At 36.2% G+C, this 72,089-nt stretch overlaps 1 pseudogene; it reads left to right on the forward strand.

Moving 5' to 3' along the window:
• The first annotated feature begins 27,750 nt into the window (after window positions 1-27,750).
• On the forward strand, window positions 27,751-50,214 carry LOC136123215 (nucleolar protein 56 pseudogene; annotated as a pseudogene).
• Window positions 50,215-72,089: the final 21,875 nt, after the last annotated feature.

Genomic DNA, 72,089 nt, shown 5'->3' on the forward strand with positions numbered 1-72,089 from the left:
GTCTATCCACATTATTACAAATGGCAGCATTACATTTTTTTCATGGCTGAGTAATATTACATTGTGTATGTGTGTATATATATATATATATATATATATATATATATATATACAACACATCTTCTTTACCCATTAATCTATTGATGAACACTCATGTCTTGGCTATTGTAAATAATGCTGCTATGAACATTGGGGTTCATGTACTTTTTCAAATTAATGTTTTCTTTTTCCTCAGATATATACCCAGGAGTGGAATTGCTGGATAATTGGTAGTTCTATTTTTAGTTTTATGAGGAACCACCATAATGTTTTCCACAGTGGCTGTACCAATTTACATTCCCACCAACAGTGTACAAGGTTTCCCTTTTCTTCACGTCCTCACCAATATTTGTTATCTGTGGTCTTTTTGATGATAGCAGTTCTGACAGGTGTGAAGTGATATCTCATTGTAATTTTGATTTGCATTTTTCTAATGATTAGCAATGTTGAGAATCTTGTCATGTGCCTGTTGACCATCTGTATATCTTCGTTGGAAAAATGTATTCTCAGGTCTTCTGCCCAGTTTTTAATCAGGTTTTTTTTTTATACTGAATTGTATGAGCTGTTTATATATTTTGGATATTAAACTCTTATCAGTCACATCATTTGCAAATATTTTCTCCCATTCAGTAGGGTGTCTTTTCATTTTGTCAAAGATTTCCTTTGCTGTGCCAAAGCTTTTATTTTATTTATTTATTTTTTTAAACATCTTTATTGGGGTATAATTGCTTTACAATGGTGTGTTAGTTTCTGCTTTACCAAAGCTTTTAAGTTTAATTAGGTCTCATTTGTGTATTTTTGCTTCTATTTCTTTTGCCTTAGGAGAGAGATCCAAAAAAATGTATTGTTATAATTTATGTAAAAGAACATTCTGTTTTCTTCTAGGATCTTTATGGTATCCAATCTTACATTTATTTCTTTCATCCATCTTGAATTTATTTTTGTATGTGGTGTTAAAAAATGTTCTAGTTTCATTATTTCACATGTAGCTGTCCAGTTTTCCCAGAACCACTTATTAAAGACACTATTTTTTCTCCATTTTATATTCTTGCCTCCTTCATCATAGATTAATTGACCATAACTGCATGGGTTTATTTCTAGGCTCCCCATTCTGTTCCATTGATCTATGTGTGGTTTTGAGCTGGTACCATACTGGTGTAAATACTGTAGCTTTGTAGTATAGTCTGAAGTCAGGGAACACAGTATCTCCAGCTCTATTCTTCTTTCTCAAAATTGCTTTGGTTATTCAGGGTCTTTTGTGATTCCATACAAATTTTAAAATTATTTGTTCTAGTTCTGCAAAAAATGCCATTGGTATTTTGACAGGGATTTCACTGATTCTGTAGATTGCCTTGGATACTATGATAATTTTAAAAATATTAATTCTTCTAATCCACAAGCACAGTAGACATGGTATATCTTTCTGTTTGTGCAGTCTTCAATTTCTTTCATCAGTGTCTTATAGTTTTCAGAGTACAGGTCTTTTACCTCCTTAGAAAGGTTTATTCCTAGGTATTTTATTCTTTTTGATGCAGTTGCAGATGGGTTTCCTTAATTTCTCTTTCTGCTAGTTCATTGTTAGTGTATAGAAATACAACAGATTTCTGTATATGAATTTTGTATCCTGCAACTTCATGGTGGGTAAAGCCAGGTCCTAGGGCTAGTGCTGGCTCACTGGTGGGCAAAGCCAGATTTTGGGGTCTGGCTACAGAGCCCAGAGGTCCTAGAACTGCTGTCAGACCACTGGTGGGTGGAGCCCATTCCTGACACAGCTGGCTGTGAGGTTCAGGATGTCCCAAAGTTTGTTGGCCTGCTGGTGGAAGGGGCTAAGACCTAGCTGGTCCCAGCGCTGGTGCTGGCCTACTGGTGGGTGGCCTGGGTCCTGCCACAGCAGACTTCAGGGATGTGGTTGTCCTGGGGGTGGTGTCTGCCTTCTGGTGGAGAAGCTGGTCTCAAGGCTAGATCAGGCTTGTTGGTGGGCAGATCCTGGGCCCAGGTGATTCTGGGGCTGGTGCCTGACCACTGGTGGGTGGAATTGGGCCCAGGGTCTCAGGCTGCAGGACTCTGGGGGTCCTGGGCCTAGTGCCTGTGTAGGACCCCCATCCCAGTGTATGGGATGGATCTTAGGCCCTCTGGGGGGCAGGGCTGTGTCCAGAGGTGGCTGTGGGTTCAGGGAGTCATAAAGCAGCCTGCCTGTTCGTGGGTGGGGCTGTGTTTCTCCTCAGTTGGTTGCTTGGTTTGAGGTGTCCTGGTACTTTTGCCTTCAGGCTGGTAGGCAGGGGTGGGGCTGGGTCCTGAGGCTCATAAGCCAGATGGAAGATTCAAAAATGGCACTTGTCAGCACCAATGTCCAGGTGGTAGAGTAAGCTCCCCAAAATGGTTGCTGCCACTGTCTATATCCCCTGGGTAAGCTCTAGTTGCCTTCTGCCTCTCTGGGAGATTCCAAGATCAGCAGGTAGGTCTCACCCAGGCTCCTTGCAAATTACTGCTTCTGACCTGGATTTTGAAGTGTGTGAAATTTTTTGTGCATCCTTGAAGAGTGCATTTCCCACAGCCTTATGGGTCTCCCCAAAGTAAAACCCACTGACTCTCAAAGCCAAACATTCTAGAGGCCTGTCTTCCCGGTGCAGGATGCCTGGGTTGGAGAGCTTGATATGGGACCCAGACCCCTTGCTCCTTGGGGAGAATCTCTGCAATTATAATTATTCCCCCATTTGTGGATCACCCACTTGAGGGTATGGGTCTTGACTATACTGCTACTCTTCCCCTCCTACCCATCTCGTAGTGGTTCCTTCTTTATACCTTTAATTATAGAAGATCTCTTCTGGTAGGCTTCTGTCTTTTTCACTGATAGCTGTTCTGTAAATAGTTGTAATTTTGGTGTGCCCGTGAGAGGAGGTGAGCTCAGGGACTTTCTACTCCACTGTCTTGGGAATTTCCTCTAAATAGTTTTAAATAAATCAATTATATCATGCTTTTTGATTTTCTGTCACAGGCACCTTATATTTAATCACTCATTTTGTACTGACATTCTTTATTACCTCAACTTTCTTATTGGATAGTAAACCAAAATTAAGAACTTGGTTTCTGTTCTTCTTTATCTTTTTTATGTTAATTTAACATCACACATAGACACACACACACACATGCACTATTTCCCAAGGCTCATGGGTAGCTCTTTTGTCAATGTCTGAAGTTTTAGGACCTAGAGTAGCTGAGGGGCAGCTGTTATTAAGTTGGACATAAGGTCTTGGGCACCCATTCTTGTAGTAGAGATTGAATTCAGAGATGGGAAGTTGGTGAGTATGCCCCAGAACCCAAGGGCCAGCTCTCTCTAGGCCATATTTCTTATCACAAAACTCCATAAAGTCAGAGAAGTCTAAATTCACACTTAAACTGTAGGTTATTATAAAGATTTCTTTTAAGATAAGAGGAAAGAAGTAAATATGTCGAAACACTTTTTAAACATGACATAATTTTAAATATTTTATTTTATTTATATTTGCCCTACTCCTACTTCTCAAATATTAAGGGCAAGCCTGATCATGCAGTCTTTGGGAACCTGTAAACAATGAATGCAAAAGGTCTTTTTAAGCTATAGTCACTCTTATTAGCATTTTATAATCCTAGGAATTAACAGAGAGCCTGAACCATAAGAGATCTAAAAATATATGTTAAATTTCTCAAATAACATTATTATGGTATATAAATTCTTGAAAGGTAATTATTTCGTTGTATTTTCCAGTCTATGTTTCCTGACAGTAGTCAAACTGATGCTTGCACTTTAAAAGAGTAATATTTTATATGTTATGTCAAAACAAGTAATCCACTCAGGGGGAAAGGTAATAATCAAATCATCTCTTTGAACTTTCTCACTGTACTCTTGGTGATATGTACATTTTCAGATATGTACAATTTACAGTTGTAGCCCTAAAAATATAAGTAAGTTTGAAGTCTAATTCTATTCCACAGACTTAAGAGACAAAAAAAATTAATTTGAGAGTGAAACCATTTTGCTTTCTTCCTAACTAATTATATTCCAGGATGATAAAAAGTAAAGCAACAGTCATGAGTGTAATAGCTTGCTTTAATTCCACCTATTCCCCATGTAAGGTATTAGCTTACAAACCTAAGGCATACAAGAAAGAAAATGACAAATATGTTAGATGGGATCTCCAGAAACAAATGGATTTGTAGTTTGTGAGGAGTTCAGTAGAGCAGGATTGAAGGCTTTTGATTGTGCTTTTCTTTTATAACAAATTATTCTATTCTCTGACTCTGAGTATGCATATATTAGAGCCAAAATAAATTGAATCTTTTACTCTTTATCTCTTTTCCAAATTTCCTTGCTGTTGATTAACAGTCATGTACCATGTAAGATTTAGCCTATTCATGGTGCTAACCTAAGCTAGTACTTAATGCTATTATCAACATTGGTGTTAAAGTAAATTTTAGTGTCATTTGTTTTAACTGACTTCTTGTGGATCACTTAACTCAACAGTTGACAAGTATAGTTGAGCTAATGTATAGCTCCTGAAGCTTCTCCCTGCACAATTATCTAAAAGACATTGATATCAATCTTCTTTATCGTGTCATTTTGTCAAGCAAAGAGTAGTCAAGGGGTCTGAGAAATTCTGCTGTTCCAACAAATAGAAACACAGCTAAAAACATCTAAAGCTGTTATTCACACAAGTTTGGGGCATCTGTGTTCCCTAAAATCACAGAATGAGTTCACCAAAAGTTAACAAATGATTGGTAGAAAGAGTAATGGCACAGGAACAAATGGTGCAGAGCTCTGAGGGAAGTGCATTTGGCAGGAAGCTTTGTGCATTATGTCTATGCATTGTGTATCCATTAAGAGAAAGCAATTTTGCCACTCTCTGCCTTTCCCTTTTTCACTTATCAAATATCCAAACAAGGCTGAATTACATAATGAGAGACTTTGTAAAAATCATGCTGCAGGGCATCTAGAAGGGCATTACCTGGAAAGCTTCTTAAAAATTTTAATATCTAGAATCTACCCTGGATGATTTTGAGCAAGTCAATTTTGAGTGAGGTCCAGGAATCCACATCTTTGATAAATAACCCAAATGATTCTTATGCCTCCAGCTTGAGGGCTGGATTTTGAAAACTAGTGGTCTAGATGACCCAGTAAATAACCCCTGAAAAGTACAGAGACCTGCTCTGCACACAGTTTGGCTTCATTGCTCATAATAGGAATTCAATACTTTAAGTCTCTGAATTGGTCATTTGTTCAAGTTGTGAAAAATCTGTAAAACCTAGCATGTTTGAAAATTGCAGCATCAATTGAAGTTTATATTTGAAAACTTTAAATCATTTTAAGCATTCACCCTCAAACACCTTCTGATTCAAGCTTCATTAGGATTTTTCTCTTATGCCTTGGCTACTGTGATGAACTTTATATCCCCACATCTGAATTTGTTTCTTAAGAGGCTGAATATCATTATGAAATGAGAAAATACGAATCAATGCAGAGGGAAAAGTCCTTTTTCCCTTCCCCTCAATGTGTGGTAATATGCTTTCATTATGCTTGAGAGCTTGATGAATAAATTAAAAGACACTTTCTAAATTGTGTATTGATTTTTATACAACGTAAAATAAGGCTATGTATCTGATGGATACCATTATAAGGGCATAAATCTTAAAACAAAAAGTGAAAAATAATCAAATAAAATTTTAAAACATAGCACTTTAGAGTAAAATATATTAGTGTCCATTTTCTCTGGAGCCTAAGAACAGTAGCTATCCTATGTTATTTAAATGTTTCAAATAGTTATTAACCTACTAACAGTGAAGCTCAAAGTCCTTAAAAGTTTTAGTCATTTCTCTAACATAGGCTGCCAACCTATTTATAAAATGAATATTCTGGGAACATACAATTCATCATGTAGTATGTTCAATTTCAAAAACAAATTGCCATTGATGATGTTTGCGAAGTTCAGGGCAGTCTTTCTGTTTAGTTTTCTGTTTAGCACCTTGCCCCAGACGAAGGCACCCATGGGTGAAGCCATGCTCACAACCAAAAAATTGCTGTGTGAAACAATAAAGGCTCTACCTGCAGATAACTTGATTGCCACAGAGTTTCTGCCTAATACAAACTGAGAACAAACAATATATAAATGTTTAGCAGTATATAAAAGCTACACTGTAAACATAATCATCCACATCCTTCGCATTTTTTAAAAGATTAATATTAGATTTTTTTAAATTAGGGCTGGTCCTTAGTCATTAGGCACCCAAACAGCACACTGGCCTATGAGTGCTTGAATTGGTTAGGTTTCCATCCTGATTGGCCAGTGCCCACTCTTCTGGTTGTTTACCACTTTTAATATATCCTCCTCATTTATTAGCATCAACATAGGAATGTGTTATATGGGAACTTCTCCTGCCTCTCCAACCTTGCTGCCTGTGTGTCCAAGGATGACTTTCTTTTAAGCTCACAGAACACACATTTACTAAGATGAGAAATGCTTTGGGGCAGTAAAGTGCAAGAGTTAATTTTTCAGTGAAAACTGTCAACCCAGTTTTTTCTTCAGGGCAACAAATGATACATACTAGCAAGAACAGGAAAATAAAGGAGGCTTTCAAAATGTTGAAGCAGTGGATTTGGGCCATGTAGAAAGTGAAGGTCCTTCTAACCAGAGAATCTTGATCACCTGAGTGTACTCTCTTATTACACAGATGTGGAAAAAGGATCAGAGAGGTTATGAGGCTGAAGCAGTTGATTTGGGCCATGTAGAAAGTGAAGTCCTTCTAACCAGAGAATCTTGATCACCTGAGTGCACTCTTATTACACAGATGTGGAGAAAGGTTCAGAGAGGTTATGAGGCATTAAGGATCTCATAGTTAGCTTAATGCAGAATTAGAACTATAATATGAACTTCAACTGTAATACGGCATAAAGTTTATCTATTTTTTATTGAAGTATAGTTTACTTACAATGTTGTGTTAACTTTTGCTGTACTGCTATTCTGTAATAAATATTTATGATGGAAGGGTGTATTAAAAAAAAAAGACCCTTTAGAGAAGGTATCACTCTGCTACACAAGCAGTTCTCAAACTTGTTTTCCCTCATATGATATACCTCAGAGATCACACTCACCTGTGTGACCTATGCTCACTACTTTTCACTGTGGGGTGCTACACTCATAAGATAATCATCATGTTATATAAAATTCCCAGGAACCTAACAGTAATTCTAACTCATTTCCTTCTCAACCCAACTTTGAGACTTAATATCATATTTTAGAACTCTTACTACTTAATGCTACCAAAATGATGAACTAACTCAATGCTAGGTGCCTAAGAATTTGGCTTTTATGAAATTGGAATAATACGCAGTCATCAAAAAGACTTCATTAATATAACCTATTACTCTTTGTTTCCTCTTGTTATTTTTAAAACCTTAAATCCCCAATCATCTACTCTGGTAATTTCCTTAAGGAGCACAGTTCATTCAGTAATAAGGAATGTATGAGTCTGCAACATTTCCTTATGTTTAAATTTAGTGGTCACAGCTTTTTTTTTTTTTTTTTTTGCGGTACGCGGGCCTCTCACTGCTGTGGCCTCTCCCGTTGCAGAGCACAGGCTCCGGATGCACAGGCCCAGCGGCCATGGCTCATGGGCCCAGCTGCATGTGGGATCTTCCCAGACCGGGGCACGATCCCGTGTCTCCTGCATCGGCAGGCGGACTCTCAACCACTGCGCCACCAGGGAAGCCCAGTGGTCACAGCTTTTGAGGCTATTATCTTTAGCCTTAGAAAACAATGAGTTATGAACAGAGCTATTGATAATAGCCTGCTTTATTCCACAAAAGTTGTAAACCTGAGATTTAAAGTATAAGTTGTAATTAGGATAAAAGCAGATTATTTTCTAATAATTATAAGAGCAACAGCTTGAAAATATTCAGAAAAATATTTCTAGAAATGACAAGAAAATGCCCAGAAGTATTTCTAAATTTAAATTTAATAACTGGTTATCTATATAATTATACTTAGTGAGCCCAAAGTATATAAAGAAGTATATATATAACAAGTCAATATCCTGTTTCAATCCCATTTCACAGTGATCATTGCTCACTAATACCATCTTTTGAGATTAAGAAAAAGGAATCAGAACTTTCTCAATGTGCAGACTTACAGCTAGAAATGATTGAGAAGAAACACTAGCTCTAAAGCAATCAATCCATATTGCCAGTCATGGGATGACAATCAAGATCCCATGATCCACAGTAGGCTCCATAGTAGAAAGCGGAAAATGGACACACATCTATTCATGCTATCATTAAGCACATGCTCATTGTTAATTTGCTTCGATTTGAGGATCAGACAAATCTGTAAGTAAAGTAAAATTTGCATACATGTGATGATAATATTTTCCACCTATGGTACAATAATATTTCTTGGACTCCTTGAAAGCAAGGTCAATTATAATTATTATACTACTTGTACTATGAGGCTTGTTTCTTTGCTGATGTTAAAGGGTATATCAGGTCCTTGCTGTAAGACTGCAGAAGGCAAAGATTATATAAACAAAAGTGAAATCACCTTGAAAATCTAGTTTATTTCACATTTTACCACACATCATTCCTCAGTTCTAAATATCCATAATCCTCAAAATGTGGAACCTGTGACCTCATTAAGCATGAGGAAATGTGGCATTCTTATGATTATGCTCAGAAATAAACACTGCCCATTCAGATTATTTTCCACATCTGAACTTACACAAGGGCAAAGAGAGTTTTACTCAAAACTGTGGTTGAGTAACTGAAAAACTCTCAAAGCAATTCCAGGATGTAGTGTGCATGGAGAAAACATTTCTCTATAGGGAAAAAAGCTAAGAGAACACCACAGCAAATGTACAACTGCCACATTCTCTGGTTCTATTTTACTGCCAACAAGCTAGATAGATAGAAATACAAATACTCTGCAAAAACATACATTAACATCTGCCAACTAATTTTCAAAATGAAATACAGGTATGCTCTGGAGAACTTCTTCCAAGTAAACATCTTCTTAGTAGAAGGCCTTTTAGTATTTAATACCCAGTCTTCCAGAACATTCCTACATCTTAACAAAACTTTATTCAGCTATTGTTTATATAAGAACATTTTGTATTTTTATTCCCCAAATTCAGCAAAATAGTTATCACAAAATTATTGTTGTAAAACCTCAAGTTAAATTCCAAACACTATTGGTAAAAAGAAACAATTATATCTAGACATTTTAAAAGGTCACTGAGTGTCTAAAAAGAGTATACATCTCCTGGATATTAGAGAGTCTGAGGCATCACAGTTTCATACTCAGTGAAAACAATTCTCAGACATCATGTGCGCATCTTGAGTGTATTTCTGCAGGGCCTTTCTTACATAACCCTGTTTAGCTTAGTGTTTCATGGGTCCCGAAAATGTTGAGAATGTGCTAAATGAAATTGTAAGAAGGAAGCAAAAGAAGAAAAAAATTAACAGGCGATTAATTGGTGATTAGAAAGATATTTTAAGACCTTTGTACCTTCATATAACAGTTTGCTACTTATATATAAGCACTGGTTTCTTGTGTTTTAGCTACATTTTAGGATGTTGACTGGAGGCTTGAGTTGATGTTTAAATGTATTATATTTTTTTCCCACTTGAAATAAAGGGAAATGGGCTTCCTGTTAGTCTTAACCCAGAATATCTGATTTCCAAGAATAGATGACTCTTAAGATCTAGAAATGTCTGTTATGTAAACATAGAGATTATTACTGTCATGTATCATTTATGGAATATTTGTATCAAATGACTATTAAAAATGTCAAAATTTATTTGAAAGCAAATTTAAGTCAAGTTTAAAATTGTCAAATCATATATTTTATACTCTAACATGTTAATGAAATGATTGTAAATAATCTTATAAAAGTATATACTAATCTCCACTAGTGATTGAAGAAAATTAACTTAGAATTTGAGTAACAATTACAACTAACTTCTTTTTATGTCTATAATCCAGCTTTTAAATTTAAAAACTAGACTAATACTTTATGATAAAGCTTCAGTGATACATTATATCTATTTAGATTTTATTTACTATATTGTAGGTAATTTATGTAGCACTTCACACAGTATTTGGAATGATATCATATTTAGTCAATATCTGCATTATTTCAAGTGAAATAATACGAAACAGTAGATGGCATGGGTCAAAATCTCAACACTCCAGCTTCCCTACTTACTAGCAGTTAGATTTTAGGCAAGTTGCATTATTTCTCAATTTAACATGATTGAGATAATAATAGAGCCTAATCCATAGAGTCGTGTTGGTTGAATGTGTAAAACAGTTCATACAACAAAGGTTAGCTATTATTTCAAATTGCTGGGTGTCCAAGTGAATAAGGTATTTTAGTTCTAACTTTTTTAAATATAAGTTTCCTTGCTCATGCAATGCAGATGATAATATAACCTATCTTACAGAGTTATGAGGATTAAGTATACAAATTGACATCAAGTTTTTAGCATAAAATTTGGAACAGTAAATCCTTAATAAATTTTATTTTAATTAATATCATTGTGAAAATCCCGTGTATTCTATTTTTCATTGTCATACAGATTGAAAAAAGCTTTCTACAGCCATTTGTACTCAGAAATAGCCCACGGATGGCTTTTGCTATGTGAGAACAAACTATGCCCAGGGTCAGATTCTGACACAGAAATGTCACAGGGAATCTTCACTGAAAAACACCCCACTTTAACCCACAGGGACAGGGAAATGCTATACAAGATAGACAAGACCACTTAAAACCAAAAAACAACCAAAACCAAAATAAGACAAAACAGTTATGTAGCCATAATAAACTTCTAAGAACACAGTTATTATTATTTTTCACTCTCTTTAATTCTAATATATTTCACTCAGAACATGAGTGTTCTGCTCTTGCCTCAAGAAAATAATACTCCTCTTTTCCCTAAATGCTTCATTTTGATCCAAGATGTGTATATATCCCCAGGCTACAGTTTCAAAGCAGGCATAAGAGGGAGTCATTTATCCTACTGCTGATAAAGAGATTCATTGTGAAACTCATTTTTTTATCAATACCCAGTGACAATCATTTTGCTGAGACATGGTGACAGATGTGAGTTGACACCTACAGAATTATAACTGAGGTTCTGTCTATATTATACCTGTTATATGCATCAAATGAAATCTTATGATATGAAAGCCTAGCATTAGATTACATCAGCTTTTTAGTAAATAGAATTCATAAGGTACTTTGAGTTGTAAATATTTACCGTTACTAATTTTATGCTGCACTTAATCTTTAGTTTAGAAAGCAGACCATATTTTAAGGAAGCTAAGGTAATAGGCACTGGACAAAGAATAAATATATCTGTCCCAACTCTGCTCTAAATCTGCGTGACCTTGGATATAACACATTTCTCTGTGTTATTCATTCCATAGATAGCTTTCTCTTCTATAGAATTAGGGCATCTAGGTAAATGAACAGTGAAGTCCTTATTAACTTCAGCATTTCGTTATTTTGGTGAAGCTGGGTATCAGAGAACAGTCAGCATGATTCAACTTTAATAAGTGAGTACTGAATGCATACTATGTGCCAAGCACTATCCTGAAATCTGGGGATGCAAACATGTAGAATGGGTGACAGAAAAATTATAAACTACACTGCAAGCTCTGTGGGTATCTGTGCTTGGCTAGAATGGAACTAGGCATTCCCTGGGCCCTGCACAGCATCTCTAGTCTCATTTGGCTGGTGTGGAATTAATATTTTTTGGATGAATGAACGAATGAATGGATATGGTTTATTATGTTTATTTCTAATGTTTTGACATGACTGAAAAATTCCATAAGTTGTCAAATAAAGCAGCTTTAAGAGAAACTATTAGAGGTGAAGCAATGTATGGAACAGAACTTTGGACCTGACTTTTCAGGATAACTGCAAAGTAAAAAAAGCCTATTTTCCAACAGTTGAAATCTCTTTGGAAACAGAGGCTGTTGTCAGGGATGAGAGGGAAGTTTTTATGAGTACATAGCAGAGACTTTTTATGACAAAAACTTTTAGCTACGCTTCTAAATTTTCAGCCACACCCCTGCCTTTTAAGATCAGTATCAGTAGCCTAATGATTTCTTATGCTGTACAAACACATATAGTCCTTATTTTTGAGGAAACAAAAATTTAAATCACTTGTTAAATGTACCAATACCTTAATCATGGACATTATAATACTCTTTAACTTTAAATTTGCTACAAAGAATATTTCTGTTTCTCCACTATTACATATCAATGAGGAACTGTGGAACAGAGGAGATATTTTTATAAGCTTTTTGAGACTTGGATTTAAATCATGGAAAATATTCATAATGAAATCATTCATAAAAGTCCTGGCTTACAACAATTCCTCAAAAATTATTAAAAACAAAACCTTCAAGATTAGAGTTTTTAAAAAGAAATAGGGTCCCATGAAGAGCACAGGTGTTTATTCCTGACCCAGATGCAACCCCACTCTCAAAATCGGGTCCTCCCTTCAATACAGTGACTACAACGGGGAGAATCTTCCACTCCCCAGGTTCTGTCCTTGTGGTCTGACACAGGCCCTGCCCAGGAGCTGCTGTAGGGGAGGGTCCCCCCCAACACCTGGGTGTCCCTGAAGTCCCCCATGGTCTGTGGAGCTGATCACTCTCATGTGGCTGACAGGGTCTTGGTGATCCAGCTGGATGTCAGGCCTGAGCCTCTGAGGTGGGAGAGCCAAGTTCAGGACACTGGACCACCAGAGACCTCCCAGCCCCATGTAATATCAGTCGGCGAGAGCTCTCCCAGATAGCTCTGTCCCACTGCTAAGACCCAGCTCCACTCACTGACAAGCAAGTTCCAGTGCTGGACACCGCATGCCAAAAACTAGCAAGACAGGAACACAAACCCACCCATTAGCAGAGAGGCTGCCTAAAATCATATTAAGTTCACAGACACCCCAAAACATACCACCAGACACAGTCCTGCCCACCAGAAAGACAAGATCCAGCATCATATACCAGAACACAGGCACAAGTGCCCTCCACTAGGAAGCCTACACAGGCCACTGAATAAACCTTACCCACAGGGGAAAGACACCAAAAATAATGGGAACTATGAACCTGCAGCCTGAGAAAAGGAGACCCCAAACACAGTAAGTTAAACAAAATGAGAAGACAGAGAAATACGTACCTGATAAAGAAGCAAGGTAAAAACGCACCAGCCCAAACAAATGAAAAGGAAATAGGCGGTCTACCTGAAAAAGAATTCAGAGTAATGTTAGTAAAGATGATTCAAAATCTTGTAAATAGAATGGAGAAAATATAAGCAACATTTAACAAGGACCTAGAAGAACTAAAGAGCAAACAAACAATGATGAATAACACAATAAGTGAAATTAAAAATTCTCTAGAAGGAATCAATAGCAGAATAACTGAGGCAAAAGAATGGATAAGTGACCTGGAAGATAAAATAGTGGAAATAACTACTGCAGAGCAGAACAAAGAAAAAAGAATGAAGAGAATTGAGGACAGTCTCAGAGACCTCTGGGACAACATTAAATGCAACAATATTCTAATTATAGGGGTCCCAGAAGAAGAAAAGAAAAAGAAAGGAACTGAGAAAAATTTTGAAGATATTATAGTCGAAAACTTCCCTAATATGGGAAAGGAAATAGTTAATCAAGTCCAGGAAGCACAGAGTCCAATACAGGGTAATTCCAAGGAGAAACAGGCCAAGACACATATTAATCAAACTATCAAAAATTAAATACAAAGAAAAAATACTAAAGGCAGCAAGGGAAAAGCAACAAATAACATACAAGGGAATCCCCATAAGGTTAACAGCTGATCTTTCTGAAGAAACTCTGCAAGCCAGAAAGGAGTGGCAGGACATATTTAAAGTGATGAAAGGGAAAAACCTACAACCAAGATTACTCTACCCAGCAAGGACCTCATTCAGATTCGATGGAGAAATTAAAACCTTTACAGACAAGCAAAAGGTAAGAGAATTCAGCACCACCAAACCAGCTTTACAACAAATGCTACAGGAACTTCTCTAGGCAGGAAACACAAGAGAAAGAAAATACCTACAAAAACAAACCCAAAACAATTAAGAAAATGGTAATAGGAACATACATATCGATAATTACCTTAAATATAAAGGGTTAAATGCTCCAACCAAAAGACATAGACTGGCTGAGTGGATACAAAAACAAGACCCATATATATACTGTCTACAAGAGACCCACTTCAGACCTAGGGACCATACAGACTGAAAGTGAGGGCATGGAAAAAGATATTCCATGGAAATGGAAATCAAAAGAAAGCTGGAGTAGCAATTCTTATAACAGACAAAATAGGCTTTAAAATAAAGACTATTACAAGAGACAAAGAAAGATACTACATAATGATCAAGGGATCGATCCAAGAAGAAGATATAACAATTGTAAATATTTATGCATCCAACACAGGAGCACCTCAATACATAAGGCAAATGCTAACAGCCATAAAAGGGGAAATCTACAGTAACACTATCATAGTATGAGAATTTAACACCCCACTTTCACCAATGGACAGATCAAGCAAAATGAAAATAAATAAGGAACACAAGCTTTAAATGACACATTAAACAAGATGGACTTACTTGACATTTATAGGACATTCCATCCAAAAACAACAGAATACACTTTCTTCTCAAGTGCTCATAGAAAATTCTCCAGGATAGACCACACATTTGGTCACAAATCAAGCCTTGGTGAATTTAAGAAAATTGAAATTGTATCAAGTATCTTTCCTGACCACAACGCTATGAAACTAGATATCAATTACAGTAAAAAAAAAATGTAAAAAATACAAAAACATGGAGGCTAAACAATATGCTACTAAATAACCAAGAGATCACTGAAGAAAACAAAGAGGAAATAAAAAAATACCTAGAAACAAATGACAATGAAAACACGAAGGCCAAAACCTATGGGATGCAGCAAAAGCAGTTCTAAGAGGGAATTTTATAGCAATACAATCCTACCTCAAGAAAAAAGAAAAATGTCAAATAAACAACCTAACCTTATACATAAAGCAATTAGAGAAAGAAGAACAAAAAAAAAACCCCAAAGTTAGCAGAAGGAAAGAAATCATACAGACCAGAAATAAATAAAAAAGAAATGAAGCAGACAAGAGCAAAGATCAATAAAACTAAAATCTGGTTCTTTGAGAAGATAAACAAAATTGATAAGCCATTAGCCAGACTCATCAAGAAAACAAGGGAAAAGACTCAAATCAATAGAATTAGAAATGAAAACGGAGAAGTAACAACTGACACTGCAGAAATACAAAGGATCATGAGAGATTACTACAAGCAACTATATGCCAATAAAATGGACAACCTGGAAGAAATGAACAAATTCTTAGAAAAGCACAACCTTCCGAGACTGAACCAGGAAGAAACAGAAAACATAAAAAGACCAATCACAAGCACTGAAATTGAAACTGTGATTAAAAATCTTCCAACAAACGAAAGCCCAGGACCCAAAGGCTTCACAGGTGAATTCTATCAAACATTTACAGAAGAACTTACACCTATCCTTTCCAAACTCTTCCAAAATATAACAGAGGGAGGAGCACTCCCAAACTCATTCTATGAGGCCACCATCACCCTGATACCAAAACAAGACTGAGATGTCACAAAAAAAGAAAACTGCAGGCCAATATCTCTGATGAACATAGACGCAAAAATCCTCAAGAAAATACTAGCAGACAGAATCCAGCAGCACATTAAAAGGATCATATGCCATGATCAAGTTGGGTTTATTCCAGGAATGCAAGGATTCTTCAATATATGCAAATCAATCAATGTGATACACCATATTAACAAACTGAAATAAAAATAATATGATTATCTCAATAGATGCAGAAAATACTATTGCCGAAATTCAGCACCAACCTATGATAAAAACCCTCAGAAAGTAATCATAGAGGGAACTTAACTCAACATAATAAAGGCCATATATGACAAACCCACAGCCAGCATCATTCTCAGTGCTGAAAAACTGGAACCATTTCCTCTAAGATCAGGAAAAAGACAAGGTTGTCCACTCTCACCACTCTTATTCAACATAGTTTTGGAAGTTTTAGCCACAGCAATCAGAGAAGATAAATAAAAGGAATCCAACTTGGAAAAGAAGTAAAACTGTCAGTGTTTGCAGATGACATGATACTATAAAAAGAGAAACCTAAAGATGCTACCAGAAAACTACTAGAGCTAATCAATGAATTTGGTAAAGTAGCAGAATACAAAATTAATGCACAGAAATCTCTTGCATTCCTATACAGTAATGATGAAAAATCTGAAAGAGAAATTAAGGAAACACTCCCATTTACCATTGCAACAAAAAGAATAAAATACTGAGGAATAAACCTAAGGAGACAAAACACCTGTATGCAGAAAACTATAAGACACCGATGAAAGAAATTAAAGATGATACAAACAGATGGAGAGATATACCATGTTCTTGGATTGGAAGAATCAACATTGTGAAAATGATTATACTACCCAAAGCCATCTACAAATTTAGTGCAATGCCTATCAAACTACCAATGGCATTTTTCGCAGAACTAGAACAAAAATATTCACAATTTGTATGGAAACACAAAAGACCCCGAGTAGTCAAAGCAATCTTGAGAAAGAAAAACAGAGGAATTCCGTTGGAGGAATCCTCCAGGGAGCTGGAGGAATCAGGCTCCCTGACTTCACACTATACTACAAAGCTGCAGTAACCAAGACAGTATGGTACTGGCACAAAAACAGAAATATAGATCAATGGAACAGAATAGAAAGCCCAGAGATAAACCCATGCACATATGGTCACCTTATCTTTGATAAAGGAAGCAAGAATATACAATGGAGAAAAGACAGACTCTTCAATACGTGGTGCTGGGAAAACTGGACAGCTACATGTGAAAGAATGAAATTAGAACACTCCCTAACACCATACACAAAATTAAACTCAAAATGGATTAAAGACCTAAATGTAAGGCCAGACACTATAAAACTCTTAGAGGAAAACATAGGGAGAACACTCTATGACATAAATCATAGCAAGTTCCTTTTTAACCCACCTTACAGAGAAATGGAAATAAAAACAAAAATAAACAAATGGGACCTAATGAAACTTCAAAGCTTTTGCACAGCAAAGGAAACCATAAACAAGACCAAAAGACAACCCTCAGAATGGGAGAAAATATTTACAAACTAAGCAACTGACAAAGGATGAACTCCAAAATATACAAGCAGCTCATGCAGCTCAATATCAAAAAAAAACCCAATCCAAAAATGGGCAGAAGACCTAAATAAACGTTTCTCCAAAGAAGACATACAGATTGCCAACAAACACATGAAAGGATGCTCAATGTCATTAATCATTAGAGAAATACAAATCAAAACTACAATGAGGTATCACCTCACACGGGTCAGAATGGCCATCATCAAAAAATCTACAAACAATAAATGCTGGAGAGGGTGTGGAGAAAAGGGAACCTTTTTGCACTCTTGGTAGGAATGTAAATTGATACAGCCACTATGGAGAACAGTATGAAGGTTCCTTAAAAAACTAAAAATAGAACTACCATATGACCCAGGAATCCCACTACTGGGCATATACCTTAAGAAAACCATAATTCAAAAAGAGTCATGTACCACAATGTTCATTGCAGCTCTATTTACAATAGCCAGGACATGGAAGCAACCTAAGTGTCCATCATCAGATGAATGGATAAAGAAGATGTGGCACATATATACAATGGAATATTACTCAGCCATAAAAAGAAATGAAATTGAGTTATTTGTAGTGAGGTGGATGGACCTAGAGTCTGTCATACAGAGTGAAGTAAGTCTGAAAGAGAAAAACAAATACCGTATGCTAACACATATATATGGAATCTAAATAATAATAATAATAATGGCTCTGAAGAACCTAGGAGCAGGACAGGAATAAAGACGCAGACGTAGAGAATGGACTTGAGGACACAGGGAGGGGAAAGGGTAAGCTGGGATGAAGTGAGAGAGTGGCATTGACATATATTCACTACCAAATGTAAAACAGATAGCTAGTGGGAAGCAGCTGCATAGCACAGGGAGATCAGCTCAGTGCTTTGTGACCACCTAGAGAGGTGGGATAGGGAGGGTGTGAGGGAGACGCAAGACGGAGGAGATATGGGGATGTATGTATATGTATAGCTGATTCAGTTTGTTATACAGCAGAAACTAACACAACAATGTGAAGCAATTATACTCCAATAAAGAAATTAAAAAAAAAAGTAAAGAATAGTATTCAATACTATACAGAATATTTTCTTTCTATTTCATTTGCTAAACATTTTGAGTCAGGAAACAAAAGTTCTGCCCTTGATTTTTCCTTCTTTAAAATATCTATGTTATATTAGTAATTAACAAGAGTTATGTGGAAAGTACGCTCACCAACAAGTTTACACATTGGTTACATCAGTAACAATTCACAAAATACACCAAAAAAGGAATTATTAAAGTTACATGGAAATTTCAGAACGTTCTTACTGATTTTATTCTCAGGAACAAAAATAATTTCATAAGCTTTTTTCAATTTCTGTGTATCGTAGATTTTTGAAGAACATGACTCTTAATATTGATAAGGTTATTACCTATTTGGTGCTGGTATTTTTCCATGTAAGAATCTCAAATCCTAATTCATTCTTGCTGATTGCCCTGTGTGAATTTGGCCTCAAACTATGAATTTAACACAGAAGCAGTGGTCGTCACCTTGTGAGGTTAAACAGGACAAATTCCTTGTCTATACTACAAGTCAGCACTGTCTCCTGAGCTTTGAGTCTGCCACATGATTCATCTGAATGCTGTCAGAGACTCACACTATGTCCAGTCCCAAAAGCCTTAGGCAATGATTTGTGCTTGGTTCAGCAGGCCAAACACAGTCTGCATGCCTGAAGCTCTTCCCAGGGCACAAGGACATTTTAAGAGATTTTTGAATCTTGTAGAAATTTAGAGCCCAAAGGTCGTAAGTCATTATATATTCAATTCACTTATCATGGAAAAGAGAAACTTGCAGCTAAGAAAGGGTTGGTATTAGCTCAAGGTCACATGGAAGAAGCTTTGAGTAGAACCTTAATTCCTGACTCTCCATTTCATAATCCCTTGCAGTACAGCCACATTTAAAGAAGAAGGTTATTTTTATGGAGATGGGTGGGACATATGAGCATAGTTTCTAGGCAGGGAATCCATAAAATAACAAAAGAATCATAAACTCTATTTAACGTCTGACATTCTCTTCCATTTCCAAAATGCTTTCTAGGACACCTAGCAACTAACATAAACACATACTTGCTAAAAGTGGATTTCAAATACTAAGAACATGCCAGTGGACCATGGGACATCTGTACTTCTTGTAAGGTCTGCTGGAGGAATACATTTACTAGTAATAATAATAGGTGTTGAAGGAAAAACACTCAAAAACTGCACTTCAGGTGTGTCTTAGTCCATTCCGGCTGCTACTACAAATATTTATTTCTCAGAGTTCTGGAGGCAGCGAAGTCCAAGATCAAGGTACCTTCAGATTTGATGTCTGGCGGAGGGGGTGAGGGAGCTCACTGAGATCTCCTTTATAAAGGCACTAATCCCACTCACAAAGGCTTCACTCTCACGACCTGATCACCTACCATAGGCTCCCACCTCCAAACACCATCACATTGGGGTTTAGGATTTCAACATATGAATTTGAGGGGGACATAAACATTCAGTCTATAGAAAGGTGCATCTTCATGGTTATATAGAGGTCATGGACAAAGAACGGAGAACCAGGCAGGAAACCTGTTTTATGACAAGATCAGTGTCTTTATAATATGTCTCTTGTTGGCAAACAACTGAGTGATCAGGACTATGATGCTGGAAGATCTGGGGCAACTCTAAATTTCAAATAAAATAAAATAATTTTTAAAATAAAGTAAAATAGAACAACCAAAGTCTTCCACAAGAAGAGGGAATTGGAATGCCTCTTGACTTCACATTTATACTTACACTACACACCCTTCAAATGCCACACTCCACTGATACTGAACTTGTTGTTCCTCAAAAATGCTATTCATGTAGGTCTTAGAACATGTGATTCCCTCTAGCTTTTCAACCTTCATCTAACTTTTACTCATCTTTCAGAAAGCAGCTGAGATTTTGTCTCCTTTGACTGCTCATGTATCATTCAAAGTAAGAGAATTTGAAGCAGGGAAGATGTGTTGTTAATGATTATATAATAATATAATCATTATATATTTTAACCAGCACTGTCCCAGGCTAACTGGAAAGTGAGGGCACCATTGTCTGTTTTCCTTCTCAGCACTATAGATTACAGGTAAGAAGAGTAACTTACCTTAATTCTGCTGCAATATTCTTCTCAATGAATGAAACTTTACAAGTTAACATATTTTTAATTGTCCATTATTTTTTTCTAGTTCTATACAGATGTGCTCAATGTGTATTTTCGAAATTTTTTACAAAACTATAGCTTTTCATTTGTAGAGGAAAAAACGTAGCTTACATTCAGTTTGCTTGTACGTTCTTCAAAACTTAGAAAGTGTTAAACAAGAACTGTGTTAAGTCCTGCGTAAAAGGAAAAGTGCTCACATTATCAGTAAAAATCATTGAAAACTAAAAGGCAACATGGAAAATCTTTTTCTGAATTGGTTCTTCATTATCAATCCTTGATATTAGATACCTGATCATAAAGAATGATCTCATCTAAAGTTAAGTTCTATTGAAAACTTCAAAACAGCTCTTCAGTGTCCTTAGCTAAAGGAAACTGTGCTTGCCAGGTGACATAAAGGAGACTGAACCAGGCATTTGTCTAATAGACATGCATTATATGCCAGTAAATTGAATTCCTTGTGGGATAATTAAGGTCATATTTCCCTTATCTCCCAGCACATCTATTAATCTTCAATGTGTTATGACTCTCCTAAAAATTATGACATCTGAAGTTTTAGTTTTCATCATCCCATGCGAGATGACATTTTGTTTTAACAGTAGTGCCAAGTACCATATAATTGCTATAGCAAATAACAGGAAAATATTTCCATCCCATCCATGAGCAAGTATTTGTAGATTTATAAAATACACTTCATAGCCTAACATTAAAACTGTCTGCTTATGGAAGACAGCATCTCCAGTCCCTTCAATCATTGAATCCCTTTAACTGTTTGATGGATAGAATTTCATTGAGTTGAATGGAAATCAGATTATTTTATATTATGGATGGTTATTCCACACTAAATTATCAAAATAACCTGAAATAACAGCAACAAAAACAATATGAAAATAATTGTAGCCCTAATTTACTGAGTGCTTACTATGAACCCTATTTGTCTTTATAAAAAAATCCCTATGGCATAATAATGTCATCCCAATTTTCCAGATGAAGAGATTAAAGCATAGAAGAATTAAATAATCTTGCCAAAGTTTCACATAGCTGGTAAGTAAATATAAGTATGGTAAAATAACAGTAGTTATAATAAGAAGAAAATGTTGGCTATGATTTTTATAATGCTTTCTACGAGCTAGCCATAATTAATCTATACTTACAAAAATATACTTTAGTGTAAATAGCATAGTCCTAATAAGAAAACTGAGATTTAGAGAAAGTAAATAATTATAATATATTATAATACAATAATTATACTGTATTGCATATTTGAAAGTTGCTAAGACAGTAGATATTAAAAGTTCTCATCACAAGGAAAAAATGTTTGGAACTCTATGGTGACAGATGTTAACTAGACTTACTGTGGTGATCATTTTGCAATATATACATATAGCGAATCATGATGTTGTACACCTGAAAACAGTATAATGTTACATGTCCATTATACCTCAAATGTAAAAAAGAAAAAGATCTGGATGAATAGTGATCCTAAATTAGGGAACAATACTGGCCATGCCATACAACAGAGAACACTAGCCTATTTCGAAACCCATTTCCTTTTTTCCCCAGCTGCACATTTACACTATATTTCTGGGCTGCTCTTGAAGTTTGGTATGATTGAATTCTGGCTGAGTTCTAAGCCTGGGACAAATCAGTTTCCCATGTATGATTCTTCCTTTTTCTTTACTCTCTGCCAGCTTGAAAACAGACATGCAGAGTGACTTTGGAAATCCTGTACTGATGATGGTTGTGGAAGATATTGCTAGTGTTCCCCATATCTAGTTTCTACTTCTCTAGACATATTAAAGACCCTATTTCCAAAACCCCCTTTTTCCAGTTTTGGCCAATGAGTTTTAAGTAGAAGTGATGCTTGTTATTCATAGACTGAAGAATTTAATTGCTAGTGTTTCACTTTCTTCTGCTGCAACGACCAAGGAGAACCAATGAGATGGTATATCTACAGGATGGTGGAAACTTCTTCATCCTAGACCACATAGAGATAACTTACCTTGAAGAGTTGCTCAGTTACAGTGAACCTAACATGAGAGATGAATCTTTGCTATGTAACACCAAGATTTTTGAGGTTGTTCTTCACCATAGCATAATCTATCCCATCCTGAATAAAACAATAGTGGTGCTATAAGATAGAAGAACTACTGCAGTGCACTCCAAAGGGAGAGTATAAATATAAAAATATACATTTTAATTTATATTACATTAGAAATTATTTGGAACTGCATGCTTCCTAGTCCTGTGGTTTTCTTTGAAGTTATAAATAAAATGAGAAAAAAAGTATATTCTTTAAACCGATGTAAGCTACGAGAATAAGGAAAATATTTTAATGGGATCTAATTTTGGTTTGGACCCAAGTTTAAATGTGGACAAATACTTTTCTTTGTGATGGTTTCATTCTCATGCAGACGCTCCTCATGTGGGAGCCAAAAGACTGCAAGCTTCTAGACTTACATTCTACCAGTTCAGCAACCCCATCAGAAATGGAGCCTCCTCAAAGGAATATTACTCAGCCATAAAAAGAAACGAAATTGAGCTATTTGTAATGAGGTGGATAGACCTAGAGTCTGTCATATAGAGTGAAGTAAGTCAGAAAGAGAAAGACAAATACCGTATGCTAACACATATATATGGAATTTAAGAAAAAAAATGTCATGAAGAACCTAGCGGTAAGACAAGAATAAAGACACAGACCTACTAGAGAATGGACTTGAGGATATGGGGAGGGGGAAGGGTAAGCTGGGACAAAGTGAGAGAGTGGCATGGACATATATACACTACGAAACGTAAAATAGATAGCTAGTGGGAAGCAGCCACCTAGCACAGGGAGATCAGCTCGGTGCTTTGTGACCGCCTGAAGGGGTGGGATAGGGAGGGTGGGAGGGAGGGAGACGCAAGAGGGAAGAGATATGGGAACATATGTATATGTATAACTGATTCACTTTGTTATAAAGCAGAAACTAACACACCATTGTAAAGCAATTATACTCCAATAAAGATGTAAATAAATAAATAAATAAATAAAGTACTCAGAAACAAAACAAGAAAAAAAAAGAAATGGAGCCTCCTGTACTAGAAGGGAGGATGGATTCTGACCAGACCAAACAATATATGCACACTATACCAAGTTAGCTACTGCAGCAGTAAGACTCAGAAAAGTTCTAGAGTGTTGAATATATTTAGGCAATGTCATAGGCACCTAGGAGTGCTTAATTTTTCTTCTCTTTACCTGATGGTTATTAGGCACCCATGAGTGGATGAGTACACATTTTCAGATTTACTAGATATTTTCCAATTGCTGTTAAAGTGAATTATCAATTTACCCTTTTACCTAAAGTGAATGAGAAGTCAACTTTACCATGTGTTAGCCAAATTTGGTATCATATGGCATTTTATTTTTTTCCCAATAAGATGGCTAAAAATAGTATCTCTTAGTTGTGTTAATTTGTATTTCCCTGACTACTAGTGTTTTTGATCATCTTTCAGCTACCTAGCTGAACACTGCTCAAATTACCAGCACACAGAATGGTGAGATAATAAATGGTAGTTGCTTTAAACCACTGAATCACCCATATTCTCTCAAATTTAACTTGTGTTAACAAAGTGGTATGTACCATTCTGTACTCTTCTCAATGCTCTTGTAATCGTGTATACATAATATTGGGTTATTTATTTTTGTGGTGTTTTATAAAAATGCAATAGTGTCTTATATATTTTAAACTACATCTTTCTTGTGATGTTACCATTTAAGTGTATATATTGTATACATCCTTCCCAACTGTGTCTTATAGATCTAATTCTTTAAGTAATGGTTGCATAAAAGTTCATGATCTGAATATGCCACAATCTTTACAAGCATTGTCTTACTAACAGGAATTCACTGTTGTCAGTTCTTACTACGACACTGTGAATATTCTTGTCCATCTGCTCCTATTTGCTGGTACTTTTATTTCAAGAAGACAGATTCTAATAGTGGATAAGCATCAAATTCATATATGCCGCAGCTCATTTCTCACAAGTCTTTTTCCCCACTCTTTAACACTATTTGAAGTCTCCATTTTAGTCTGTTATACAATTAGTGTTAGTGTTCTATCTTTGGTAATATTTAGATTATGTGTTAGAGTGATATAACCTCTGAATTCTTACAGAAACACATTTTTCCCCTGTGACAGGTAAGTAACGTTTTGCCTGTCTATGGAATGTAGGGTTGTATTCCTTTTACCTAACTAGTCTGTAGGTATCATACTAGTGTTTCCAACCTTGCTGTGTTACAACTGAGAAGTTGACTCCTGAAATAGTCTTTTCCTCTGAAATTGATACGCTCATTATCTCTGGAAGCATGGCAAAGGTTGGTGGGGGTTTTTTCTGTTGTATTCCTCCAACCCAAGAACATGGTATGTCTCTATACTTATTTTGTCTTTATTTTTTCCCAGCAGTGTTTTTATGTTTTCACTGTAGTTGTACATATTTTCTTAGATATTTTTCTTAAATTTTTTATAATTTTTGGAACTATTTAAAATGGAATTTAAAAAATTTCATTTCCCAGATGTGTGCTGCTAGTATATACCAATACAATGGATTTCTATCTGTTAATCTTGTACTTTGTGGCCTTGTGATATTTTCTTTAGTAATTCCAGTAGTTGGTTGCTAAATTCATTGGGATTTTCAATGTTAACTAATATATCATATACCAAGAGGGAGAGTTTTTACTTCTTCCTTGCCTATATTATGGATTTTATTTATTTGCCTTATTGTATTGTTAAAGACATCCAGTACAATTTTAAATAGAAAAGGAAATAGCAAGCATTCTTGCCTTGTTCCCAGTCTTAAAGGGAAAGAGTTGTCTTTTATTATTAAATATGATGTTAGCTATAGGTTTTACAAAGATGCTCACCATAAAATTAATGAGGTTCCCTGTTTAGTTTGCTGAGAGTTTTTAATTAAAATTGATGGTATCAGGAGCTTCATATCTGCATTTATTAAAGATATCATAAGTTCTTATATTTTTATGACCATGGTATATTTAAATACGCTGATTTTCAACCTGGCATTACTGAGATAATCCTGACTTTTACATGATATCTATCCTTTTCACACGTTGTTGATTTTTATTTGCTAATGTTTTGTTAAGGGCTTTGAATCTATGTTCATGAGGGATAATGGTTTCTAATTTTCTATTTTTGTAATTTTGTAAGAACTTAGGGTTATGCTGGCCTCATGAATGATTGGGTACAGCGTTTCTCCTTTGTTTTCTGAAAAAGTTTGTATAAATTTGGCATTAATTTATCCCTTTATGTTTGAGTAAGCACATGTGTGAGACCATCTGGGCTTGGAGTTTTTATCTGCGAGAAGTTTTTGACAAGTCTAATTTGTTTAATGGATATAAGGCTACTTTAAGTTTTCTGTTTCTTCTAGTTAAAATTGTGCTAAGTTATTTTACAAGGCAGAATTAGCCATTGCATCTAAATTCCATATTCAGTTGCCTCAAGTTGTTCATAATATTCTCTTTTTACCCCTTTAATATTTGTAGGATCTGTAATAAGTACCACTCATACCTTCTCAAAATTACTAATTTGTTTCATCTCTTTTATTTTCTTGATTACTCAAGATGGGGGTATGGCAATTTTGTTGATTTTTTAACATTATTAGCTTTTTTCCCCTAACTTTAAAACGTGCTGTTCATTCCTGCTGTTATATTTATTATTTTTATTCTTCTATTTATATTAAGCTTAATTCTTTTTCTTAGTCTATTTTTTAAAGGCAGAACATTAGGCCAGTGATTTTAGACCTTTCTTCTTCTGTGACATAACCATTTAAATCTACATATTTCCCTTTATGCACAACTTTAGCTAAATGCCACAGTTTTTGATATGTTTTATTTTTTATCGTCATTCAGTTCAAAATATTTCCTTATTTTCTCTGGGCCATGATCTATTCAGAAGTATACTGTTTTATCTCAGATATCTGGGGTTTTCCTGGGTATCACATTGCTATTGCTATCTAATTTAATTCCATTGTGGTAGAGAACACACTTCATACAATTTTGATTCTTTCAAATTATTGAGACATGTCAATAGTACAGCATATGGTATATCTTGGTGAATATACCATGTGCAACCCCATATAATGTGTATTCTGCATTTAAGGTAGGTAATGTTCTAATAATGTCAATGAGATCAAGTTGGTAGGTAGTGTTGTTTAGATTCTACTATTTTTAAAAAATTTATTTTCTGTCTAATTTACTATTAAATGCTCAGAAAAAGTGTTAACCTATCCTATTATAACTGTGGCATTGTCTAATTTTGTTTTCAATTCTTTCAAATTTTGCTTTATCTATTTTGAGGCTTTATTATCAGATGTAGAAATAATTATAATTTTTATATTTTCCTGATGAATTCCTCCCTTTACCATTATGTAATAGACATCTTTGTCTCTTCTGATACTCTTTGCTTAAAGTTTATTTTATCAGATTATTATAGTCAATCCAGCCTTTTTGTACTTACTATTTGGTATTTCTTTTTCCAGTTATTTACTAATAACCTATCTGTGTCTGTATCTGTTAAGTATGTCTTTTATAGGTAGCATATACTTGGTTATCATTTTTCATTAGTGTATTCTGATAATCTCTGCCCTTTGGCGTGTTTAGATGATTAATACTAATGTGATTAGCTAGCTGAATTTAAGTTTACCATTTAATTTTTTTTTCTCCCCTTTGGATTTTTCTTCTCTTCCACATTTCCAGTTTTCTTTTAAATTATTTGAATTTACTGAGTATCCTATTTTAATGTATCTATTGGCTTACTGATTATTTGGTTATATTTTTATATAGAGAAAGAAAGAGAGAGAGAGAGAGAAAGAGACACTACTCTAGGGATTACAAAACACAAATCTAACCTTTCCAGGGACACTTATATTTTATATTATACCACCTCATATAAGATGCAGAAACCTTGCAATCTATTCTTATATTAGGTTGGCCAAAAGGTTCATTCGTTTTCTCCCGTAAGATGTCTCTAGTAGCACTTACTTGTCTCTAACTTCATCCAAAACAAGTTTGTTAGATTGTATGTGACAGCTGTCATATCAACGTGCATTTTTAAAAAAGACATCAAAATTGGTGAATTTTTGTGCAGCCATTTTAATATTGAAGAAGGAAGAAAAAAAAGCAACATTTTCAGCATATTATGCTTTGCTATTTTAAGAAAGGTAAAAACGCAACTGAAATGCACAGAAAGATTTGTGCAGTGTATGGAGAAGGTGCTGTGACTGATCGAACATGTCAAAAGAGGTTCGCGAAGTTTTATGCTGGAGATTTCTCACTGGACGATGCTCCACAGTTGGGTAGACCAGTTGAAGTTCATAGTGATCAAATTGAAACAATAATTGAGAACAATCAACATTATACCATGCAGGAGGTAGCCGACATACTCAAAATATCCAAATCAAGTATTGAAAATCATTTGCACCAGCTTGGTTATGTTCATTGCTTTGATGTTTGGGTTCCACATAAGTTAAGAGAAAAAAACCTTCTTGACCATATTTCCGCATGTGATTCTCTACTCAAATGTAACAAAAATGTTTTGGTTTTAAAACAAATTGTGACAGGCGATGAAAATTGGATACTGTACAATAATGTGGAATGGAAGAGATCGTGGGGCAAGTGAAATGAACCACCACCAACCACACCAAAGGCCAGTCTTCATCCAAAGAAGGTGATGTTGTGTATATGGTGGGATTGGAAGGGAGTCCTCTATTATGAGCTCCTTCCGGAAAACCAAGCAAACAATTAATTCCAACAAGTACTGCTCCCAATTAGACCAACTGAAAGTGGCACTCATCGAAAAGCATCCAGAATTAGTCAACAGAAAATGCATAATCTTCCATCAGGATAACGCAAGACCGCATGTTTCTTTGATGATCAGGCAAAAACTGTTACAGCCTGGCTGGGAAGTTCTGATTCATCTGCCGTATTCACCAGACTTTGCAACTTCAGATTTCCACTTATTTCAGTCTTTACAAAATTCTCTTAATGGAAAAAATTTCAATTCCCTGGAACACTGTAAAAGGTACCAGAACAGTTCTTTGTTCAAAAAGATAAAAAGTTTGGGGAAGATGGAATTATGAAGTTACATGAAAAATGGCAGAAGGTAGTGGAACAAAAGAGTGAATATGTTGTTCATTAAATTTCTTGGTGAAAATGAAAAATGTGTCTTTTATTTTTACTTAACAACCAAAGGAACTTTTTGGCCACCCCAATAGTTTTCATATGTATTGCTCATACATATACTGAAAATCCTAGTGGACAATAAGAAATATTGAGTTCTGTCAATATGACAGATTCAATTACCTGAAAATCTTCTTGTTCAAACCCATCAAAATTTAGGATGAACTATAACAAATACCTTTTTAAGTGCTAAGCCTAACTAACCTTAGAAAGGATGGGGAGATTTCCTGGGTCAGAAACAAAAAGCAAACTAAAACCAGGTATGATTTTAGCTGATGTTACAGTCACCCTGGCCTACGAGGGGAGGAGAACAGGTGTTGGTTTCTGCCATCTAAGGGGCAAAATTTTACAGCTTATAGTCAAAGAACAGTCTTGTGCCTGTGTGCAACGCAAAAATAGACTAGAACTACATGCAGAAACTGGCATGTTTGAAGGGCTGGATCCTTGATGAAAGATTGGAGGACTACAGAGAAACTTATTCTCTGGCAGCAGGGACATAATAAAGAATTTGGAATAGGTTATGTGCCATAAAGGAACGAATAAACATATCTCTTTAGGTATGGGGTCTGAGTAAAAAAAATTGTCCTCTGAGTTTATAGCTATAGCTATGTACCTTTCATGGATTTGGGGGTTGAATTTACACTGCTTAACTTCTCTAAGAACCATATGTATAATAGTTTGTATTAAATTCTTACCATATTTGAAATCCCTACTGTGTCAGCAGTTATCATAACTTTATATTACTAATGTTACTTGTGTCATATAATTTTTTGATCATTCTTGATAAAGGTTTGTCTATTTAAGCTATCCTTAAAAATAATTTTGTTTTTGATCATCTTCTTTATTACATCCTTGCTACTTTTTATATTCAATGCTAAAATATAATTGTCTCCCTTCTATATTCTCAGTTTAATGTTATTATTTTTCTACATTAGCAAGAAAAATACACCTAAGATCAAGTTTTTAATTTATATTATTTGAATTTTCTTTATTTCTTTTTTTATACCATATATACCACATGGAAAATATGAGACAAACCTCAACAAAATAAGATGACCAATTCTAAAAGTATGAGATCTGAAAAATGGGATTCCAGAATGAGAAAAGAGAAAAAGCAGAGAGGAGAAAAATTGTTAAATCAACACAAACTATTTCCCATAATTAAAGGATGTGACTTTCAGATAGAAGCTACTAGTTGTCCAGCAAAAATAATCTTTACAATTCTCAAACAGAGCCATATCATCTGGAATTTTAGAATATGGAGTTAACAGAGAAAAACTTAAAGCTTCCAGAAAGGAAAAACAAATAAAGCAGGTAACACACAAAGCATCAGGAATAAGGGCGGCACAAGGTTTCACAATGGCAATGCTAGAAGCTAGAATAGACACATGCCTTCCAAGTTCCATAAAGAAATGAATAAATATCTAGTACTTTAAATGCCTAGATAATATGTCTGTAAAGTGCATAAGTAGAAAAAGGATGTTGTTAGGTATTCATGTTGTTCAGTAAAGAGTTAATACAGCCAGGCTGATACTGTTATCTCCAGAAGCTCTGCTTGATACTGACCTTGGGAAGGCTCCTGGCAACTTGGTCCGTGGAACATTCCTGACTCTGTATTGACTGGTTGTTTTGTGTGACTGGGCCACTGAATCCTATTATATTAGTCTTCTATATTGTTTGTGCCAACAATGTGATTTATGGTGAACAACCACTTTACTTTTCTGAGTCTGGAATTTTGGTAATAGTGCCTAGTTGCTCAGGCAAAGAGTATGTGACTAGCCTTCAATAAAATCTCCGGACTCTGAGTTTTAGGCAAGTTTCCTTAGTCAGAAACACTAGCTGTGTGTTGCACATTTCCTGTGCTGAAGGAAGAAGCATGTTCAGTGCAAGACCTCCCTTCCCCTGTCACTCTGTGAGGGAGAACTTTGGAAGTCTGCTCCTGGACCTTTTCAGGCATTACCTGTTACCTCTTTTTCCTGCCCTCTGCTGAGCTTGCTGTGTACCCTTTCAGTGTAATAAACCATAACTGTGAGTACAGTTGCCTCTGAATCTTATGTGCCCTTTTAGTGAATCACCAAAAAGCACGGGTGGTATTCTCTCCTACCCCCAAAACACATGGTCTTAAAAGTTAATATTCATAACTTCTTTCCTCAGAAACTTGCCCAAAACTGTGCTCCACCTAAACAAGTAATTTTATCAAAAAAGTGGAAGAACCTGGCTCCAGGAAGTAAATGATCTATCACAGAGAATAGGCCAAGAAAATCCCCACAATCATAGTAAATGTAAGGACATGAAAATTACAAATTAAACCTAAGGTAAAACAAATCCATGTTAAACAAGATAACAGAGGACCATGGTACGTAAGATAACATTGATAGATCCCTTAATGTAGTTGAACAAACTGAGAGTAAAACTCTATTTATAAAGTTTGGTTATGATGTCAAAATAAAAAAATTATCTTATATTAAACAAATAAAAATGATTAACTGAAGAGATACAAAATTACACACCTCAGCAATGAATAATATTTAGATATCCATAGTGATGTAGATTCTGAATATTGATCTAACAAAAATTATAATGAAATAAAATTAGGAGCATGGTTGGATTTGCATATGAGATGTGTTTGTGAGCTCACTCAAACACACAGGTATGAGATGTATTATAAGTGATAAAGCTTCTTCATTAAGAGAGTGATAAATCATATATAAACATTTTGAGATAAATATAATAAATATGAAGAAATATTAGCGATACGGAGGTAAATAATAGAAATGAAAACCGGAAGTAGGATTGCCTCTGAGGAATAGGAATTAGGCTTGAGAATAAGTGAAACATGATATTAATTTTCATTAGTGACTTTCTAAAAGTATTCGACTTTTTAAAGTACATACAAATTTGAAAAAGAATTATATATATTTTAAAAGAATAAAAAGAAAAATATAATTGACAAAATGATTTGGATATATATTACATATTCAGGAAAAGTTATGACTACAAATAATTCCAGAGGTTTCACCATCACTGGCTAAACCAAAACAATTTGTTGATTAAGGATAAAAATATATTCAAAATAAAATTTTTGGTTTTTCTCTTACATATACACACATATGTGAATACTACTTAACTAATAAAATTGTGGATCAACAATAGAACACTGAAAACAAATAGTGAAACTATTCAAACGTTTGAGGCAACTTTTTTTTTTCCAATTTGAACTATTTGTAAAGACCATACTTACCAAGGGATTGCTGAAATGAAATGTCTAATTGTCTTCTATATGTATATTTTACATAGTCTTTTTTTTTTTTTTTTTTTTTGTGGTACGCGGGCCTCTCACTGTTGTGGCCTCTCCCGTTGCAGAGCACAGGCTCCGGATACGCAGGCTCAGCGGCCATGGCTCACGGGCCCAGCCGCTCCGCGGCCTGTGGGATCTTCCCGGACCGGGTCACAAACCCGCGTCCCCTGCATCGGCAGGCGGACTCTCAACCACTGCGCCACCAGGGAAGCCCGTTACATAGTCTTTCCATCAGGCAGAAACTTTCAGTCCTTCCTCCACTCCAAGTCACATGTATGCCTGTGCAAGCTCGTGCACACACAAACACGCACACACACTCAATCTTATCTAAATTTACCTGCATCTACACATATCCATTGACGTTAGAACTTCCATCCTTCATATAGATCCTCTAAGACTTCATTCCTCCAATTATTTTAATCCTCTTTTTTTTCTTTCCATTGATTCTTAACACTGAATCCATAACAGGAAATACAAACATGTGTTTTATTAGTCCTACGTCCCCAACAACCTAATGTTAAATCACTATCTTTCCCTTCCCAGTCAGGAAAGGGTGCAAAAAGAATAAAGATCTGAGAGATATCAGAGAGGAAGCAATGACAATCAAGAATTCTCTCAGATTTTTGGTTAATATCTTCTCCATAGGATTACTGGAAAGATTAAGAAAATCATCTATTTGAACCATTCTGTAGAAGACTAATAAATATTACTATTAGTATTATTTAATTAGGTATATGCATAGTTTAATAATACTAATAATATTTAAAGTATATTAATCTTTGAATAAGAAAGCTCTTCTCATCAATACAGTGATGAAAATATGGATAAAACCTATGTGAGACTCTGTCCATTTCTATTATCTAAACAACCCATAGTTTTCCTCTCAAGTCTAGGTGTGATTGCTGAATGAATAATCAATTAATTACAGAGAAAATGGGGAGTTTTCAAAGCAATGGCCATGGTGCAGAAGAACAAATGCTGGATTTGGAAACAGAAGAAAGGAGTCTAAATCTCTGCTATATCCCAGACTGCCTATGTGGTGAGAAGAAATTCAACTAACCTCTTTGGAAATTAACATCCTAAACTCTCAAAAAGGAGTAAGAATTCCTGCATCCCTTCAGAGTTTTGAAAAAATCAAGTGAGAACAGGGTGAAAGGTCTAGGTTGGATGGATGTCCTTGTTCTACTGCATGGGCTTTTTGCTGATAGAAGATGCTTGGACTCAATCATCTGTTTTTCTCTCAAATTTTTCTTAAATATAAAATTCATAAGTTTAAAAATCTGGGCTCCATTCAAAATTAAGGATCTAAATTCTACTAGCATGATGATACTTTCCCACTTTTTTATTCTTGCCTTAGACCAAAAGGACGCCCCTACAGCCTAGTAAAAAAAATCATCTAACTCCTTGATTGTTTCAGTTGCCTTCAGCAAGGCCTCCCTTTCTTGCACCGCAAAACCCAAGACTGCATGCAGAAGTCAAGAGCAAAGGAGTAAATTCATTTTCTTTCTTTTTTCCCTAACGATACTCAAGAGAGGGTTATTCTTTTATTCAGAGAAAATATCTTGGGCCAATAGTGAATAAAAAGATCTTTTCCTGGCTCATATCCACCATTTAGAGGTCTTAATTTCATCGGTTTGGTCTGAATCATTTTTGACTAAAAGTAAAACTTTATGCTTGCTGGCTCTTACGTTCATCTACCCCGGCTCTGAGCAGTCAGAGCCTCATAAGCAATTGCTGAAGCTTAGTTGGCACTTCTTAATCCAGGAGGCCATACTTTCATCTGTGAACTTGATCATCTCATTAAGTGCTCTTTCTTCCAGAGCTTTTATATTAAAAGGTAGTTAAATAAGTCTGCAGAGCCCTAGCATTGATCCCGGGAGAATACCACTCTTAATAACTAGCAAGTCAAAGACAAGATTTTTCCCTAAACCTTTTCTCATGTTTAAAAGCTGGTTGCAACTGAATGGCTAACTGCTTCTCGCAATTTCATAATAGCTGTATTTATAGCAGGAACTCATATTGAACCTTGAGACCCTAGCCAAAATAGATTGGCATCTACCTAAAAGCAAAAGACAAATCTACAGGTGTCAGAAACCATACTCCAGTGGAACAACTGCCAATATGAGAGAAATATATACTGCATTTTTGATCAAAAGAACTTCTCTATTTATGGAAGCACAGTAATGATGTAAGCTACCTGAGTCTGTTTCTTCATCTATAAAATACAATTCATAATACCAACCTCAAAGGCAATGGTAACTATAGTTAGATAGATAGATAGATAGATAGATGGGTAGATAGTACTTGGTAGGCTCTCACTAACTGAATTAAATTAATTAATAAATGAAACAATGTAGTGCAGATGACGTAGATGAAGAACCACTGTGCCTGCCTAATACATTAGGAAACAAGTATGTTTTATTGCTCATTAATCTGTGTAACAACATACACTAGGTAACTTCTCTTGAATATGTTCTTACATAAAATAATAGACAGACAGATAGAGACTTAGAAAAGAAATACAGATAAACATTTTTCTTAGCAGAATCTATTACTGCTAAGGTGTCAATCCAGAGTCTTTAGAGCACTAGCTGAGTGATCCCAGTGTTCATGTTCACTTTGAAATGCATTTGTTACTACAGAAACAATATGACCTTTGGAAAAGAAAGGGTTTAATGGTACCCACAAGTACACTGCAAGCTGCAAATATACTCAACATCTCTAAACACCTTATATGTGTACAAGATCATATAGAGGTATTTTAGGATTTTGCATCATGCAAATACATATTTACAACTATCAAAAGATTGGTAAACAACAGAAAACTGCAGAGTTTAATTCAAATGTCACCTCCTCACTGACCTCAGTATCTTCAGTCAGAACTAATGGCTCACACCAGTCAGAATGGCTATCATCAAAAAATCTACAAACAATAAATGCTGGAGAGGGTGTGGAGAGAAGGGAACCCTCTTGCACTGTCGGTGAGAATGTAATTGATACAGCCACTATGGAGAACAGTATGGAGCTTCCTTAAAAAACTAAAAATAGAATTACCATATGACCCAGCAATCCCACTACTGGGCATACACCCTGAGAAAACCATAATTCATAAAGAGTCATGTACCACAATGTTCATAGCAGCTCTATTTACAGTAACCAGGACATGGAAGCAACCTAAGTGTCCATCAACAGATGAATGGATAAAGAAGATGTGGCACATATATACAATGGAATATTACTCAGCCATAAAAAGAAATGAAATTGAGTTATTTGTAGTGAGGTGGATGGACCTAGAATCTGTCATACAGAGTGAAGTAAGTCAGAAAGAGAAAAACGAATACTGTATGTTAACACATGTATATGGAATCTAAAAAAAAAAAAAAAAAAGAAAATGGTTATGAAGAACCTGGGGGCAGGACAGGAATAAAGACGCAGATGTACAGAATGGACTTGAGGACAAACAGAGGGGGAAGGGTAAGCTGGGACAAAGTGAGAGAGTGGCATGGACTTAGATATACTACCAAATGTAAAATAGATACCTAGTGGGAAGCAGCCACATAGCACAGGGAGATCAGCTCGGTGCTTCGTGACCACCTAGAGGGATGGGATACATAGGGTGGGAGGGAGGAGATGTGGGGATATATGTATATGTATAGCTGATTCACTGTGTTATAAAGCAGAAACTAACACACCATTGTAAAGCAATTATACTCCAATAAAGATTTAAAAAAAAAAAAGAACAAATTGCTCTATCCTTGGTGATTTATAGCACTTAGAGAATAATTCAAACATGGCATCTGTTGGTATAACTATTTGTAGTTATGAATGCTTCCCTCAATAAATGATTAAAAGCCAAGGGCTCTAATTAATTTACATTTTTCTACAGTCTATGAGGTTATTAATGGAAGTCTTAGGTCAAATTATTTATGTAATACATATTACTTGAATTTTAGTAAGTATACAACCATTCTTTTAATGCCATCATTACGATAGTTCCTGTTAAACTATTGTTTTATTCAATGTGTCAGTGTTCATGGTTGGCCTTTAGCTCATTTTATTCTCTAGATTTTGTTTCTTCTTTTTGTAAATATCAGGTTTATTGAGGTATAACTTATATATAGCAAAAATTACTCGTTTTTTAGATGTACAGTCTTAATCACCACCACATGGGCAAAATTGCCCTTGTACCCCTTTGTAATCAATGTTCTCAGCCCAACCCAAGCAACTGAAAACATCTATTCTATTTCTACCTCTAGTGTGGCACTGTAAGAATGTCATACAAGCAAAATCATGCAGTATGTAGTCTTTGTCAGGCTTCTTTTACTTGAAATACACCTTTAAGATTTGTTCTTCTATATGTATCAGAAGTTAACATCTTTTGAGTGCTCACATACTCCATTGTGTGGATGCACTATGATTTTATCTGTTCACCCGTCAACAGACATCTAAATTATTTCTGATTTTGGACCATTACAAATAAAACTGCAACAAAAATTCAGGTACAAGTCTTTGTGTAGTCATACCTTTTAATTTCCATTAAATAAATATCTAAAAACGGGATTCCTGATTCAAAAGGTGTACCCTTAATGTTATAAGAAGCTGACAAACTGGTTTCCAAGTTGGTTGTACTATTTTGCTTTCCTGCTAGCAATGTATTTGGGTCCCAGTTACTCTACATCCTCATAAAAGCTTGGCTTTGTTATTTTGAAACAATGTTAACCATTCTAATAGATGCATATTTGTATTAGTTTGCTAGGGCTGCCATAACAAAATAGCAGTTGGCTGAATTAAACAACAGAAATGTATTTTCTCATGGTTTTGGAGGCTGGAAGTACAAGATGGAAGAATTACCAGGTGTTTCTTGTGAGGCCTTTCACCTTGGCTTGCAGGTAGCTGCCTTCTTGTGACCTCACAAGGTCTTTCCTCTGTGTGTTCACACCACAAATGTCTCTTTGTATGTCTAAATGTCCTCTTCTTATAAGGACACCAGTTACACTAGATTAGGGGCAACCCTAACGGCCTCATTTTAACTTAACCATCTCTTTAAAGGCCCTACCTCCAAATACAGTCACATTTTTAGTATTAGGGGTTAGAGCTTCAACACAAATTTAAGAGAACACAGTTCAGCTCATAACAGATACAAATATCATACTGTAGTTTCCTGATGGATACTGTCATTGAGCATCTTTTCAAGTAACTGCATTGCTACCCACAGCTATATTTTAGTGAAATGGGTATTCAGATCTTTAATAAAAAGTTGTATTGATATTTTGGTTTTCTTATTATTGATCTGTGAGAGTTCTTATGTATTCTTGATAAAAGTACTTGATCAGATGTGTTTGTTTTGCAAAAAATTTACCTGTATCAGTGGCTTGTTTATTCATAAGCTTTACATTATTGTCCAATAAACAGAAACTTTTAATTTTCATGAAGTTCTATTTATCATTTTTTCTTTTATAGCTAACGTTTTTGTAGCTTATGATTTTATGTGTAAACCTTTGTTTAGTCACAAAATTTTTTCTTCTACACTTTCTCTGAAAAGTTTTATAGTTTTTATAGTTTTACATTTTACAGGTAAATCTATGGTTCATTTTGAGCTTATTTTTCATGGGTTGAAGTTCATACTCAAACAACTGATGTCCAGTTGTTCACTTGTTAAAGACTATCTTTTTTCTACTGAATTATTTTGACAACTTGGTCAAAATCAATTAACTAACCATATATTTGTGAGTCTATGTCTGGACTTCCTATGTTACACTGATCTACACATCTGTCCTTTTTCCAATAACACATTGTCTTAATTACTGTAGCTTTACATTAAGCTTTGAAAATCAAGTGGTAGGTCTTCCAACTGTGTTCCTATTTTTCAAAATTGCTTGATTGTTTTAGGTGTTTTGCATTAATATAAAAATTGCAGAATCAGCTTGTCAATTTCTATAAGAAAAAAGCCTCCTGGAATTTTGATTGGCATTGCATTTAATAGGTAGATCCATTTTAGAAGGCCCAGTATCGTAACAATATTGAGTCTTTTGAAACATGAGCATGTTGTAGATATTCAATTTTTTGTGTCCTTTGTTTTCTATCACAGTATTTTCTAGTTTTTAGCATGCGATTATTGCATGTATTGTGTTTGATGTATCCCTAAGTATCTCATGGTTTTGATGCTATTGTAATCAACATTGATATTTTAATTTCAATGTCCACTTCTTCATTTCTAGTAGTATATAGAAACACAATGGATTTCTGTTGACCTCATATACTGAGACTGTGATAAAAATCACTTACAGGTTCTGTAGCTTTATTTACAAATTCTTTGGGGTTTCCTATGTAGAAATCATGCCATCAGCGAATAAAAATCATTTCACTTCTTTTATAATTTGTATGCCTTTTACTTCTTTATCTTGCACCATTTCATCATTAAAGACCTCCACTTCATACCTGGAGTTACAAGAGCAAAGATTCCTACGTTGTTTCCCATCTAAGTGGGGGAAACAGTCAGTCATTCTCTCACTATTAAGTATATTGACTACAGTTTTCTCCTATCAAGTCGAAGACATTTTCTTCTATTCCTAGTCTGCTGGCAGTTTTTACTGCATATAGATGTTGGACCTTATCCAATTCTTTTTATGTACCTATTGAGAGTCTCTGTGTCTACAGACTTCTACATAGTATCATTGTAGAAATTAGCCACAGTTTCCTGACTCTCCCTCAGCGTTAGATTTTTTGTTTTGTTTTGTTTTTTTGGCTTCATCTTTTCCCCAATGGCAATGGATTTTGGTGTCTTGGGATAGGGTTTTCTATCTCTCCTCCAGAAGCAGGTAGACAGAGGAAAATGGATTTCTATTCCTTCCCCAGTGGCTTACAGCTTTTATTTTATACAAGAAAGTAAGGAATACGGAGTAAGTAGGCCTCTTTTTCTGTTCCCCTCCTCTCTCAGGCACCAATCACTTCTTTCATGCCCACCCAGAGAGAAGCACTCTCTCTGCTCTGTCCCTAATCTTTAATGTGATTTTGAGACAGGCTGGTACCCTGCGGGACCTGGTACCCTTTGCTGCAGTGCTTACACCTGGACAAACGTCTCATCTCCTGAAGTAACAGAATACAAAGAAACTATAAGGGACTAAATTTAACTGCAGACATGCGTAGTTGGGGCAAATTATGAACAACAAGGTATAAAAAGACCAAACACTCAACTGCCACTTCTGAGGTGTCGGGAGAAAAAGCAGGGTACTGCTCATGATGCCTGCACACAGCAGCCCCAAGGGCGTGGGCAGACCACTTAACCCACTCCTCTGTCATGACCACTGGACCCAGCCCAACCCTCACCCCATTTAAGGCACCAGTTCACTCCTCCTCAGGGAGCGAGCAAGGGAACCTGTTACTTGTTTTCGCTCCCTCATGCTGCAGCAGGAGTCCCAATAATGCCTTCCCTGAATTTCTTGTCTGGCATCTTATCAATTTCTATTAAGAAGTCCAAGAATCCTGATAGGTAACAGTTTCCCAGAGGAGGTCTGTGGAGAAAAGCTTGAAAGTGATTATGAGTTTCCCCTCTGCTATTCAAAATTAACACTAACCCACACCTGGCCTTTAAGAATTCATTAAAAATTTCAGTTGATTTCTTGTTACCCCCTTGTATGGTGGATGCATCTTTCTCTGTGATCTGCCAAAGGTGATAATGTGCTCCCATCTCTCATGGAGGGGCTAGTCCCTCTTTGTTCTTTGATTTCTTTGCAATTTAAGTTCTCTGATGGACTCAAGAAAACATTAGATTTTGTAGATTTTCCATCTTTTCCTCATTGTTGTGGGAGCAATGTTTTTTTTTCCTTTTCTTTGGGGGGGGGGGGGTTGTTTTCTCTTTTGTTTTTGCAGTTTTCTACATCCTAAGCAGGAGTGGAACTTTCAACAACAACCTTTTAAAAATTAGCTACATTGTTGAAAAAAATAAATTATTAACATTTTAATTTTCAAATTAAAAATTAACAGTAGAATAAAGTAAAATATTACTGTGAAGAAGAGAATTTTAAAAACTCATATTGCTATTCCAATTGCCAAGGAAACAACCATTAATTAAATAAACCATTAGTTTAAGAGAAGGGATAAAACAAATAACCTACTAATTTACTGTCCTTGATAATGAATTGATCTTTAACTCTGACAAAAATTTATGGTACACAGGTAAAACATAACAATGTGATTTCTCTTAGCATTTTGTGATAACATATGTATCAAACAATAGAAATAAAATTCTCTCCCCATTGAGAAATACTTATTATAATATATACTAAGTCCTAGGGTTTCAGACTTAAATTTCTTCTTAAGACACCTAGAGAATAATTATGAAAATATAAAAGAAAAAATTTCCAAAAGATCTGAACCAAAATAAGATCAAGGCTTATTTCTGGGCATAGAAGAGTTATTTCTTACCTACTTTGATTCATAACATAAACAGCATTGTCGCATAAAAAATAAATCCACCTGCTGCCTTGTAACAAGTAAACAAAAAAATAAATTAAGGGATTTATCAAAAACTATATAGACTCCTAATTCTAGAAAAAGCACAGCCCACTTTTATGGGAAGATTTGGATATTTTTTATGAGTATTATATAAACAATATTTCATGCTGTTGAACAGTTTTGCTCCAATATTCTACAATTTTAAACTAAGAAGGAACAACAAAATGTAATGAATCAAACCTCAGGAAAACGATATTCATTTTAAACCAACTTCTATTTTACAAATTTTGAAGGAGAAATTTTAATAGTATCTGAATTTTCCTTAATTTATCAGTTAATCAAAATCTACCTGTTCTTGAGTTCAGTTTAGTTCACTTGTTTGATATTTATTTTGCACATTTTACAGGCATTATGTTAATCTAGCTTATTCACTTTAGCATCTATGAGTCTAACACACTTTTTATCCACTGGGACCTCCAATAATTAACCACACCATTTTTAATACCATATTTTAAGTGTCCTTCATTACCTGTATGTCCTCATTCCCCTCTTTACTAGTTTAAATTCCAAAGCCCATCACACTTTGCACACATACATAATTCTTTGCCTCTGTATTATATTGACTTCACAAAATCTGAACCCAGCTAAACCCAACTCTAACTCCTTCTCTCCTGTGCCTAAGCAGTTGTTTACAGCTAGAGAAAACCAGAGAACCCTGCTGGCGGGTCTCACTTTAAATTTACAACAAGAGATCTTAAGTGGGCCCTCAGCATTGCCCAGCTATGAAATCATCTTGTGTTAATTTCACAATTTACTCTCTATTCTCTGACATGGTTTTTTAATAACTTTTTTCTTCTCAAGACTCTAATCCCTCTTCCCCACTGCTCATTCTAAGCTTCCTTGTCTCTAAGAAAAATAGAAGCAATTACAAGAAAACTAGGTAAGTTAGTAACTTCAAGAGTAGCAGACAGCCTAGATTTATATCCTTGTATTCTGCCCTTTCCTTCTACTCAATTGAGTCTAACTGATGCTTCTAGCTAAGTCCAACCCTTCCATGTACACACTGAATCCTTTCCAGTTGCCTCAGTGACAATGCGCCTGCAATTTCCCCATCCCTCCTAAATCATAAATTTAGTCCTATGTTCTGGACTATTTCCATCACCAGACAAATATGCTGTGATATCTCCTAGATTAAGAATAGAAACATGATTAACTTACTGAAATACCACTTTGCCCTGCAATTACTGTCCCATTTCTCTTGCTTGTGTTAATAGAAAAACCACTCCCAAGTTTCAGACTCCAATATCCATCTACTCGTCTTTCCCATTAATATGCTATAGGCATTCCAAACTCAACTTGGCCACTAAACTCTTGGTTTTTCTTGTTTCATATTTCAGTAAATTGCACCATCATTTACTAATTACTTTGGCCATAAATTAAGATTCATCTTTGATCCTGGTCTTTCTTTCATGCTTCATGTTATATCTTCACACCTTGCAGCAAATTCTATTTTCTCTTTCATCAATATTTGTCTCAACCGAATTCTTTCATGACCTTTACTGCCAACATTCTAGACCTAGCTATCATGATATCCTGCCTAAGTTAATGCAATAGCTTACTAAGTGATCTCCCTACTTCCACACTTGCCTATTATGCTTATTATTCACACAGAAGCAAGAGTGTTATTATTTAAATATGGATTAAAAAATTTATACTCTCCCCTATGTACACAAACTACAATGGCTTTCAATTATACTTAGAATAAAAATTCCTTACTAAGTATTAAGAGAGCATTACTATGTTACTTCACCTAAATCATTTCCTTTGCCCTATTCTTTATAGTATGGACACACTAGTCTACTTGCTGTTTTCAAATACACCAAGCTTGGTCACACCTCATGGCTTTTGTACTTGTGTTTTCTTGTTCTTTTATTCCAGATCTTCACACATTTTGATTCTTCATTTCAATTAAGTCTCTCATCAAATATCACTACCTTAGCAAGGTGTGGGATTACTTCACATAAAATAGTACACTTCTGTAACTCTTTATCATACTCTGCTTTACTCCTTTGTAGTTGTTATCACTCCCTGACATGGTATCCCCTATTTATATATTTGTTTACTGGCAGTCCAACACAATATGCACTCCATGAAGAGAGGCACTTTTTTTGTCCCGTACACCATTGTATCACCACAACAAAGGTTAATGCTTGACACGTTAGGTGTTTATAAATATTTGTGGAATAAATAAATAGTTTCTTAGGAATAAAAATTAGTGGCTTGAGATAACAGAAATTTATTCTCTCATCACTCAGGAAGCCAGAAGTTTGAAATAATGGTGTCAGCAGGGTTGGTTCCTTCTTAGGGGTTCATCTGTCTCATGCCTTTCTCCTGGCTTCTGGTGGTTGCCAGCCAATCCTTGATGTTCCGTGCCCTATAGACATATCTCTCCAATCTCTCCCTCCATCTTCATATGGTATTCTCTGTGTTTCTTCACATTGTCTTCCCCTATGCATGTCGCTTTGACCAATGTTCCTCTTATAAGTACACCAATCATCAGATTAAACACCTTAATCCTGTATGACCTCAATTTAATTACATCTGCAAAAATTCTATTTCTAAATTAGACCCAAATTCTGAGGTTCTGAGTGAACATGAATTTGGCGGGAGAGATGGGACATAATTTAACTCAGTGCAACTACAATTGTATCAAATCATAAAGATTAAAAATTTTCCATTCGTATCAGAATAATTTCAGAATATAATGTGGATGCTATATAATGTGGATGCTATGTCTTATCATTATTAAAAATCCTGGCAAAGAGTTAAAAGATTTGAGTGATCCTCTTACGTGCCTTTTCAACCCTCATTCTTCCATTCAAATACTTGTTCTTTTATTTTAAAAACATATTGTTGTGTGTTTCTATATTACATATATTATGCTAAGTAATGGAGACACAGTAATTAGCAAGATAAGATGGTGTCTGCTCTCAGGAGGTTGACAATCTATTTGAGTGAAAGTGTTATTTTTCTTCAGGACATCTGCTATCACCTGAAATCTTTAGCTGATATCAGTCAAGTTTGCATTAGTAAATGGTAAATTGGACCCTCCAACTGAGTAATACGAGGGAAGTTTAATAAAAGAACAATTTTTAAAGTTTTAAGGCAGGTTTTAGAATAGTGATTAAGAAATAACACAGTACCACAGGGATAGTAATAACAGAGATCATTTACCATCCTTAGACCTGAGGGGCAAAGAGGAGAGAAAGGATAAAAAGGAGGACGCTTAGATAGTATCTCTGTATCTAAAAGACAGTTTCAGATTATAACTTCAGTTCTATATGTTCATTTTTTAGGAAATGCCTGAGTTATTGTGGACAAATTTCTGTCTTTATTTTACAATACCTAAGCTTTTTAAACTGCCTTGAAGAAGCAGTGTATAACAAAAAGTAGAACTAGTGAACTAACCAACTTATGAATACCTTTTTGTTATATATAATAAAAAAGATGAACCTTAAACATGGAATTGTTAAATCATCTCTGAAGCAATATGAATCAAGATTTTTTCATTGTGATTGTGGCAGAAGGAACTGTAAAGGAAAGGATGTATGCAGCTGTGTTCATGTTTACATTTTGATTATAACAACTGATACATGTATGAATTTCTTTTGGCCATACCGTATGAATAGATTTTTAAATAATTAAGTGGCAACATATCTCTCACTAGTATTTGAATAGTATGGATTTTAGAAACATCTAGAAACATTATGCTTATTGGACTTTATTGCTCTGGGACTCATTTTAAATTGCACATTAAGAGAATACAGTATTTTAATTGTAACTTAGTCAAAATCTATCCAGAGGTCTGTTATCATTTTGTCTTTTAAGCAAATTTTCTCCCAAAAAGGCTGGATTATATTTCTTTTCTGATTGTTATAGTGTAATGTATTCTTCTTTTTATTTTTAATTAATTTATTTTTAATTTTACTTTATTTATTTTTGGCTGTGTTGGGTGTTCGTTGCTTCGCACGGGCTTTCTCTAGTTGCAGTGAGCAGGGGCTACTCTTCGTTGCAGTGCGCGGGTTTCTTGTTGCAGTGGCTTCTCTTGTTGCAGATCACGGGCTCTAGACGCACGGGCTTCAGTAGCTGTGGATCGCGGGCTCCAGAGCGCAGGCTCAGTAGTTGTGGCGCACGGGCTTAGTGGCTCTGCGGCATGTGGGATCTTCCCGGACCAGGACTTGAACCCGTGTCCCCTGCTTTGGCAGGCAGATTCTTAACCACTGCACCACCAGGGAAGCCCCATGTAGTATATTCTTGATAATCAAACTACGCATGACTTTGGGACTTTGAATTGTTAAATATTCATGATGTGAAAAAAAAATCGTGATATATACTGCACTATCATATAAAAAATGTATGCTTCACTGTGTATTGTGTATACGCACCAAAGGACCACATGAAAATATAGAGATACCATTAGTGACTAGACAAATACATCAAAATATAGACTGCTTGTAATCATGGATGATTTTGTGTTCTTGGCTTCTTGTGCTACTCAGTTTTCCATAATATGTATATATACTTTTTAAAGTTGTGGGGAAAAGCATTATTAAAGTCAAGGTAAGCAGTGCTTAAGACAAATGAGCAGACTCTTGAGGTAATATAATAGCATGGACTACAAGGGGAAGTTGGGATAAACGAAATATTTTTGGTACAACATGGTGACCAACTGTGGAATGGTAATGTCCCAAATAGAAAAGAAGATAAGAAATACTTGAAACTGCAACTGTGATATTATATATTTTCTAAAATTTTTGCCACCTTTTCTCACAATCCTGCTGACAATGGGCCGTCCAAATTCCGTCCCTCACCATTTCATACATTATCAGGTGAAGAGTAGCTCACTAGGCTCACTGCCACCATTCCCAACTCATTACTTCAATGTAAGTTGAAACTCTTCATGGCAATATGGGAGCAAGCTTCATCACTGTGCCAGTTAAAGCACTTGGGCCTGGGTCTGTCTCAAACCCAGGGTTTGATATTCCTGTGCCTATTTCTCTTATGCTCATGTGTCTCATCCTAAGGTACCCAGGCTGTGGTACCACACTTCAAAAGGTGGTATTGCACAAAGGAGAACTGAGACTTCAGTACCAGATTACTTGGGTTTAAATACATCAAATGAGAATATATATATAGTATAACGATACTGAATGTGCATATATGTACATACACATACACACACACACGTGTGTATATTGTATAATAATCCTACAACAAAGATTATATATAGATACAATAATTCTACAACAAAGATTATAAATCCTATAAATAATATATAGTCAAAAGTGCCCTGGTATGCAGACATTATTTATGGTCATTTCCAGCAAAGCATTATGATAAAGTAATTATTAGTATTTCTTTCTCTTAGTCCAATAATATAAAAAGCATTCCCACATGTGTTTTCACATGTGCCAGCCTCTCTAAGACATAATTAGGTTAGGCATTGTTATGTACTTTTGGAGAGGCCAGATATTGACTAAGACACAGAGTTTATCCAAAGACACAGTTAGTAGTAGGTAGAAACTAATTCCCCATCTCTTAGAACAGCATTCCTTGAATACAACCATTTTCTCCTTTAGTTTTATACTAAGGATGTTTGCTAAGTACTAACATACGTAGAAACACTGGCCCCTCAGAAACCCAAAGCAGACGTCAGCAGTCCTTGCTCATGCACCTCCCCAATCCTCCGAATATCCCTAAAGGAAATTACTGTCAGTTTACCCAAGATATCAAGTAATAGAAAATCTGTTTGCCACCCATAACCTTGAGCAGGTGTCGGCAAACATTTTCTGAAAAGAGCCAGTTAGTAAATATTTTTGAATTTGCAGTGAGAACTAGTCACGTCTGCCTTTGCAGTATGAAAGCAGCCATAGGTAATATGTGAATGAGACATGTGAAGGAATTAGCAAGACCAGATATGGCTGGCAAGGAGCTAGATATGGGTCCCCATCCCCAGATGACCTCTGAGAAAACTTTCCAAAACCAGTATTCCATGATTATGTCTACCTGCTAAAAGACACAAAACTTGCATAACGGGCCTCTGTTTGGCCCATCATTGCCATGGTGATAAACATTACTCAGAGGACAGTTTTTCATTTATAAGAATTTAAATGAACTGAAATCATTTACAAATCATGCTTTGCAAGTAACAGAAACCTCAAATAAAACTGGCTTAAATCATAACGTACCTGACTGAACAGACAAGAGGTAGATCTGTCTAATTTCAGGACAGGATAGTTCAAGAATAAAAGAATTGTGGTCAAATAAAGAAATAAAGCAAGTAAAGAATTAAATCAGAAAGGAATAATATGAACTGTATTTCTGCCATAAAAGAGAAATTTATCCTGTAAAGATGTACCACAATGAAGGAAAAATGTAAGCGCTATATTGCTATTACATTTATTGTGGTCAAGTCTTTTCTCATTAAGAAATATGTCCTCACAACCAGACTGTTTGGCTGAACTGTTTACCATCATGTCTCTTCAAAAATTTCTAGGCAAATGGGATCAAAATGTTCTATATTATTTACCCATTGAGGCAAGAGTGATCAACTTAGCAACAATCCCTGCTCTTCCTTTGAAAGCCGAACATTTTTGTAGACTATGTATTGAGATGGAAAAAACATCTGTGATAAAATTCCAAGTCTAAATAACAAGACAGAAAAATACAGCATCATCCCAAATTTGTGTGTATGTATACATCTAAAGGTATACATACAGACAGATGCAAATACAAATTGACTTCTTTCACAGGCATCCTCCCTCTCCCTAAAACGTACCTTGATCCTCAATTGGGAAATTCACCTCTTCCCTATTATCAAGAATGTGGGGCTTCCGTGGTGGCGCAGTGGTTGAGAGTCCGCCTGCCGATGCAGGGGACACGGGTTCGTGCCCCGGTCTGGGAAGATCCCACATGCCGCGGAGCGGCTGGGCCCGTGAGCCATGGCCGCTGAGCCTGCGCGTCCGGAGCCTGTGCTCCGCAACCGGAGAGGCCACAACAGTGAGAGGCTCGAGTACCGCAAAAAAAAAAAAAAAAGAAAAGAATGTGGTCTCAGAGGGATGAATTCCTACTGCTAGATCCTGATTGGCTTCATTCCTTAGTTCAAAATATTTCTTTCACAAATGGTCATTTAGATTATAATAGATGAGATGAGAGAAAATGTTTATTGAGACTTCTGGAGAGAAAGGAGTTTTTTTCTTCGTCATTGTCTTGGTTTTTACTGGTTTTTGTTTGTTTTAGAGTGCTACCATATGAAACTCTTTTGCACTTGACTTAAACAGGAAAGAATGAAGGCTGAGGAAACAATAGCATACATTCTCTAAAAATAAAGGTAGGAGTGTCCTGTAAAAACAAAGCTGAGAAGAGGAGATAGGAAAGCAGAGTCCTGGCCACAGTTCTTTCATTCTTGAATCAATCCAAGCCTGAAATTCAACAGATCTCTTATCTGTTCAGTTAATAAGCCAGACAATTTTCTTTATTATTTAAGCAAGCTTAATTTTAGGTTTTTGTTACTTACGAAGTATGATTTGCAAAAATTCACTGTTTACATTCTCAAAATACTAATGACAACATTGTGCCAATTAGTATAAATGGATTTTTGGTGCATATTTGATTGTTTTGTGAAGTGTGTCTCTTATTCCATGTAGGAAATGCAATGTGCAAACATCTGTTTCCCTGGATTTCCTGAGCATATGTACATTTCAAACCAATTACTGCACTTGAATTATTTTACCATAGGCTGTAGTTGTGTTTATTTAAAAGCATAAATACCAAGATAGTGCTATTCTAGTATTGATACAGGTTATTTTATAAGGCTGTAAACTTCATCTTTCTTTTCTTAAATAATGATGATAATAAAGAGTGTATATCAGTCTCTGTGAGATTTTCAGTAAAACCAGTGCCTTCAAATTATTTTGAAGTGCAGGAAACTTTGAATTTATGAAATATTTATGAGAAATCACATCATGTCTACAGCAGTTCTCAGCTGTGACTACGGCATACGGTTTATAAATTGAAACAGGTGTGGGAGAACAGGTGGTCACAGCCAAGCCAGAGAAGGTTTGGAATTTACTGTGGGGAAGCAACAGGATAAAATACCACCATTGGCATTGAAGGCAACTTGCTGATTTGATGGCAGAACCCAAAAGATGTTCACAGGGGCAAATACATATGACAGCAGTTGAGATGAAAGTGTTCACCTACTAAAATCCCACATATGGAAGTTGGGAAGCAGTCAGTGTCATTTTCCATGGAGAGTGAATGCAGGTGAATCTTCACATTGAATCTGACTAGTTTGGAAGTTAACTACATTAAGAGAAAAAATAAGGGCTCAAATAAGGGCTAGAGCCACTTTCACCTGTGTTATCTACATTATTTCTAAGGATAATGCCATATATCCTGTCCTATATCCACAAACTCCAAGCATCAGAAAAGTACTTAGAGGGTGTAGGTATAATGTCCTGCTGTTATTTCAGCAAATACCTTTAAAATAAGCCATCTTAAAATCTCATGTTGTTTACAGAATAAAGGTAACAGAAGATAGTATTAATGATTTTTAAACCTCCTCCCCCACCTCACTGCCAGTACCTTAGTTTATATTCAGTCAGAGCTTAGGAGTCCCTACGAAATGAAAGGACCTGAGACACAAGAGCTAAGAGTGTTTCTAGATTAATTTGCAATGAGCATCTGTACTTACATTTAAATATGAGTATTTGTCATCTTCTAGAGATTCACAAAGTTTCAACTAAAATATTTTATGGAGTTATATTTTAAAAGTAACCCTAGTGATGGCCAGACCTGGTGTCTGAGTGATCCCCTAGACCCAGCAAAGCAACGAAGCTTCCGGAGCCCTGGAGACAAGGGATAACACCCCAAAATATGGACCCATTTTCCATGCTACCTTTATTGGCCCAGCAGCTGCCGAGAACAAAGGTCATATCTCCCAATACCTGGCAAACAAACGCAGTATTGCCTCACAAACTGATTGCTTCTCTGAGGTACCCACCAGTGTATCTGGGGAGAAGCTTCAAGACAAGTTGAGGAGTGGCTGTCTTCCTATGAGACTGGAGAGAGTCCACAAAAGAATATGGGTGTCCTGAAGGAGGCAATGGTTCAGGCAGAGGAAGTGGCTGCTGAGATTACTAGGAAGCTAGAGAAACAGGAGAAGAAACCCTTGAAGAAGGAAAAGAAACGGCTGGCTGCAATTGCCCTGCCATCTTCAGAAGACATCAGGAGTACTCGGGAGGACAGTGGGGAGACAAGTGCAAGACCCCAAAACAGGAAAAAGCAAAAGCCCCAGGAGGCTCCTTAGGAGAATGGAATGGAAGACCCATCTGTCTCCTCCAAACCCAAGAAAAAGAAATCTTTTTCCAAGGAGGAGCTGGTTAGTAGTGATCTTGAAGAGACAGCTGGAAGTGGAAGTCTTCCCAAGAGGAAGAAATATTTCCCCAAAGAGGAAGTAGTTAGTGACCCGGAAGAGTCAGGAAACAAGAGTGCCCCAAGAAAAAGAGGAAATTCTCTTCCAAGGAAGAGCCACTCAGCAGTGGACCTGAAGAGGTTGCTGCCTGCAAGAGCAGCGGCTCCCAGAAAAAGAAAACGCTCCGAAAGCTATCCCAGCAAAATCAGAATGGACATTTCCCTGGTGGGACGTAACTTGCAGAGATATTTCCCAACCCATCCCCTGTAGTCCAATAAAAACAAAAGCAAATTCACGAGGGAAAAAAAAAAGACCCCTTACAAAATATCGAGAGAAACTCATCTTCCTTATCCTTGTTCTTGTCTACATTCTGACATGTACTCAAACGAGAACGGACACCACTACCTCAAAAAGCTATGCAAAACCTCAGGTAAACTAACTACCCTTCTTTAATTCTCTAAAATTCTTTCTACAATTACCTAGTTTGTCTCAACGTAAGTAGGAGGGTTATTTTTTAGAAAAGAAAGCAAGTCAAGAGTGAAAACTAAAAAAGGGCTTTATCATTACGGACTCTACTTACCGAAGGAGAAGCCTGTGTAGTGGAGGCTCAACGTCGACCGCACCTTCCTTACGTACACACGCACGCACTACGCACACAGGCACGCACGCACGGACTCTGATACGCAAACGTGCGTGTGCCTGGGCTTTGAAACTAAGTATCCCTCTTCCTCCCTGCTGGAGATTTTAACTTGTTAGGTGATTCCTATCTCCCAACAAGTGCCCTAGGATAAAGAGAGCAAACTTTTTTTTTGAAGAATAGTTGATTTGCAATGTTGTGTTAATTACTGCTATACAGCGAAGTGATTCAGTTATACATATATATATATTCTTTTGTTGTTGTTGTTGTTGTTGTTGTTGCGGTACGGTACGTGGGCCTCTCACCGCCGCGGCCTCTCCCGTTGCGGAGCACAGGCTCCGGACGCGCAGGCCCAGCGGCCATGGCTCACGGGCCCAGCCGCTCAGCGGCACGCAGGATCCTCCCGGACCGGGGCACAAACCCATGTCCCCTGCATCGGCAGGCGGACCCCCAACCACTGCGCCACCAGGGAAGCCCTATATATTCTTTTTTTTTTAATATTCTTTTCCATTATGGTTTATCATAGGATATTGAATATAGGTCTCTGTGCTATACAGTAGGACCTTATTTACCCATTCCATATATATAAAAGCTTACATCTGCTAACCCCAATCTCCCACTCCACCCCTCCCCAAACCCCTCTCCCTTGGCAACCACCAGTCTGTTAAGACAGCCAACTTCTTTTAGGTAACACCCCCTTTTCAGAGGCACCCCATGTCCAATGAGGAGACAACTCTGCAGGGCCCTCCCAGCTCCAGAGTTCATCATAGCTATTACTCCAACATAGCCTAAGGTCTCCCTCTACCGTTTCCTGTACTCTTCGCTTTGTCACAGATATTGATCCCAAGGGTACTACCCTGTACACAGATCTCTGTCTCAGAAGCTGGAAAACACAATGATGCTAGAAGTGGTCCAAGGAAACAGACTGGATCACCTATTGGCAGCAGGCAGAGTACTAATATCTCTCGGCATGCAGCAACAGTGAAATTTGTTAAAACTTTTACTGTTAGGAACTGGTATTGCTGGAAGGGGAGGCACTGATGGAAGTAATGTATCAGGCAATTAAAAAGCACATCAAAATAGTATTTATAAAGGCAAAGGAAATGGATTACTATTTTGAGAGAAATTGATGATTTGGAGAAAAAAATTGAAAGACTGAAACAAATAAATTCAAAGAGGTCCTCCTTGACAATATATAAAGAGACTCTGATCTTATACAGCCAGGGGACAGGCAAATCAAATTTAATCATAAAAACAGCAGAAACCCAAGCAGAAACAGCAGAAAGTTGAATATTTATCCTCAACAAGTTTGCTGTACCAGTAGGGATTCCATATAAAATATGGAGAGCTATGGATTTGGGTAATAGAACATATTGTCCCTATGAGCAAAACAGAGGTATTGAGAGTGTTTCTCAATCTATGCAAACAGAATAAAATAAGGACTGATGATCAGGAATCTAAGAGTGGTCACCCCAATAAAAAGTTGTAACACCTTGCCTAATTTCTGAATTCAAGCCAATTTTCAGACCCAGACCCACATACTGAAGCTGTCAAGTTTTCAGAAGGAAGAACCTTGCAACACTATGGCAAGGATATGAGGCCATTATTCCCTGTTTCTTATTCAAAGGAACCCATAGCCATTGACTTCAGGAACATACAGGGGGGAAAGCAGAATGCCCACAAGATATTGGAGACACAAGGTCCAAACTGGCATTGACAACAAAGGACTCAAAGCATTATCAAACCCTTTTGTTAGAGTGGGGTTTATGGAGGCAAGGCAATAAATGGAATCTTGGCCAAGTCTGGCTCATGGTGTGTCCACTTCGTTCATGAACACACTTAATAGTAATTTTCCTACCCCAAAATAATATAATATGTCCCCAAATATAAAATCTAATGGATATATTTGGTAGTTGGCAGGTCCCGCATTGACTCCTTATCCTGTGAGGTAAGAACTATCATAGTAAGAAGGTCAAGTGGTAGCCTTCTAAAGCACCCCTCCCCCAGCCAAAATAGAAAAATTAAAAAGAATATCTTATCTTGGAGGGAATATAAGAGGTTAATGTTATTCTTGGGGTGGTGATGCCCATTATATCTCCACTTTATTCATGTCTCTAAAAATGCCAGATGGATTCTGGAGGATGGCATTGACCCCTGCCATGTCAACCACATAGCAATCCCAATTGCAGTTGTGTGGAATGAGGAATCTTTGCTAGATCATCTTAATACAGCTTCAGGATATAGTATGCAATCAGTGATCTTGCAAATATATTCTTTTCCCTCCCTATCAAGAAAGAAGATTAGAAATAGTATTTCTAAGTATTCATTTAAAACAGATTATAGTATACCTTTACTGCCAGAGACCTATGATAACACTACTGTCCTACAACAAATTGTGCAAGGGAAAGTGGACTGAGTGGAAATCCCACAGATAGATGACTTCATCTGAATGAGACCAGGTGAACAAGAAGTAGCAAGGAAGTTGGAATCCTGGGAAGACAAATACACTGCAGAGGATATGAGATGATCCCTACAAATATTTGGAGGCTGACTATATCGATGAGGTTTGAAGCAAGTCTGGAGTTCTGGTGCATGCCAGGGCAACCTCTCCAATGTAAAAGATAAATTTTTGCATTTTGTACCTCCCACCACTGAGAATTAAGTGTAATACCTGTTTAGTCTCTTGAGTTTTAGAGGGTTTAGAGTTTTGAGTTCCATCTCTGGGAATACTGTTTTGATCCATATATCAGGTGACAAAATGCTCCCAACTTTGAGTAACACCTAGGAGGAATGTGCTTGAAGACTGTGGTGCATGCCAGTATGACCATACGACCCAGTACAGTAGTATTGAGGTATCTGCGTTTAGGAAACGAGATGGTGTGCAGTTAATGACAAGTCCTAAAAAGAGAATCACTGGCACAGACTACTAAAATTCTAGGTAAAGGTCATGCTCTCTGTAGCAGAGAATTATATACCTTTCGAAAAGCAGAGGTGGGGAGAGGAAGGGAGAAGTTTCTTGCAAGAACCTAGCTTATATGGTTTGCAGGGCTGGCTAGGAAAGCCAGAAATTCATAGGCCAGCCCATCAGGAAGAGTAGTTCAAAACTTTCAGGCAGGACCTGAGGCTTTGGTCCACAGGAAGAGTTTCTTCCTCAGGGAAATCTCAGTTCTGCTCTTAAAGCCTTGGATTGGTTAGATCCAGCCCACCCAGATTGTCTAGGATAATATCTTTTACTTAGTCAGCTAATTGTAGATGCTAATTACGTTTACAAAATACTTCCAAAGCAACACCTAGATTAATATGTGATTGAATAACTTGGGACTGTGGCTTAGTCCAATGGAAATAAACTGACCATCACACCTGGCTTTTTCCAGGCCCACTCCCTTATCAGGTCAAGTGTGTCTAGCAGCAGTCCATTGTAGTACAGAAGGGGTTCATTCAGGATTACACATGAGTAGGGTGGGAAAGCATCTGCAGATGGCCAGGACCTCCATGTCATCCACCACTGTCTTATCAGTGACTCGCCTTTAAGTGGACTTGGCCACTCAGTCCCATTCAGAGGTGGCCCTAAGAAACAACAACGAAGGGAAATTCTCTCAATGGATAGATATTTGATGGTTAACCTGGCCATCCACTTTGTGTAGGAAGAGAAGTGTACATTCTAAAGAATGTATATAGACTTATAAACACTGGTGAATGGCTTGGCTGGGGGATTAGGGGCTTGGAAAGATTCAGATGGGAGGACAATGAAGTCTGTGGAATAGGCATCCTGAAAAATAGGTGTAAACTGTGTGGATCTTTGCATCACATGTTGACACCCATTAGAAAACATCCACTCTTGAAAAGGCACTAAACAACTAAATAGATTGACTAGGTCAGTTGCTATCATTCAGAATTTGTCCAGCAGCCAACTCACTACTGGCACAATAGACCCATGAGCTGGATAATCATGGTTACCAAGGATGTTTGGGTCTAAGAACATGGGTTCCCTCTCATCACTGCTGCTGCTAAAATGTCCAACCGCTGGCAACCAAGACTGATGCTAGTTCCTCAATATGGCACCATCCCTGCAGGAGTGCAAATAGCCACTTGGTGGTAGATTAACTCCATTAGACACATTCTACTCTGAAAGGAGCAGCAACTCTTTTTGATTGTCATTGATACATGTACTGGGTATGGTTTTGCCTTTCCTCCCAGAAGGACCTAATTTAGCACCACTATTCAAAGACTAATGGAATATTTGGTTTACTGACACAGGATGCTAAATAACTTTGCATTAAAGCCACTTTACAACACAGTGGTTCTGATATGGGCATATTGACACAAAATCCAGGTTCCTATCCTACGCTGTACCACTTTAAAACTGCCATCTTCCCAGTGATTGCCCTCATCTGAATAGAGTCACATTGTTCAAGGTCATACCCCTTTCTTGGGGCAGCCTCCATTCAGTGACCAGTCAGTGTAGGACTATAAAGACCCATGGGTTGTCTGAAACCTCTATTGTTATTCATCACAGTCCAACTTCTCCCTCTGCCCAGTCTTGCTTTATTCACTCCTTTTTCACCATTGCTGACCCCAAGAGTAACACTGAATATCATTGCTACATGTAAAGTTCTATTTCATTATCTCCCTGCTGGAAAACTCAGTCTGCTACAGCAGATTATATGAAACTGTATAGTTTACTTTCAAATAAAAGCAAATTGGTCACTTAGCTTCAAAAAGAGATCTTATATTTTCTTAATACAAAAAAAGTAATAATGATAATAAAAAAGGAGGGCATGAAGAAACATTTGGAGGTGATGGATTTGTTTATGGCATGGATTGTGATCATGGATTCAAAAAAGATCCTTATAATTTAAAATAAAGTAAGAATTCCTTTATTTAAAAATAATTAGCTAATATCTTTGTTGTGGTACTTGTCTATAGACATAGATGAGCTATTCTCTTAGTAGACATTAAAAAGACCATGTAATCTTTTATAAATAAAATAACTTGTAAAATATTACCTAAAATAATGTGTTAGTTTCGTAAGGAGTAAATTATCAAATTCTTGGATTTAAAGCAAATGTACACATTAATTTAGAATCTACTAGTCCTAGAACTGGAGTTACCCAGAAGTCTAGTCTAAGCCGTTAAGCATCTCATACACACACACACATACACAGAAATAAAATCCCTACAAAAATAAAAACAGTTAAAATTTGTTGAATACATAATATATATCAGGTGATATCATCCAAGATTGTTAGATACATTATATAATTTATTTCTCAGGGTACCTATTAAGTATATGAACTATTACCAATAATAGGTACCAATAAGAAAACTGAGTATTAGAAAGGTCATACAATTGGCAGAGCTGGGATTACAGCTGTAGTCTGCCTAAATTTGGGACCATGCTTTTAAATATTATGCAGGAAAGTTAATGAGAAAGAGGAATACAATAAAAATAATTAAACTATAAATGCTAACTACGCAATACAACAGAATACAATGTACACTTGTAAATACAATTAGATTTGTGAAGTTTACAAATTATTTTTCAAAATTTGTCACAAAAATTCATCTGTTTTACAAAGGCAAAAGCAGAAGTTCATAATTGCTTTTACCAGTAATTTATGTACTTGGAGTGTTTTAAACTCAGCTTCTCAAAACTAGTCTCATTTTGACATATTAAACACTTGCTGAAACATTCATTCTTTGAACACCCAGTCTAAATTTTTACCAGCCAATTAACAGCATCATGCTAGAAACTTGCATCTCTTTTGTAGCTTAAAAATAAACAAAATTTATCACTCATTTACTTCCCACTTCAAATAAACTAAAATACACTTTGCAAGGGATGTTTGTTGGGTTTAAAGGTCACTTAGAACTTAAAGTGAAATAATGTCTCTAGAGACTGCAGGAAAGTGTTTACACAAACTCAGACTTTTTATAAAAGCTCTAAAGTGCTTTTGGGTTTTCAGGCAATGGCCTTGAATCACACTTCACAAATGTGTGGTAAACACATTGCATTTTAAAAGAATATCAAAGCGTATTTCAACCATTGGTTAACCCTTCAAAATCTTTCGTAGTCTGTATAAAGTCAAATATCATAGTTGAATATCCACCATCATAAATAATTGATGACTTCTGGTGGCTGTGTTTTGCTTGTTTTGATGGTTAGCTGCTTCGAAGCAGTAAATCATGTCATCCCTACTACCCTATGATGATAAATTATTCAAAGCTCTATGATTTCATCTGATAATTCAACAGTTTTTTATTGTCCTCTTAAATTACTCCAGGTGCTCTCCTGACTGTTGCTGATGAAAGTATTGAACAAATGACACATTTCCTCCCTTCATTAAGATTATTCTCTAGTTTGATGGAGTTACAAAAATAGTTCGGCTCATAACAAAACCCAATGTGTTTTGTTTTGTTTTGTTGCAATTAAGCAGAAGCATTTTACTAACGATAGGGAAATATAGGGATAGAGGGAGTGAGGAATAACAAAAACAAATGCATATGCATGCATAAGCACAGGGAATTTGACTTTTCAAAGGAATTCTATGTATATGATCCCGTATGATTTTTTTAGATAGTAATTGGCTTGAATTATACCAGAAATATTGTCCCTGAACTTCTAAAGATGAGGTCTTTCCCAGCATTTAGGTATGTTGCAGCTCTTGGAGTAACATATATACAACTCGGGGGTCAAGTAAGAATGATAATATTGGGTTGGCCACAAATTTCGTTCTGGTTTCTCCATAGCATCTTATGAAAAAACCCCAACGATCTTTTGAACAAACCCAATATTAACAAATCCTTATCTGTAAATAGGACCAAGTCTGAGATATGGCTTATTACTTACATATACATACATGTGTATACAAATGTGTTTATAAATATTATGTACATATTTATACATATATACATGCATGTGTGTATATATGAATATTATAGCAGTAGATAAGTATACTGTAATCCTTGTAACACTGTAGTCCTTGCAACACTATGAGTTTGGAGTTACCCTCTCTGGTTTACGGATGCAGAGCCTGAAGCTCAGAGAAGTTAAATAGCCTTCCCTAGATTCTAGAGGCAGAGGTAGTGGCAGAGATATGATTTGAAGTCAACATCGTCTGACTCCAAAGCCCATATCTTGTTCTTCTTTCAATATATTACCTCCTCCAAAGATGAAGATCCAATTCTCAGGTCTGGTTACTTTTTGGCTGTGACTTTCTATATGATAGAAGCATGAGCTGTGTTTATGTAATTATTTGGACATGAATATGATTATCCAAGTCTTCCCCACTTTTCAGATATAAGTTCCAGAATGTTTCATAGATGTTGACTTCAACTAGTTGAATCAAATACTTGAACCATATACATTTTTACAACATTAAAACAGAGAAGATAATTTCCAAATCAATACTTCCCAGGTTCTCAATAACACAAAGAAAGTCAAGAATTTCAAAACAGAACACTTCCATTTCATTTCAGACCAGACTTCTGGCTTAATAACCTGCCCAACTTTACAAGGCAAGGTTGCTCATAAGAAACATTAATACTGAATAACAAGTTCACCATTCATAAATGAACTGAAGGGTTACACTGCCAACCAAATCAGAACCCACGGTGAGACATGTCAAGCCAAATGATGAAGCAGTAGGTAAAAGAGTAGGAAGTGAAAACCGAAACCAGAGGAGCAGGCATTGCCATCTGCCTGTCTGATGTCTCCCCCATCTTCCCATGACTGTGGCTGCTTGAATGAGTGAAATAAGGTGGGAGAACTTTCGGGAGGAAACCTGCAGAAATGAAAGTTCACATTCACCAGGCAGAGCCTTCACTGCACTGATTAATGTCTGTCCTGCCTTGAAGGGCTGATGATTCAATTAGTAATATATGGGACCAGCACACCTGTGACAGGGATTGCTGCCAGGAGGGTCAAGCATAGGGAGTATGTAAAAATTGACAGTTCAAAATAAACAGAGCAAAACAAAGGAGAATTAAATGATAGATCATGTGTTCTCTGTGGTAGGGATTAGAGCAGGGGAGGAATGAGGTTCAGTTCCAATGCATAATCACTTAACTATTCTACAACGAAATAGGAGCTGATACTATTTAAAATAGCCAGGACATGGAAGCAACCTAAGTATCCATCAAAAGATGAATGGATAAAGAAGATGTGGCACATATATACAATGGAATATTACTCAGCCATAAAAAGAAATGAAATTGAGTTATTTATAGTGAGGTGGATGGACCTAGAGTCTGTCATACAGAGTGAAGTAAGTCAGAAAGAGAAAAACAAATACCGTATGCTAACACATATATATGGAATCTAAGAAAAAGGGAAAAAAAGGTCATGAAGAACCTAGGGGTAAGATGGGAATAAAGACACAGACCTACTAGAGAATGGACTTGAGGATATGGGGAGGGGGAAGGGTAAGCTGTGACAAAGTGAGAGAGAGGCCTGGACATATATACACTACCAAACGTAAGGTAGATAGCTAGTGGGAAGCAGCCGCATAGCACAGGGAGATCAGCTGGGTGCTTTGTGACCACCTAGAGGGGTGGGATAGGGAGGGTGGGAGGGAGGGAGATGCAAGAGGGAAGAGCTATGGGAACATATGTATATGTATAACTGATTCACTTTGTTATAAAGCAGAAACTAACACACCATTGTAAAGCAATTACACTCCAATAAAGATGTTTTAAAAAAATAGGAGCTGACAAATTGATACTCCGATTTTTAATCTTCCTTACATGAAATAGAGACTTTTTTCATATATTATATATGTAAAAGACTATAGTTATGTCACAGTTTTTTCAACCTTGGCATATGTACATTTGGGACCAAATAATTCTTCATTGTGAGGAACTGTCCTGTGTATTGTAGGATGATTAGCAGTATCCCTGGCCTCAACCCACTAGATTCCAGAAGCAACCTGCTATAATCTTAGCAACCACAAATGTCTCCAGAAATTTCTCCTGGGGAAAAAATCACCCATGGTTGAGAAACACTAGTCTAGATCATCCAAATAAATGAATACATTTCAACAACAATGAAATTGCCTGGCTATATCAAATCAGGGCATAATAATATTTACCCTACTAGGATTCAGGTATTGGCCTGATATCTCATTAGGCTAGAGAAATAGTGAGATGGCATCTATAGTCATTCTCAGAGCCAGACCTTCATAGGTGATCTGTGAAATAGATTTGCTCCCAGGAGAAAATTAACCATATATTCACTCCATTTGGCCTCTTATAAGAGAGGAAGAAGACAGTTCTCTAAGGCATGACACAAGCCCAAATTTCTATATTTCTGTCCTCTAACCTCTTTTGGATCTCTCTCTCTCTCTCTCCATGTTGAAAGAAAAGGGGAAATTCAGTATAAATCGTAGTTCCATTTGTGCAACTTGCCTACCTGGTAACCAAATGAGGAAGTTAATATTATGTACTTTTTCTAAAACTTGTACTACCTTCCTGCTCTTTGAAATTAACTTTACAATTGTAAGATTTCAAGAATCTGTTATAGTTTGTACATACTTTTTTCATGATACCCCTAACTTACTAAAAAAAAAATTAAGGTCAATACTTTAATTCACTGAAATTCAATTATTTTTATACTCAAACATATGAAGCTTTCAGCACAACACAGTGAATCCAATAGCAACAGTCAAAATACATTCTATGCAAAGTGAAAACAACCTGCAGTACAGGGAACTTACAGTACAGGGAAACGTATTTCTGCTGATACATAGATAGCATTTTAAAATGTTCGCAGAACCATTCATTTCAAAAATATTCAAGCCAGCACATATTTTTAACTGTTCTTTAATGTTTACGGGAAACAAATACGTACAATAATATTTTGTTGATTTCTTGAGTTAAAATGTCAAATAAAATTTTAAGTAATATGGAAGATAAATCCCTTTATAGAATGCTATAGCTTAATTTGCAGAGCAAATTAAGGTAAGTGCAACCCATGAGTTACTTTACCCTAAGGTAAATGCAATCTGGTGAAATTTAAATAAAATGTGTTTATTTCTAATATGAAATGAAAATAATTGATGAGTCTATGTGTAAAAATGGTTTCCATGAGGGTAAGTTTTTATTGAATAGTTTGCAATTGCCAGGCAAAGCAATGGATATATGATATGAATGTGATATGATGTGTGTATGCATAAATGTGTATGGAGATATATATATATATACACATATATTTATTAAGCACATCAAGGTGACCTTATGAGAAATAGTATAGTATGATAATTATTGAATGGTTGTGAGTGATTCTTACCAAATGTGAGTTTTCTTTTTCTTCCAGGACAAACATTTAGACTACATTTCCCATGCTTCCTGACAATAAGATGCAGTCTTGTGACCAAGTTTCGGCCAGTGGTGTGTAAGCAAGAGTGTTGTCGTACTTAGAGAGAATTCACCCCAAAAAATCCAGCACTATTCTGCCACCCTCTCTTGGCTCATGGGCTGGCTAGATGCACTGGATCCAGAAGACTGTGAAACTCTAGAAGACTACAGAGCACCTGGATGGAAACCTGGTCTATGAGGGACTGTGGCTTAGAAATGATGTGCACCCCCTCTCCCTACTGCCTTAAGTCATGATGGAAACAAGAAATCAACTTTTATTTTGTTCATCGACTGATATTTGGGGATTATGTTAGTGGCTTCTAGAAAATGTTGTTAGTACATTACCCATGTCTCCAAGCTCTTACCACTTCAGAGACCTCCAGTCTGACTTCCCATTGCCAGAACCAGAACACTTTTTTTTTTCCTAAAGGCTGTTTGGCCACCAAAACACTTGTCTGCTCAGAAATTATAGGGAGTTAAATACTGTCCTTCCCCAGAAGACCTCAACCAATTACTGCTGGGATTTCGTGCAAAATTTCCACTCTCCCTGGACCCTCCTCCTGAAGGATACCTTTGAAGCAAGTCTTCTCCCCTGGATTCCAGAATTTCCCAGCAGGATTAAGCTCCAGTGACCCACCATGGCTTCTGGCTGAATAACACCCTTTGCTGGCTGCCTGTCCTCCCTTCCCTGTCTTGTATTCTTGCTTCCTTCCCAGACCATCTACACTCATTTCCTTGTCTGGGGTCTGCTTTGAGAAAAACCGAAACTAATGCAAATATTGAATCTTTCCAGACTGTCATAAGGAGTTTTATATCTGGAAACACATGAGTCCAATTTAGCCTGAACTCTCCCTTCCTAGCTTTATAAATATGGATAACATAATTTTCTAAAGGTCCATATTTTCCTCTGAAACATATAGGTAATAATAGTAATTATTTCATAGTGTTCTTATGAGACTAGAGGTGATAAAAGGAATAACTTTGTAAATTGTCTACTATACAATGATCACTGACTAAATGATGTCATTTTTGTTATTGCTGCATAGATAGGTAGTGATAGAAGTGGTATTTGAACTCAGTGGTATCTCGCTGGTAAACTAGTGTACTTTCTCCTATGGTACACCAACTCTTGATAATTACCATGCATTACTCAAGTCATTTCTGAAATGACTTATTTCACTTTTAATTTTTATTTTGTATCAGTGCTATGCATGCACATAATTTAGAGTAAAATAGTTTTACATGTTTATTTTGAGAAATAGTAATGGCCATCTAACTCGCATCCTGATTTCCCCTCCCCAAAGACAACCATTTTGATTCTACTAGATAATTCCTTTGATATTTATCTTTATTTCTCTACATAACATGCTTATATTGTTATTTAATGATTTTGTTTCAGGTGTTATGTACTGATGTCCCACAATCGAGGATGAGGCTTGAACTTCTTCTCTTTTCCTGCCCTAAATCACACATGCACATCTTTCCTATACCCCAACCTCACTACATAGCTATACCATGATTTTTATATCTATTCAGTATTAATATCATGATGACTATGTAAAGCTAAACATAACTGAACTACATCGGTTGGCTTACTTTTCTATATAATCACTGTCAATTCCAAAGCATCTATTATCCAATTGTCTTCTCTAATGACACTGAGATCTATCAGGTATTCTATCCATTGCATCTTCCTAGAGAAGAAGATAGAGTTATCTGACGTGCATGATCTTGATGCTCTGCTCGCTAAGGATGGTTCACAGCTGTCATCCAGGCATCTACCTTCACCCTTGTTCTGGGGATTCCTTGTACTTGCTTTCTGTGTTAAAAGACCAATTTCCTGTGTTTATCACTTCCTCTTTATTGTCTTCCTTTTTTGTTTTGGCTTAATACATTCTACAATAGTTTCCTGTTGAAGGATAACTGGGAGATAGATACAGAGATAGAGATGTTTAATATGTGTTTCTGAAAATAATTATTCTACTCTCATACTTGATTAATAATTTCACTGGGTAGAGAATTCTAGAATGGATATCTCTTTCCTCCAGGTTTTGAAGTGTTCATCACCTTCAGGCTTTCAGCTTGACATAGTTTTTGTGTGAATTGTTTTATTGCTGTGGTTGTGGCTGTTTTATCCTCTTCCTCCATTCCCAGCTCATAAGATCTTCTGTTTCAAAGTTTTGAAATTTCTTCATAATGCACTTCGTGTGAGTCTAATTTCTAATTTTGTTCGGAGCACTTGGCCCCTTTCCATCTGAAAATAGGTATCCCTTGACATTTTTCTCTTATTTTGTTGAAATATTGAATCTCCTTGAAATATTGAATCTCCTGGACTGGTTCCGTAATATTCTTGTCTTTTCTTTCTCATTTCCTTTCTGTTTATCTATCTATCACTTGATAGATCTATTGATTAATCAATCAATATTGAGGAGCTCAACTTTCTGGTGTATTCTACAACTTTATATTCTAGCCTTTATACTAAGCTTTTCATTTTTGCTATATTTTTTTCCCAAGAGTTCTTTGTTATTCCCTATTTCATTTTCTTGTTTCATGTTTATAATACCTTCTGTTCCTCCTCTGAAGATATTAATAATATATATTTTTAAAGTTTTAGCTCTATTAATAGACTTTTTTTCCAAATTGATTTGTTTTTTCTGTGTGTGGATTTTATCTTTTATAGAGAGGCCGTCCTTACTTGTAGGCTAATCATGGGCTGGATTCTCATACTTAGAAGTGGGACATTACAAAGATGTTTGAGAGCAACACATACATGAGTGGGGTTGTTTACTTTTGGTTCCTCTGTGAACAATTTTTGGAGTTTTGTTCTAGTATCCACCAGTTTCTTAGGAAATGCTCTGCCCTGAGAGAATCAACTAGAATTTTGGTTGTTAGCATCCGGCAAGTTGTTCATAGCTGGTCTGCTATCCAGTTTAGACACATTCTATTTTACTTTCTCCAAAAATTAAACCCTCAGTCCTTTGAAAGTAAGAGAGGGCACAGGCATTGGGCTACAGAGAATAGTAGCAAGGATGTGGGGATCCAACTTCTTTAACCAATGTTTGACTTAGCATACTGTCATTATCTTTTATCTCACTTGTGAAAGGTATCTGGTGCTGTGAATTCTCAAGCCTTTTGGTAATCCTGCAGTGTAAGTCCAGTTTGTTCTCAGCTTTCCCCACTGCTGGTTTAGGATTCAGTGTGTTCAAGTCTGCCATGTTGTTTTTGACTCATCTATGTATTTTCTAACCCCATGATCCTTTTCTATCATTTATTCTCCCATTCTCTCATTCTTGTAGGTTTATTTCTAAGTAATCTCATTGCTATGAATTTAATGCAGTTTCAGGAGGGAACTAAAGTAGGTTTGTGAAAATAGTATGCCAGCTTTACAGGGAGTGTCTTCCTGAAATTTTAGATGACATGTTTCACAAGAAGAGAAGTTGGTATAAAAATGATTATAAAAAAAATCTCTAAGTCTAGCCAACAACTATCATTAGAAGCTTTAAGGTCACATTAGTTTACATAGGTAGATGTATCACAGTAGTAATCCTTAAAGTTTTTTTTTTTAATATGTAACTTCAAGAATGAGATGTAATACAAAGAAATAGCAAATGACACATGCCATGAACAAAAAATTAAGCATCGCTCAGAAATTTTGATGGGTTCTCATTCCTTAAAGAGTAAGAGCCCAAACCTGACAATTTAGGCCTACTACATTCACAATACTCCAGGCAAACCGAACTACTTGGTTTTTCTCAGAGCTACCTAATATTTGCCCAGCTCTCTGACCCTGTCCATGAGTTTTCTCTATCTTAAAATATCTTTCTTAATTTATTCAAGATTCTTGTGGAAGTAGTCTTTTCCACCTTTGAACTCAAGTGTCAATACATCTTAATGAAAAAAATATGTTATTGTTATCTCCTCCTATTAGACTATCAACTCCTTGAGGACAGGGACAATGTTTTATTTAGTGTTTAATTTCTAAGCCTCCTCCCACATCCAGAACTTGGAAAAAAATATAGCATAAAAGTCATCTTCAATAAATTTGTTGAATGATTTTATAGTCACACCATGTACATAAAAATTGTATTGCAAGATTTACTAGTTGCCTAATTCAATACACATTTCCTGACCTACTTAGTGAGAAAATTTTAAACTTTATCTGGACATGTAAACAAATAAAATAGAGTGGTCTTCTTACCAGTACTTACAGCTGTTTGTGATCATCTGACAAAATTCTAGCAAATAAGATATAAAAGTAAAAGGTGTATGAGGAGATAACAAAGATGAATGTCCCATGGGAATTCCCTGGTGGTCCAGTGGTTAGAACTTCAGGCTTTCACTTCCGAGGGCCTGGCTTCAGTCCCTGACTGGGGAATTAAGATCCCACAAGCCACACAATGCAGCCAAAAAAAAAAAAAAGTCCCATTTTTAAATTTTAAAGAAATTCCCAGAAGGAAATCTGTTTTATTAAAAAACTTTTGGAGAGTTTTGTATATTATTTATTAGATATATACACTGAATATATTTTTTCTGAGTGTGTAGTTTGCATTTTTAATTGATTAGTGGTTTCTTTTGGTGAACAGATGCTCTTAGTTTTTTGTTTTTTTTTTTCTCCCACGCTCCGGACGCGCAGGCTCAGCGGCCATGGCTCACGGGCCCAGCCGCTCCGTGGCATGTGGGATCTTCCCGGACCGGGGCACGAACCTGCGTCCCCTGCATCAGCTGGTGGACTCTCAACCACTGCGCCACCAGGGAAGCCCAATGCTCTTAGTTTTAATTAAGTTCAATGTATTAAACTTTTCTGGTTAGTCCATTGTATGCTCTGTTTAGGAAATCTGCTCACAGATATAAAGATATTCTCCTATGTTTTCTTCTAAAAACTCTTTAACATCCATATTTAGATATACTACCTTCTGGATTAATAATTATTGTTATTTATATGGATATTTGATTTTCCAGCACTATTTATTAAAATTTTTTAAATCGGCATGACATTACCAGTCCTATCAATTTTTTCCTAATTAATAACTTTCAAATGAATAATTGTTCTAGGACTTGCTTTTTCAGAAACCATCCTAAGATAGCCCTTGTTCCTGAACAATAACAGTTCTGCTGGGTGCTGTAGACAGATTTATTTTGTCTTCTTGACATTTTAAGGATACTATAACATTGCCTCTCAGTCTAAGTTGATTGTCTTGATATGCCTGCTGTTAGTCTAAGTGGTGCTTCTTTTTTTTTTTAACAAAAAATTGGTATATTTACCGCATTTTTACCAACTATGTAATGCATACACATAAAAGCACTGGTGAAAATTAAAAACCCAGCCATAGGGCTTCCCTGGTGGCACAGTGGTTGAGAGTCCGCCTGCTGATGCAGGGGACACGGGTTCGTGCCCGGGTCTGGGAGGATCCCACATGCCGCGGAGCGGCTGGGCCCGTGAGCCATGGCCGCTGAGCGTGCGCGTCCGGAGCCTGTGCTCCGCAACAGGAGAGGCCACAACAGTGAGAGGCCCGCGTACTGCAAAAAAAAAAAAAAAACAAAACCAGCCATATGTTCTTAGGACCCACCAATTCCCAATCTTTCTCTCATTGCATTTATATGCAGTTATGTACATCTTTTTTTTTTTTTTTAACCTACCTCATACTATATCATATGCTTAAACTAAGTGGTTTATTTTGTTATTTATTTCTAGTTAAAAGCATTTGTTATGTTATGGTCAGGAAATTTCTGCCTTTAGACTGCATTTTCTTTATGGTTGCTTTTAAAATGTTTTCACTGACTTTGGTGGTTTTCAGGATCAAATTTATGTGTCTAGGAATGGACTATTTTCATCAGTTCTGCTCAGGACTCATTGTTTGTCAAAATGAAGAATACCTATGTTTTGTTAGCTCTGGAAAATTCTCAACCATGATGTTCTTTACTATTTCCGACTAAAATATATTCTAAGTATATCTCCCTCCGGACCTATTAGAAATATGTTACATTCTCTAAGTCTTCACTCCTTGGCTTTTAGTCTTCTACATTTTCCATCTTTTTATATTTTTCATTTTATATAACTACCTCATATCTACTTCAGTTTCACTAATCCTCTTCAACTACGTCATTTTTTAAAATTTTAAATTGTGATTATGTTTTATTTGTGTAAGGTCTAGTTCAGTATTTTTCAGATCCTATGTTTTATTCATTGTATCCTCTTTATGTTGGGGTTTCAACACCTTCTTTTATAATTGTGAGCATGCTTATTATATCACTATATTCTCTTTCTGGATGTATTTCTATTATGTTAAGCTCTTGAGACTAAGAATCCCTTGTTGTTCAAGTGTGAGAATGCCTGACAAGAGAAATTGTACATTTATTTACTTCTGATGGCTTCCCACAAGTTTCAAGTTTTCACTGCTTTGAGAAGGTTAGCTGGCTTCTCTCCCTCTTTCTCTCTCTCTCTCTCTCTCTCTCTTTCTCTATTTCTCCTTGTTCTGAGAGTTTTTAAAACATGCAAGTAATACCAAATCAAACCACAAATTTAAAAGAGGTATAAACTTTGCCTTTACAATTCTTAAATTAGACTTTTTAAAATTTCACTGACAAAGCAGATAAACAAAATTTTTTTTTAAACTTGTATTGGTTTTAGCTGTTGTTTTTCATCAGCTGGAGTATAGATTTTGAGTCTACATTTTACTGAAAGTGCAGACATTTAAAGATTTTGGTGTTATCCCCTTTCCTGGTTCAAGTCTTTGACTTAGTTTCCTGATTCTCCAAATGGACATTAAAAGCGAGACTATTGGAGAAAGAGACAAATAGCCCTCCACACCCATCCCCACCCCAGAGGCATCTGTGGTTTGAGCTCAAGTCCTAGGTGCTCTGTTTTTCATTTCTCTCTTGGTTTTTGGCACTTGAAGAAGTTTTTCTTCTTTTTTTTTATCTCTCTCTTTCTCTCTACCCTTCCTTCCTTCTTTTTTCTTTCCTTCTTTCCCTCCTTTGCTTCTTTCTTCCCTTCTATCTAGCTCAGGTAATACTTAATTGATTTGTTAAGCTTCTTAAACTTGAGCCTCATAAATTTTGAATGAAACCTACCAACTCTCTTATAAGCATACTTTTCACAGATATTTTTAGACCTTCATTAGAAAGCTAGTTCCCCTGTTAGTACACTTGGTTAGCTCATTTTTGTCATTTGCTTCCGATTGTGAAAGCTTACAGGAGTGTCTTCTGGAATCATTTGTCATTTCCTCAAATCATATTCAACTGTATCAATTATATAATTGTAAATATATGTATTATAAATATCTGTAGCCAAATCATTTGAAAGCTTGATCAATTTTTAACAAAGTTTGTCCATTTTTATGGAAATTACTAGAATGCCTTACTGAGTAGCCCATTGAATTTTTATTTTTAATTCATGTGCCCAATTTTGGAGTTGAGAGGATTGTTGGTAATAAATGTTGGATGTACACTTTTTAAAAAGTTACATTCATTTTATGCATCATTTCTAAGTATTGGATTTAATTCTGGACGGTTGTCAGTTTTTTGTTTGTTTGTTTGTTACGCTGGCCTCTCACTGTTGTGGCCTCTCCCGTTGTGGAGCACAGGCTCCGGACACACAGGCTCAGCAATCATGGCTCACGGGCCCAGCCACTCCGTGGCATGTAGGATCTTCCCGGACCGGGGCACGAACCCATGTCCCCTGCATCGGCAGGCGGACTCTCAACCACTGTGCCACCAGGGAAGCCCGGTTGTCAGTTTTTATTATCTGTCATCAATCTGGAACCATTAGTTCTGCACTGTTTTAACTTTAAGGCTTGAAAATCAGGACAATTATTTTCATTCCTAAGACCTATTTCAAAAATGTAAGTTTTTTCATGCGATGATTCAGATGAGCTTTCCTCAGAACTATGCACTTGCACTGCTCAGAGGCAGAGGCTATCATGTTTAATTGTCACTCTTACAGAACAACTACATAACTTGCCCAAGTTAAATGTTAGCTGAAGAAAAGAAGCCAAGCTAATGTTCGGGGTTCCTGTCTCTCAACCCTCGGCTTTTTCCACCTACTGCCTGATTGCTCCTTTCTTTATGAGGCCATGGGTTTCTGCCTCTGAAAGCAGATTAAGAAGAAGAAGAAGAAGAAGGCGGAGGGGAAGGGAGAGTAGGAGGGGGCGAGGAGGGGATTAAGGGGGAGGGAAAGGAAGGGGACCGGGAAGAGGAGGTGGTACAGAGGAAGGAAAAAGTAATCTTCAGACATAAAGAAGTTTTGACTGTACATTTCCAGAATCCAGTTGTGGAACTGAGCAAAACACAACACCCCTCCTGGATCCAGCCTCAAGTCTCTTATTTGTAAAACAATTGTAATATCAAATTATCGGTGTTGTTTTGATAGAGAATTAGTATATAGAAAGCATTTTTTGGAAAATTATATATACAGAATATATTCAATAAATGAGCTACTTTAAAATATTATTACAATTATATTAGTAATTGAGGTGGCTTATAGTAGTTATTAAAACTATTCTTTGAAATCAATGCCTTTTTGAAATCTTTTCTTCTAGTCTGCTACTGTGTCTTTCATAAAATGCCATGGCATTTCAGTATGGCTTTAGCTGAATTATGGCCAATGTCATGCTCCTAAGTAAATCAAGCACTTATCAATGAATATTTTTTCTTTAACCACCATTAAAATATAAATAAAGTCATCTTTCCACTTGCTTAAGAGCACCAGTTTTTAATTTCTGACGCATTTTACATCAAAACTTCTTAAACACTTCATGGCTTTTCACATTGTAAATCTTATTTTCAAAGTTACTGAATGTAGACTAATTTAGCCCTGGAGATTTGATTTTCAAAATTCAGTCTAGTCAAGGTGAGGTTCATTTTGAGTGTGAAAAAGCTGAAACTTGCCCAACTTTTCCCCAGCACAAGTGCTTGAAGCCTGATCTCTTTCTTACAACCCTGGGAAGAGTTTATACATATGACCAGCACTTCACACAGAATTCAAAGGAGGGGAAACCACTTGATAAAGAAAACATTGATTTTCTTTTCCAAACTTCTTACAGTAAAACTCACGAACTTGTTTCACCCTTGTCCTACAACATCACTGTTGGCTTAAAGGCCTTCATGGATTTTTTTTCATATAACAACTACATCTTTCGTGCTCAAAATGCCGCTGCACCTCATCTTTGAGAATAAACAGCTCTCGCTTTGGTTCAGTGATCTTTTATCTTGCTTGTCTTTTATCAAATTTCCTCTGCCATCAGCCATCTAAGTCATCTGATCTCAGTCTTCCCATTTCAGGGGGTACTGTTTCTTACTGTGACTGTACTTTTAACCTCGGAGTATCTCCAATCAGGCAACTCCTCTCAGACCCATGTTTCTCACTTGGAGGTTTGTGATGTAGTGGTTTTTCAATTTTAATAATTAATATTGTTTTCATTATTTCTTTATGCAGATGAAAAATTTATAATTAAAAACTTAATAGTTTATACAGCATCATTTTAAAAAGTCCCTCTCCTGTTCAGGCAATGAGTAAATCCAAGGATAAATTAGGTAATATGTTATTCATTTATTCACTGCTTTATAATTTACAAAATGTTTTCAAGTAGACTCATTTGTTTTATCCTAGTTACAATCCTGAGGCACACAGAACAGATTATTAGAAATGTTTTTAATGTCTTTCAAAGATAAAAAAAACTATACTTCAGGGGTTTATACAGCCTGACACAGCTCTCCCTGGTAGAAGAGGCAACTGATGTTCAATCCCATATTTTTCATCTCCGTACGCTCTGTGCTTCATATTATACTAGTCATTGCATATTCCCATTGTACAGCACAAGCTTTAAAAATCTGAATATTGACACTATCAGTACAGATTTTCAACAATATAAAATTTAATCCTAATTAGGTTTCAAAAACCTACTTGGCAGAGTATACCAGTGAAAAGTAAGGGATTTATAACAGACAAAGCTAGATTTGGTTTCTGATTCTATTAATTAATCACTGAGTTACCTTGTAACCCAGATACAAGGCTAATAGGATCTACACTATAGAAATTATTGTGGGGATTGGATGAAAAGTATATCGAAGAGCGAAGTATGGCATCTCGCAACTAGTAAATAATCAATAAGTAGTGTTAGTATTGTAATTCCCTTCTCTTCAATCAGTCCTTGGAAATTTTTTGAATTTGGAAACCCATTTTGAACTCTGAGCTCCAATATCTTCCCAGCTACACATGTGTTTTCACTTCCAACTTTCTACCACTTTATGCCTATCAAAATCTCTTTTTCTATTCCCTTGGTCATCCCACATATAAATGGTATAATATTAAGATTAGAAGGGAATTTTGAGAATATCTCACCCAACACCTTGGTTTCATTAAGGAAAACCTGAGTCCCAGACAGGTGAAATGGCTCAAGCAGGGAGATAGATGACTGCTACAAACTTCAAATGTGGCCTGACCAGGAAGTTTGTGCATTTCATAAGGCTTTAAAAAGGGAATAAAACTTAGAGTGAATTTCATTGTGCCATCCTCCAGGAGAGGATTCTTGGCAGGGAAGAGCATGCTAAAATCATACATCTCAGATGATGCCCCATCTCACCTGTTTTAAAGGCAGTCCCTTCTCTTGTAGTACATCTCATTTTCATCACCCATCTCATGTTTCAGATGCTCATCTGAAGAGGCTATCTAGCATGAGAAATGAGCCTGGGCAAAACACAACAATAGCCTTTAAGCAGAATTCTGTTGTCTCTATTCCTTTCTTTTTTTCTTTTCATTCTCTGTCTCACTCTTGCTCTCTCTTTCCTTTCTGGTCCCTGATCTTGTCACATGTTCAACTCTAATTATTTACAATAGTCTCCAGTTCTGCTCTTTCAGATTCAGATTGACTTCCAACCATTGTCTAAGTCATTAGCTTACAAATCTATTTGACTATTAACTACAGGAAGAAATAAAATGTACATCAAGCAGTACACACACAAATATGTATATACAAACACACACACAAGCAATGAAAACAAAATTGTCATTAATACATGTACCCATGTTATATGCAATGAATTTTCTGTTCTATTTCATTGTTTTAATAGGGTTGCCCGCAAATTTAATTTAGTATCATCCTTAATAAGTTAGAAGCCACAGTT

This window comes from Phocoena phocoena, chromosome 5 (genome assembly GCF_963924675.1).
Source record: "Phocoena phocoena chromosome 5, mPhoPho1.1, whole genome shotgun sequence".
Taxonomy (NCBI): Eukaryota; Metazoa; Chordata; class Mammalia; order Artiodactyla; family Phocoenidae; genus Phocoena; species Phocoena phocoena.